This window comes from Schistocerca nitens, chromosome 5 (genome assembly GCF_023898315.1).
Source record: "Schistocerca nitens isolate TAMUIC-IGC-003100 chromosome 5, iqSchNite1.1, whole genome shotgun sequence".
Classification (NCBI taxonomy): domain Eukaryota; kingdom Metazoa; phylum Arthropoda; class Insecta; order Orthoptera; family Acrididae; genus Schistocerca; species Schistocerca nitens.
In genome coordinates this window covers 302,236,879-302,308,967 of record NC_064618.1, presented here as the reverse complement: position 1 = coordinate 302,308,967, position 72,089 = coordinate 302,236,879, and positions in this window count along the sequence as shown.

Here is a 72,089-nt window from a genome sequence, read left to right as displayed (position 1 = left end):
TACTACAATGACAGACAACAATGCAAACTAGCCACAGACTGCACACAGCACAGCCAGTGATTTTCATACAGAGCGCTACGTAACGTTGCCAATAAGAAAGCATAAACAGCCTACTTACAAATAGTGTCGTTGGCTGGTCCTGCTGACAGGCAGTACACTGGCTGAGGCACTAGGTGGTTAGTCTTGTCATCTCCGGACTTAAATTGGTGGACTGTTGTTTGGTGAAACTCCTTGGCGCATAGTTTCCTCTCAGCTTTGTGCGCCGAGATATCTGCCGGGAAGTATTTAATCACCACTTCGAGTGTTTTGGTTCTTGGCGACTGGTGTTTAAAGAACGGTATCTTGGCCTGTCGAAAGAACTGTAGCGCCAGGCGTTGATCAGTTAATGACTCAAAGTGGTACGTCGTCGTCTCGCCTTTTTACATTGCCTTGATGGGGCCTGTGACATGTTTCTCAAGTTCTGAATTTAAAGACAGTGATTTTGTGGTATACCGAATTGTAATGAGTTGGATCTTCGAAGGTGGAATTTTTGGCGCCTGTGACGGACCAGCTTGAACTGCGTTGTTTGAAGCGTTGTCTGTCATAGGTTGTGTTGCCACACCCATTTCTTCTCCCTCTACAGGTAGCTGCTCAAAGTGATTGGAAGTTGGTACCACCAGTTTTCTGTTACATTGTCCAATTCCTGTGAGTCTTTCCTCTTCAAACCCACTCGTTTCCTGAGAACATTCTAGAACGGTTGGGTGTCGTCGTTATCCGAGGACTGGATAGTTTCTGAGTCGGTCGCTGGAATCAGACTGCGCCTGCTGTCCTCGTCCGAGGTGTCATCGTTGCCGTTATTCGTCGGTTTCATTCCGAATTTGGCGATCAGGGCTCTCACTTCCTGATCTTTCATCGGGGAATTTCTGGTTTTTGTCCAGTAGAGGTTGAATGTACAATGTGACGGTCCTGTTTGCGGAGCTATGTCTCGTCGCTGACCTGGACTTATGCCTTCGCGGGCGTCGGCCGGCTGCTGGTGTATGGGGGCCTGGCCCTCTGTAGTTCTCTGCTCTATGTCTAACAAGGAACCCTTTTAGTGCGAGGGCGCAAAAGGCCAACGATATTTACGGCATTCGACGCCACACGCCAGACATTGCCTTATATCTACAAATATCTACAACTACAGTTACCGTAGTTGACATTCCGTCAGAAAGGAACGCAAGGAATTTCGCAGAGTGAGAAAGAAGTGCCAGATGAAATGTTAGGGTTTCTGCAAGATGAGTCAGTGGTAAGTCTGGTATCGTATACGCTCAATTGTGCGGAGAATGTACATGACGAGTACGATGATTATGATACGTGCTTAACAAGAGAAGGTAATACTGAAACAGGTGTCCAGCCATATATGAGTAGTCGGACAAGGAGCCACAAATTTCGTCTCCAGTGAAACGCAGTAAAGGTGGATAGAGGACAATCACTGTCGAAGGAGCGGCTAATAAACATAATTTCGTACGTGGGAGATCAACCGTGGTACGTAAAAATACAATTATGGGCAGATTTTTTGTAATTCCATAGCAGTATGACCGTGTAGTACATATGAAAACTTACGGATATTCAAGAGAGGACAAGATGCACTTGTTACAATAACTGGTGTTTGCGTGTTTCAAGGACGCACGCTACATAGATTACAGTGATGTCAAAGGAAGCAGTGGATGATTGCATAACTTCGAACAGTGTTACAGAATTGGAAAGCATAACATAAAGAAATTTCAAACAAAGCATTAGTTTGACGATGCACAGCATACTGCAGCATCGGCCCGACAATTTGTAAACGAGGTAAACAGACTTATCTCATCGTTCAGTAAGGAATTTCTTTTCAACTCTGACAAATTGGGGTTCGAAGAGGAAATGCATATGAAAGGAACTCTGGAAATTAGAGGTACTAAGAGAGCTGTGTAAACATCAACTAACATCAATGCCTTACCGTTTTCGTATACAACTATGCCGACTGTTAACCTCGATGGTAAATAAGCCGGCCGATGTGGCAGATCGGTTCTAGTCACTTCAGTCCGGAATCGCGCTGCTGCTACGGTCGCAGGTTAGAATCCTGCCTCGGGTATGGATGTGTGTGATGTCCTTAGGTTACTTACGTTTAAGTAGTTCTAAGTCGAGGGGATTGATGACCATAGATGTTAAGTCCAATAATGCTTAGAGTCATTTGAAACATTTGGATGGTAAATTGACTGGAAAGTTAATTATTGTGCTGCGAGAAGTTGAACGTGCTTTGCTCCCCACCCCCCAACCCCCCACGATTCTTTCTCGTGAGTATAGTGTAGTAGGAAATATTTAAGTCACAGCAAACAAGAGTGAGACAATGGGCGTAGGAGAACAACTGCGGTATCAGTACTGCTTTTGGCCAATAGCTGCTCAAAATAACTTGCTTCTGGTTCATTCCTGGTCTGAGTGTAAACATCATACTCATTTAAAGCAAACTGTCCCTCCTGAAAAGTGTGTGACGTTGCAGTTCATTCCACCTGGAACCACTGGACTAATTCAGCCTCTGGATGTTTGTTTTTATCCGTGCCTATAAAGCATATCATCGAACTATTTGCAGCTACACCTTAAAGGACAGTCAGTTTCACGAAAAGTTCAGCGATAGACTGTTTCGCATTCGGTTGCATGCTGTCACATTCCGTCAGTTCTCACCTACCCGTTACACCAATATGATTCTACATATGCAGTCTTTAAGAGTGGATACGTAACTGCACGGTTTGTAACTCTCGAGGACTTCGTCTTCGATCTTGATGGTGTTAACTCTTGTGACAGGCGTAGGGCGCCATTTTTCATACTGTGTTCAAGGAGCAAGTTAATGATTTGTTTTGAACGTTTCTTGAGCGTCGACGGTGTCCATCTTGTGAAGTGTAATGCATACATCCCATAGAAGGTTGATCTCTGCACTACCTGGACACTCGTTTTCTGTCGCTCTCCTGATGCACCTGGTGATTCCTAAGCAGCTAGTATTTTACCTGTCATAATTGTTAATATAACAGTTTCAACAAACGTTACTAAAGCCTGAACTTGCGATATCACACTCAAGGGGTTCTCTGTAAGGGCACCGTGTTCTTTACTTGGGTCCTCCTGCCTTAGCCAAGCCCGTCATAAGCGGAGTGGCCGATGGGGCCACGCCGGGCATGCCCCGCTGGGACGGTGATCAAGCGACACCTACGCGGCTGAGGCGCGGAACTATTACAACAGCAGGTAGTGAGGTGGCGCGTATTCTGTGTCCACTGGCGGCGCGTGTGCCACAACCTGGCGGTGTTCGGTGAGCTGTCTGTACCAGCTGCTCTTGGCGGCTGGTTTAAATGTCTCTCTTGTGGAGATATAAGCAGCGCGCGATACGCCGTGTGCGGTCGATTAAGACACCGTAGATAACGCAATTATAAAAAAATACGTATGTGTATGTATGTTCCACAACTCCTCCTAAATCACTGGTTCGATTTCAACCATATTTATCATACATAGCATTTACTTCCTGGAAAGAATCAGTTTGTGGGTAAGGCACACAGACCTTCCTAGGGGTGGGGGAATGGAGGTGAAAATTGCGTGATATTACTCAGGAATGTCTGGAGCAATTTCACCCAAACCTGGTATATAAACGACTCATTTTTTTTTCTTTTGTATAAAGGTACTGTAGAAGTAAGATACCTCTACTAATCTTAGAGATGAGGGATGAGAAGGGAGTGATATATAATAAAGTTTCATGGCATTTCTTTCTATTATTTACTGACTTGGAATACTTTAAAAATATGAAGTGCTATTTTTCTCTTTTAGGGTTTTTATTGCGTTAACAAGGTCGCGAGAATGAACACTGTAGCGAGCCAATAATTCTATCAACTTGCTTGAGGATCATAGATCACGCCGCACTGTTGAATACCACAGTTAAATTTAACATTTTCTCAGGAGGCGTATGACGTAATACAGCAGAGATTCACACATACGAGATGTGTGCAATACAGTCACGTCCCAGAAGTCACGGGATAGCAATACTTACATATACAGATGGTGGTAGTATCACGTACACAAGGTGTAAAGGCCGGCCGGTGTGGCCGAGCGATTCTAGGCGCTTCAGGTTGGAACCGCGCGACGGCTACGGTCGCAGGTTCGAATCCTGCCTCGGGCATGGATGTGTGTGATGTCCTTAGGTTAGTTAGGTTTAAGTAGTTCTAAGTTCTAGGGGACTGATGTCCTCAGATGTTAAGTCCCATAGTGCTCAGAGCCATTTGAACAAGGTATAAGAAGGCCGTCCATTGGCGGAGCTGTCAGTTGTACTCAGATGATTCATGTGAAAACGTTTCGGACGTCATTATGGATGCACGACTGGAGCAACAGACTTTAAACGCGGATCTGTAGTTGGAGCTAGAAGCTTGGGACATTCCATTTCTCAAATCGTTAGGGAATTCGATACTCCGAGATCCACAGTGTCAAGAGTTTGCCGAGAACACCAAATTTCAGGCATTACCTCTCATCGCAGACAACGCTTAACGACCAAGAGCAGCGGCTTTCGCAAAGCGTTATCAGTCCTCAGTCTGCTTTCCGCAGCGCTGCGGCGAGGACGTCTTGTTTACGTCCAGTCCGCGCGGTCGCGAGTGCCCGTAGTAGTTTCCTACTGCGTTGTCGCTAGTTTAGAGTCCATCCCTACCGACGCAACATGGCACATTCATACAGACAAACCACCAGCAAGATCAGTTTTCAACCCGATCATGCACGACCGCGAGCTTTTGAAGTGGAACGTTTTCTGCGTGACGACGTGAAAATTGAACCGCGAGACGTAATTGGTATCCATCTCTCCATCACGAACAGTGTTGTCTACGTCAAGCAAGTAAGTGACGAGGTGTGCAACGGATTCGTGCGCGCACATGCGAACGATCTTAAATTCAAACATTCTGATGGCCGTATTGGGGCGGTCTCTATCGATCACGCAGGGCTTGGCCTCCGTACGATAAGTGTCTTCGAACTCCCTTTCGGAGTACCACCGGACGTAGTCACCGCGGCTTTCCAGCCCTACGGCAGAGTGATCAGCCAAATGGACCACCTTTACAACGTACCCCGTTCTTAACGGGGTACGACAGATCAAAATTGAACTGACCAAACATGTACCGTCATATCTTGTCATCGGCGGATGTAGAACGATCATTATGTATGACGATCAGCTACGCACTTGCTCTGGTTGTGGCCAAGAAGGGCACATCCGGTCGGATTGTCTCCGACGACGGCTTACTCAAATCCCGACAGGTGAATCTATGACTCCTTCTACAGTGACGACCCTTCCTCTCAATTACGCCGAAGTTGCACGGGCAGCAACCCTTTCTGATGCTGACCACACTAGTCCGATAGCCGCCCCCGATAGCGAGACCATGATGGATTCTGCAGTACAGGATCCGGCCTCTACAACGTCGCCCCCACCTGAAGATAATCACCGACCGACCTTACAAGAAGGCGTGGATACCAGGATGGACATTGACCTACGGGTTGTGCCGACAGCGGCTTTTCTACCAGACACCGGAGCAGCTGAAGAAATCCACCCACATTCAGATACTGAAACACACGTCCGTAAACAGCGTTCCCCGCGCAAACACAAGAGACGGCGGCGTGCTCCATCGGACGAGTGTTTGCAGCGATCGTCTGATATGGACTGTGAAAGCCGCTGTCGATTCCCAGCCAGTAGAGCCGATGGAGTCAGCGCCGAGTGCCACAGCAGCCACTAACAGCCACCAACAGCCGATGGTGTTTCATGGCGACTGGGCTGACGACAGAGAGGAGAATTCCTTACCCATTGTGTCGGACGACACGCGGGGAAATTTACTCCACCAGTGTTGATCCTTTTCCGCCATCAGATGCAGTGACGAGACAGCCTTACTAGGGTATTGATGGCCAACACGGGTGCTATGGATAGACCTCAAACTTATCGCGTTGCAACTATAAACATCAACACTATACGGACGCGCGCTAAGTTATCCTTGCTTCAGGATATGTTGAACTCTGCTTCCATCGATATAGCCCTTCTCCAGGAAGTGTATGTCGACGACTTCCCAGGCATGTACGGTTACGATGCTTGCGTCTCTACAGGTTCCCCTACAGGCAGCGGTGTCGCTGTACTTCTTCGGGAAGGGATAGTGGCGGACGATATCCTCTTTCTGCCTGGGGCAAGAGGAATGGCACTCACGGTACTGGGTGTCCGCCTTATCAATATCTACGCACCTTCCGGGACGGACAAACGTCGCGAACGTTCACGGTTCTTTGCGGAAGACGTCGCCCCGCTCTTCCAAGGCCGCCACGGTCATCTGGTGTTTGGAGGTGACTACAATTGCGTACTGGCGCCCAGAGACCAACTCCCACGATATAATCCGTGCCCGGGACTCGAGACGCTAATCCGGGACCTGCAGATGGTGGACACTTGGGAACATCTTCACGGCCACCGACCGGGATTCACTCACTTCACGAGTCACTCTTCCAGTCCTATCGACCGGATTTATGTCTCACGCTCTCTCGCCGCTGGAACACAGGATGCGGAACTGTGGCCTGCAGCCTTCTCGGACCACTCAGCTTACATTTGTGCCATCACCCTGCGGCGGCAACAAGTATGGAGAAGCCGCAGCCTGTGGAAATTAAACATCGCTCACCTGTCGTACCCGGATTGCGGCCAAGCCGTTGAGGATACGTGCCATTCGTGTGAAAACCGCCTCCGTGCATATCCCACAACGATCCGCTGGTGGTTGGACTGCGCCAAACCGGCACTGAGGCGAACGTTGATAACCTACGGTCGTGACCACGCTACTTGGCGTAGACATACACTCGACTTTTACTTCAGGGTACTGCGCGACTGCGATGCTATGGCGCCGTCTCCGGAACGGCAAACGGCGGTCCACCTTGCTAAGGTTCAGATCATCGCTCATACGCGACGCCACCTAGAGGGGGTAGTCATCCGCTCGAGGACGCAGGATCGGATACCGAGCGAACGCCCGTCAATGTTCCACGTCCTTCGTGAACGTAAACGACGCCAACGAGCGCTGATACGCTTCATCGACACGGAGGACGGTCGTCGCCTCACCACGCAACAAGACATAAACACAGCGTTCTACAATCATTATTCCCAGCTCTATTCCGCGCAGACCCCTGATCCGACAGCACTGGAGGACGTCTCTCAGACGATTTACGGCACCGTCACCCCGGCAATGGAAGCGGCCTTGATGGAAGAAATTACAGAAGAAGAAGTGATCGACGCCATTAGAAAAGGAGCTGTCAACAAGTCTCCGGGTCCTGATGGCCTCCCCTTGGAATTTTACCGGACTTTTCAATATTTATTAGCCTCCCGATGGACGGACATCTGTCGCGAACTACTTATCCCCGGAAGTGCCGCTCCCTGCGGCCCTTGTGGAAGGGATGATTATTCCTATGCACAAACCGTCGGGTGGCTCACGACTGCAGGACTACCGCCGTTGACACTATTGAACTTCGACTGTAAGATCTTTTCTCGACTATTGGCGGCGCGGATACGCCAGACCTTACGAAATGTTATCTCACCCGGTCAAACGTCATTAGGAGGCGACAATAATATTCAAACAGCACTCGGTGAATATCGTGACTTGATCTCACTGGCGAGGGCATGTCGTCTGAAGGGTGCACTGGCAGCAATCGATTTTAGTCAGGCATTCGACCGAGTGGACCACGACTATTTGGAAGCGGTCCTCCAACATATGCGGTACCCACAGCCATTCGTCACTGTCGTCATGCGACTACTCCGTGGCGCGACGTCCAATGTGATCGTCAACGGCCGACCTACGCAGCCCCTCACCATTTCTCGATCGATACGCCAAGGCTGCCCTCTGTCCACTTTACTTTACGCTGTGGCCATGGAACCACTTCTCTGCGGCCTGCGCCAACGGCTAAGGGTATGACGTTACGAGGCAACACTTTCCGATGTAAAGCGTACGCTGACGACCTGGTAATTGTCATCCGCAACGGTGACGACACCGCTAACGCACTGAATTGGATGGCGACATATAGCATGGCCACTGTTAGTCGTATCAACGTCGCAAAATCGGTGGCGATGAACATCGGAGTCGGATTGTCTGAGAACAGTGTCACCCCCTTACAGCTCAGAGATAGTTTGAAATGTCTCGGCATTGATTTTACAGACGATATACGACGGACCGCTGCTCACAACTTTCGACGGCTTTTACGAAATGTTCGGACTGAAATTGCCAACAACTGCCTACGAGTCCTGGACATCGTCCAAAGGACCCAGTATGTCAACACACATTTAGCGTCACGCATTCCGCACATCGCCCAGATATTACCTATACCGACGATGTTAGCTCGCCGTATACTTGCGGCTTTTGGGTCCTTCGTGAGTTCAGGAATGCTTTTCAAGATCAAATATGAGACTCTCACCTTTCCCCCGGATCGGGGAGGGCTTGGCCTTTATCACGTTTATGACAGAGCGGTCGCCCTATTTGTGAGCACATTAGTCAAACTATGGCACCGCCGTCCAGACAGTCTGTCGAGTTTGTTAATAGACGAACTAGCACCGCCCTCCCTGTTGCCACCTGTGCCGATAAACCACGTCCCCTCCTCGCTCTTCTACTGTAACCTCCCCGCAAGAAATTAGATATAAAAGTCCATGATAATGAAAATGTGCCAAGCGTAACCTCCTTGCAAAATTAAAGAATAATAATGGCCCAAATGTAAACTCCCCACAAAATATCGTTAAGGGATGAAGATTGATCACAAACCCACAATAACATTAATTAAATAATGAACCATGAACTGAATGTAACAGCTCAACAGCAATAATTAAACCCGACAAATTTTATAAGGACAGCAGCGCTGACCTACGGCCCTGTGAAATAATTAAACCAAAATTCTTACCTCAGTACAACTGCATCCATATCTGCTCTTATTTTTCGGCACAGCTCTGTGCAATGCTGGCGTATATTTAATTTTGATTCTTGGAGGAAATGCATAGGAAATATTCTTTAAATTGAAATGAATGCTTTTTCTTCAAAAGAGTGGAAAAATTCTTTAAATTGAAATGATTACTTTTCTTTAAAAGATTTACTTTATAGAAAAATTATTATTGGGGAATTTTTTGAACAAATTAATTACAATTAACATACGTTATTAGCTGAGAGCAATGCTGCTTCATTACCTTCTACAATAATACACATCGTCCACCACAATCCTGACCAGAATCGGAAGAACAGCACGCCGTCGACGCATGCCGACTCCCGCAGACTAGCACCGACTAAGTACAACTATCCAACTGTCTACTCCCTCTGCCGACTCGCCACACACAACAGCCGACTGACTACTACTACAGACAGAGTACAACTCGCAACTGCACTCTCGCGCGGTCAAGCGCAGACTAGCAACGATAATTAACTCTCTGGTCAGAGATTCTGTCATGCCTCGCCATCGCTGGTAATGAATACATATGAAACGTACGCGTTTCACTACATCGGTGTTTTTACCTCGAACTCAGTTACGTTCGACTTGCCTTACCAGCGACTCAACTGGCGACGGGAAAGACGGTTTATCGGGTCCTGCAACGTGGACGACCCGATAACGTCGTGGAGAGGAAGCACCCGAACGTCAACTGGCGAGTAGTGTGGAGGACAGTTCACCACGTAACACTGGACTCTGACGTCACGGCGATGTGGTATATCACTGTCAACGGTAAGCAGGTGACCAGATCAAGGCTACATGTGATCCACATGGTAGACTCACACACGTGCACGAGCTGTGGCGTTCAAGACAACGATGAACACCGTCTTAGCTGTGGCGAGTCTACGGCAGTGTGGCGCTTAGTGAGGCAAATGTCAGCATACTTCCTTCGGGTAACGCCGAATCATATCGATCCCAAGACTATCTGATTCCCGGATGAGACGTATTACCCACGCACTAAAACTAATGCAATGACGTGGCTTCGTGGACGTACAGTGAATTATTTGTTTCAAGACGGCACTAAGGACACTTTAGACTTTTGGAACTATTTGCAGGAACGACATTGCAAGATCCTCCGTAGCCCAAAGTATCGACAGTATTTTTCCAATTATTTGTGGAGTGCGTTCCACGACCCTCCACGTAGCTGGAACATCACGGGTACGAGAACCTAAAATTACAAGACGATGATAGAACACTACACGGTACAACGTGGGATCTACCTTGGTCATTACGAGAAGTCATACCTGGATGATACAGCAGATGGAGAGTTTCGTCGTGAACCCTCACACTCTGTAGCAGTATTGGCCCCATTTCCTCTTTTTGTCCCCGGTGCGAAAAGGTCTTCGCAGTTTTTGTTTCCCATCCGGTGCAAGATGTAGCACTGGTTAATGGTGGTATGGATTCCACCCTTCAGTTTTGTTTCATGGTTTCCTTAGCCCCGCACTTTGCTCTCTTTTTTTATGCCTTTTTCTACAACTATTAGCATGGTTTTAGTTATGTGCGTTCCCAACTCGACACACCGAGTGCACCTATAAAAATAAAATGCACCATCATACACCAACCAACTGCATCCTTTGTACTCATCCCCAGGATGGGAGGGAGGAGACATCGTGACCAGGTCTCAGGTAGCGACCCCTGCCCACCTTGCCTCCGCCACACCACTACCTGATCCATCTAAAAGAAAACACGGGGTCCCGCTTTCGATTCCCGGCCGGGTCAGGGATTTTATAAAAAGAAAAAAATGACACAAGCAATACAGCAGAAGTCAATGTGGGACGTAAGACGAACGTATCCGTTAGAACAGTGCGGCCAAATTTGGCATTATTGGGCTGTGGCAGCAGTTGACCGACGCGAGTGCCTTTGCTAACGGTACGACATCGCCAACAGCGAATCTTCTGGGCTTTAGACTACGTCTGTCGCACCCTAGACGCCATGAAAACCGTGGCCTGGACACATTGAAACATCCTCTGAGAAAAATTTATGAATTACTGTCCTTGGATACCTCTTACGTTATTTGATTTTCAAACAGCTGAGCAGAACTGAACGTACTCAAGACATTTCGTTCTTTAGTTACTCTGATCAACACTAAACTGACACACAATATTTTTAGCGCAACGCAATCTGACTTTCAATAATCTCTACAAAAGAGTGGCCCTGACTAACAATAGCCTATACCTTTCACGAATCACTTACCTCACAAAAATCTTCGTTACTCGAATTACTGCAATACAGCGAGTGCCAATACTGCCAGCTAAATAAAAGATTCTAACTACTGAAGGCATTAACTACTGATAGGCATACTTAGCAAATGAAAGATTTTGATAGAGAACAAACAATGTATTTACCTTAAAAGTGTTCATATATATATATATATATTACTTTTGAACACTATTAAGGTAAATCCAGTCTTACAAATTTACTGTCTTTGATGGAGACACGTCCAGATCATCCGCTCTCAAAACTCTGCCATCTCTCTCCCCACATCCACCACTGCTGACGCCTCACCTCCAAGTGCGCAACGCTACGTGCTGTTCACATCCAACTGCCCAATACTACTGCGGTGTGCGTACTGTAAGACCTTCGGTACACACACCATCAGATTATTTGACTTGACGCTCTAACGAAGTAGGCGAGTGTCAGCAATATGTCTCGTGGTCTTATGTCTCGTGGTCTTATCGTGGCGTGTTTATCTTCTGCCGTTAGGTCAGACGATAGAAATGCCACTTGCACGCTTAGAGTAGCAGATTGACGGTGACCAACTTTAAACAGAACTTGATTAATTTTCACACACATTTATTAAAATAATAACAATCATAAACCTTACTTAACTTGATTCTGGATGCTATTTACAATTGACAATCTGAAGTTCCTTTGGTCTTGGTACGTTCATCTTATTCTCACATATCTCTGATACTTGACAAAAGTGTCTATACATTTATCTTCATGGCTATGTACAGGAATATGGTAATCTCATTAGGCGCAGACTGAAACTTGACTACAGACTAATGCAGACTAATTAATCGGAGGTATCACTGCGCGAGTGTGATCCGTGAGGAGAAAAGGTTCCACGTTAGCAGCAATTTCATTGGCTGCGAGACATATTAATACGCGGATCGGCGGAAGCAGAATTTGGTCCGTCTTTATGGCAGCGCCATCTCGTAGAGCGGAGACGGACGAGCGCTGCGCCTGCGCTCTTGTGCTTGCGGTGTGCGCTCTAGTGGGAAAGTTGTGTACGCGCTGATTACGCGGAACCATGTACACAACAACTACAATCGAAAATATTCCAACAATGCAAACCAGCCACAGACTGCACACAGCACAGCCAGTGATTTTCATACAGAGTGCTACGTGGTGTTACCAACATAAAAACCTAAACAGCCTACTTACAGCTTGGGACATTCCATTTCTCAAATCGTTAGGGAATTCAATACTCCGAGATCCACAGTATCGAGAGTGTGCCGAGAACACCAAATTTCAGGCATTACCTCTCATCGCAGACAACGCTTAACGATCAAGAGCAGCGGCTTTTGCGAAGAGTTATCAGTTCTAAGAGACAAGCAATACTGCATGAAATAACAGCAGAACTCAATGTGGGACGTGTCTGCCCCTGGTAGCTGAGTGGTCGTGCCTTATTTGTCCCATATTTCGACCTTTTTCGTCGACTACAGTTACATACATACCAGTCTCCCAGATACACGCCCACCTAGGACTAAGGATTTTTACAGCCTGTTGCTGCGCTGTGTTCCCCGGAATGTGATGGAGACCAAACATCCCTCCATCCAGTAGCCCATAGTGTGGACTACTGTCCACCAGCCCTTCCTCCCTACGAACGTCCGGGCACTGTGGTATCACATAGTCAACTGGAAATTTGCCACGAAGCAGCGCCTGCACAACATTGGCTTGTCAGAATCCCCTCTTTGTCTCCTTTGCCAGCAACTGGACACTGATGAACACCGTCTGACATGCGCCTCATCGCAAGATGTATGGCGCTTCGTGCAGCAAATCATTGCCTGCTATCTCCGGCTGCCACCAGACATAATCGAACCTCGAATGTTTCTATACCCGGAGGACCGACATTTTCCCGCCGCCAAATGTCATGCTATTACGTGGGTCAAAGGGTGGGCGATCGCTTGTCTCTTTCATGAGGGACCTAAATCCCGCCTCGACTTATGGACCTATTTACGAACAGCCCATGCAGCTCTCGAAAACACACCACGTTACCGAACATTATTTGCTAACTATCTTCGAGCGATCTTTGTTAGACCTCCACTGAGTTGGGGGCTGCCTGGCTACGAGGGCACCCACCCCTCCTGCCCCGGCGGTGTCTGTTTCAACCGCCTACGATCTATTCTACTTCTGACCTCCGCGGATGGGAGAGTGCATCGCAGATTGCGCAGATTTTATTTCTTTTTGGTTTTCCTTTTTCGTTTCTTTGTCTTTAACCAGAATTTATATTTCTTTTCTCTTTCGCATATGTGTTCCCATAATTTCATGATATTAGTGAATCTTACAAAAACACATGCAAATAAATAAATAACAACGCCTTCCACTACTGTTGATTCCTGTGTCTCCCACTTCCCTAAGCACCACAGGATCGGTTGTGGTGAGGGGGACACTGTGGCCAGGCCTCAGGTTTCGACCCCTGCCCACTTTGCCCCCCGAACCCCCACTGGTCCAATACATTAAAAAAAAATGGTAGAGCACTTGCCCAAAAAACAAAGTGGTCAGTCGACAGAATGTCATACCTAACGGCCCGGGTTCGATTCTCGGTTGGGTCGGAGATTTTTTCCACTCAGGAACTGGGTGTTATGTTGTCCTTGTCATCTTCATTTCATCCCCATCGACACGCAAGTAGCTGGCACGGTAGCTCAGCGTGTTCGGTCAGAGGGTTAGCTGCCCTTTGTAATAAAAAACCTGAGTGAATGGATCAATAATGAACTTCAACGGGCGTCAGCGGACGTCCGCTACGAACAATTGAAACGAACAATAACGAACAAAATATCCCCGAACTTGAACAGGATGTCTTGCGACGTCCGCAACGACCAAACTCAACGATCAATAACGAACAAAATTAAGGGAAAAAAAAGTGGTCGACAGAATGTCATACCTAACGGCCCGGGTTCGATTCCCGGCTGGGTCGGAGGTTTTCTCCACTCAGGAACTGGGTGTTATGTTGTCCTTGTCATCTTCATTTCATCCCCATCGACACGCAAGTCGCCGAAGTGGCGTCAACTCGAAAGACTTGCACCAGGCGAACGGTCTACCCGACGAGAGGCCCTAGCCACATGGCATTTCCATTTCCAATGTGGGACGTAAGACGAACGTATCCGTTAGAACAGTGCAGGCAAATTTGGCATTATTGGGCTGTGGCAGCAGATGACCGACGCGAGTGCCTTTGTTAACAGTACGACATCGTCTACAGCGAATTTTCTGGGCTCGAGACTACGTCTGTTGCACCCTAGACGACATGAAAACCGTGCACTGGACACATGAGACTCGATTTCCGTTGGTAAGAGTTGATGGTACAGTTCGAGTTTGGCACAGACTCCACGAAGCTGTGGACCCAAGATGTCAACAATCCACTGTGCAAGCTTGTGGCGATTCCGTAATGGTGTGGGCTGAGTTTACATGCAATGCACTGGGCCTCTGGTCAAAGTGAACCGATCATTGACTAAAAATGTTTATGTTCGGTTACTTGGAAACCATATGCAACCATTCATGGACTTCATGTCCTCAACAACGATGGAATTGTTATGGATGACAATGCGACTGGTGTGAAGAACATTCTGGATAATTCGAGTGAATGATTTGGCCACAGAGATCGCCCCACAAGAATCACATCAAACATTTCTGAGATATAATCAAGAAGTCAGTTCGTGCACAAAATCCTGCACCGGCAACAGTTTCGCAATTATGGACAGGTAAGGAGACGTCATGGCTCAGTATTTCTGGAGGGGGCTTCCAACCACTTGAGTCCATCGCACGTCGAGTTACTACATTACGCCGGGCAAAAGGACGTCCGAGACGATATTCGGAGGTATCCCATGACTTTTCATCTCACATACGCGTACACGGACGAAGCCGTGGCAAAAAGCTCGCATAAAAATAATCGAAAGCCAACAGTCAACAAATTTGATTCATTTTCCTGTTTGATATTAGATTGGAATAAAAAGGCAGCCGGGCGAAGACTCGTAACCAGTTATCGTGAAATAAGAAACGGAAAACTAAACATGCTTGCCACAAGCTTCATAGCAGATCCGTACGGAAGTTTGGCAGTCGCCTTGAAGTAGAGGCTGCTGTGGCTGGGAAAATACTGAGGAGGAGTGGTCAATTTATGGGAGGAGAGGGACAGAGGGATGAGTCAAGCGCCGCGTGGGTGATATTGGTGAGCGGCGTGTGGAGGGGGGGGGGGGTAGGTAGGGATGAGAGGAGGCAGCTGATGTGATATGCACCAACTGCTACACATGGCTACGCATAGGAGGGCCGAGCTGCAGCCGCCTTCGGTGTGAATCTAATTTCGTCCTGTTAAGAATTCAGAAATAAACCTCAAGCATTCCAATGAAAGTTTGTGAGAAAGTAGCATTGAACGCTTAGTTAAGGCGCGAAATCCATCTGGACCAGATGAGAGAGATGTGCGATTCTAGCAGATATGAGAGAAAACTTGCTCCCCTAAGAGCAATAATTCGAAGTAGAGTAACGAATGACACCTAGCAACTGGGAAGAAGCCTGGATAACTGTCGTTCGTCGGACAGACCCATCCAGGTATAAGTACATATCGCTGACATCAGTCGGTTATAGGATTACCGAACAATTGTGTCGCTCTACCGCTTCCGCAGCCGAATGGCCCGGCCTCGGCACTGTAGCTCAGCGTGTTCGGTCAGGAGACAGACCACCTCATGAATAACAAGAAAAACAACAACAACAACAATAATAATAATAAAGGTACAAAATCACCAGAAAACGAAGAGAGATCAGTATACAAGTGAATGATGATGAAACTGTTTCACACGCAGACGTAGAAGAAGCTCTTAGTCTGTTAAAAAATAAGCAGTTTCAGGAAGTCTCCAGGGAAAGACAGCATGTCCAATGTATTACTGAAGTATGGAGGATATCCACTAAATGAGCAATTAACCAAATTGGTTAATAATGTTATAATGGGGAATAAAATTCTATAATAATGGAGAACTAGCATTACACTTGTCATGTTCAAAGAAGGAAATAAGCAAGTCCTGTCCAACTACAGGTGGATAATGTGGTGTCACCGCCAGACACCACACTTGCTAGGTGGTAGCCTTTAAATCGGCCGCGGTCCATTAGTATACGTTGGACCCGCGTGTCGCCACTGTCAGGATCGCAGACCGAGCGCCGCCACACGGCAGGTCTAGAGAGACGTACTTGCACTCGCCCCAGTTGTACAGCCGACGTTCGTAGCAGTGGTTCACTGACAAATCACGCTCTCATTTGCCGAGACGATAGTTAGCATAGCCTTCAGCTACGTCATTTGCTACGACCTAGCAAGGCGCCATTACCAGTTATATTGAGCTTATTATCAAACCTGTACCGTCAAGAGCAATGTACACCAATTATGGATTAAAGTTAAGTATTACATCATCTACGTACTTTATTTGCAATTCTCAAGACATTGTCCTGTTCCAGACCTCACGCCAGTCTGCGTGTAGTTAAACGCGTGCATTTCGGCCTCCTCTAGCAACACGGTGTTGGCTCTTCTGCCAACACTTCAGATAAATCTACAGAGATAACAAAAATAATAGGAAATAAAATAAAAATCATTACAACCCTTGTAGAGGAGCATTATCGTTTTAGATCCCGTATGTCATGTACATGTTCAATTTTGTTCGTAGACAGATTGTAGAAAAGTCGACTGAATGCAAAAGACCAGATTATCTTTTTTTATCGATTTATAGAAGGCTTTCGATAGATTCAATTAACAGATATGATAAGCCTGCTCTACAATCGGGAGATTCTCTCCAATTTAATAAAGGCAATTGAAGACATTTATTCCAACAACTACATCCAGAAGAAAATTGGTTCCAGGTTAACTTGCTGCATAGCAGTTATTGATGGTATTGGACAAGGTGACTCGTTGACACCGCTACTTTGTAACGTAGTCATCGACGAGGTGATAAAGAAGGTATTGGATGGTACTGGTTATAGAGTGGGGCACTAAGGAATAAAAATCATTAGTTATGCTCACAATGTAGCTCTGCTGGAAAACAGTGAGGAAAACCTGCAGCCAAAAACCTAAATATGGTCACATCTACTAAAAAAAACAGAAGTATGGTCATATCTATGGAACCAATTAGATACAAACTGGAAGTGCATGGAAAAATTATTCAACAGATAATGACATTTAAATATCTTGGTATTGAACAGTCCAGCAGTGTAAATGTCTAAATGGAAGATGAGAACAAGTAGCAAAAGCAAATTTAGTGGTAGGATATTCGGCAAAATAAGCATTTGGGAAAAGATACAAAGGCAATAATATATGTAACAATACAGACACCAACTACGACATATACAGGTGAGGCAAGACTGGGAACATCAAAAACAAAAGTACATTTGGAAACCATGGACATGAAAAGTCTGAGAAAGTTTACAGAAAAGTCACTGCGAGATATAGGGAGAAGTGAAAGCATTAGAAAATGATGTAAAGTGGACTCACTTAATGAGTGGGTACATAAGAGAAACAATAAATGGAACCAACACAACGAGAGGATGGATGAACGGAAGATTGTGAAAATCGTAAGAAATAAATTAATAGTTGATAAAAGAAATATTGGCCATCCAAGGAAACGATGGAGTTCAAGCTCATGGTAGTCCGAGGAGTACTGAAGATAACAGGCTTTAGTCTAGGATGAAACGAACAAAACGAAGAAGAAGGAGATAGTTAAAAGAACTGAATCAAGTTTTCATCGATGGAATTTGCGGAATGTCTTGCGACATCCACACAGAACTCCAGAAGAAAACGACGGAGAATCAGGTAGAGAAAATACACAAGAAAAATGGTTGCCAAAGGACAAGGATTCGGTTCCATCGATGGAATTTGCGAGATGTCTTGCGACATCCGTATAGAACTTCAGAAGAAAACGGCGGAGAATCAGGCAGAGAAAACACACAAGAAAAATGATTGCGAAAGGACCCGGATTCGGTTCCCTGTACCTTCTCATACCTTTTTCTAAGATGTGTGGGTCTGAAGCTTGGTTCTCTCAGCCACGTGATCTGTTGGCAATAATGGCTGATTGAATGGGCGACATGCTGTTCACATGCTACGCGATCATGGTTGGGGGGGGGGGGGGGGGGGCGGGTCATCCAGTCCGAGCAGTCTTAATGATTATCCCCCGACTGGTGTTCACGTTCAAGTTTTATGTTCAAGCGTTAATGAGAAAAACGCCTGTGAAGGAAATGGGGAGATCGGACGTGTGAGAGGAGGAAAGAGATAGTGTTGTGAGACGCCATTACGGTATATAGTAAATGTTTAATAGACTTTTTTGCACAAAAATGGTTCAAATGGCTCTGAGCACTATGGGACTTAACTTCTGAGGTCATCAGTCCCCTAGAACTTAGAACTACTTAAACCTAACTAACCTAAGAACACCACACACATCCATGCCCGAGGCAGGATTCGAACCTGCGACCGTAGCGGTCGCGCAATTCCAGACTGTAGCGCCTAGAACTGCTTTTTTGCACAAAATAAAATCTAATAACTAACATCAAGTATTCAAGGTGTATATATCTCCATACCGAAATTAGTTAAGTATCACGGTACTGATATTACGAGACGTAGATCGCTCGGAGGTAAGTTTGGAACGATAGTGCTAACCTGCATTTTCCACGGTCAGAATTCCTCGAGAGATTATCTCCGAATTAGCAAACTTTAACTTGCTAAATTGTTGGACCTATGAAACAGATTCATCAAAAAACATAGCACACAGTTGTGCTGAAAGATCTGCGTAGCGAGTAAAGGTTTTTGAGATTTCAGGTGGAGCAGATAACGACGAGGAATTTCCGCGAGGTCGCCGCTGTGGTATACATCTCTTGTTATCCTGTGCTATTTGAAACGAAATATTTATATTTTCCGCTACGGTCGCAGGTTCGAATCCTGCCTCGGGCATGGATGTGTGTGATGTCCTTAGGTTAGTTAGGTTTAATTAGTTCTAAGTTCTAGGCGACTGATGACCTCAGAAGTTAAGTCGCATAGTGCTAAGAGCCATTTGAACCATTTATATTTTCTAGGTTTTTAGGAGAGTAAAGATAAAAGGAAATAAGCAACCAAGCTAAACCAACTAAAACCAATAACTAAACCAATAAGTAAAATAAAAGTACACATAAATAATATTTATTTAAAATAAAAAATAAATAAAGAATATTTTTAATTAACTAACGAATAATCATATATTGAACTATGAAATGCAGAGCGCCTTAGGTAACGGCGCCTAGCTTGATGACGTGTTCCTAGATTTCAGGAAAGAAATGTATAATGTTATGCACTGTCATACTGTTGTTTAGTGAACAAAATACGAATTTATCGAGTGTCTGACCAGAATAGTGGCAGCATTCAAGAATTCCTTGCCGACAGAACCCAACACATAGTTCTCAACAGAATAACGCCGACAGATGTAAAAGGCAATTTCAGAAGTATTCCAGTCGAGCGTGATTAGACCGTTACTGTTGACAATATACAAGGTGTTCCAGGAGAAATGGTTAACATTCAGGGATGTTACAGGAATGGTAATTCCAAGCAAAATAGTCTACTAAACACGAGCTCTAAAATGTATAACTTAAGAAGTACGTGCATTTCTTCTTCTTTGATCTATCGAACAAATCTGTTCTAATGCAAGCTCTTTGCTTTATGTATTGTGGAAGGGGGTAGTATGGACCAAAACAAGAAAAAAAGTCTACTAAATATCGGCTTTAAAACGCGTACCTTAACAGCTAAGAGCACTTGTTCCATAGAAGAGAAGTGTTTCATAATAGCTTATATGAAACAGTGTTCATAGCTTTTAAGGTATGCACTTCGGAGCCCATGTATAATGGATTCTTTTACTTGTTTTGTTCCATACCTCTTGAAATACGGAAACCAAAGAACCTGCAGTAGAAGAGATTTGTTTGACTACATCGAAGATGAATAAGTTTTCACAGCTCTTAAGGGATGCGTTTTAGACCCCAAGTTTACTAGAACTTTTTGCTTCGGACGATCGTTCCTGCCACATTCCCGTATACTGATTATTCCTCCTGGGAGGCCCTGTATATTTATGGTGTATTAGATAACTTTATAGGCTCCATGAGCTTATTCGAGGACGATATTGTTGTCTGTCGGAAGGTAACAACGCCAGAAGACTGTCTCGAAATGAGGAAAGGAGCGACGTTTGGTTTAGGAACTGGTAGTTGAACCTCAACGTAAATGAGTGTAATGTATTGTGCTTCAATTGTCGAGAGATCCACTACAGTCTGATCACACCAGTGGCTACAATTAACTGGGAACAGTACCTGCTGTAAAATATCTAGGACTATCTGGAGCAACAAAGAGTGGGATGACCACATAAACCAAACAGTAGGAAAAGTATATACTCAGTTGAGATTCACTGGGAGAATTATAAGGGAATATGTCAGAAGTCATGGTGTACCTCCTAATATGGTGTCTTTTGCACGCTGTAGCGCAGCAACTCGTCTTGGCACGGACGCAACAAGCCGTTGGAAGTGCCCTGCAGAAATATTGAGCCAGTTGCCTCTACAGCCGTCCATAACTGCGAAAGTGTTGCCGGTGCAGGATTTTTTGCACGAACTGGCCTCTACATTATGTCCCCTGAACGTTTGATCGGTGGCCAAATAATTCGCTCGAACTGTCTAGAATGTTCCTCAAACCAGAGGCAAACAATTACAACCTGATAACGTGGCGCATTGTAACCCGTAAAAATTCTATCGTTGTTCGGGCATGAAGTCCATGAATGGCTGCAGATGGTCTCTAAGTAGCTGAACATAACCATTTCCAGTCAATGATCGGTTCAGTTGAACCACAGAGCCCAGTCCATTCCTTGTAAACCCCGCCCACATCATTATGGAGCCACCAACAGCTTGCACAGTACCTTGTTGACAATTTCGGTCCTTGTCTTCATGGGGTCTGCGGCACACTCAAACCCTACCATCAGATCTTATGAGCTTGTAAGGTGCGGTTTTGCTTATTCTAGAATTGAGAACAACTGTGTAATTTGATATGACAAGTTTAATGTCGCAATTTTTATCCCAAAAATAAACTTAAAAACATAAAACAGTGCAATGGATAATGCATCTTGCCAACATCAAAAAGAGAAATAAGTTTATACACAACAATGTTAGATATTGACTCTCTGAAAGAACATTACTCCAAAACACAATATTATGAAAGTGTAATTGGAAGTTTATTTACAAAATTGCTCCTACACATACGTTATGATGTTGGTCAGTACTACGAAAATCGTCCGATTCCGGTTCAAAGTTCGGTACTATTCAGGATGACAATCAAGTCTACGGTGGATGGTTGGTTGAGTGACAAATCTGAGTGCAAGATTACCCAATGCCGCTCGAGTTTACAGTGGATGACGCAAGCTGGTGAACCAACGAAGTTTACACTTCTGCACGCGGTATTTACCTTACGCTGCGACGTGCTGCTGTCTGCAAGGCCGCTCTCTCCTTCTGAAGTTCCTATAAAACTTATCTGGCCTCTGCTGAACTTTCCAGCAGAAACTTTCCCTATGTTTCTCATTATGCAAGAAAACTCGTAATCATCCCTAGTCTTTCTATATGGCGAAATACACATGCGTGGTTGGAGCAGCGTGCATATTATAGTGCCCTCTCAGTTCTCGCAAGAACAATTAACTAATTTGGCTGGTTCGTTTCTCCACAATTGGAGCTAAAAGTTGCTACAGCTAATTCCTGCAGCCACTGTGTCGTGCGGCCAGTTAAGAGCTCCGTTCTGTACTTGATGCCACTTTAGAGAAAAGTCCCCAAAAATTTCTCTCTCTCCTACTCATGGTAGAACTGCCTCCCCCCCCCCCCCCCACTTGGGTTCATTCGTTTTTCATGTCACAGCCCTTTTCGACCAACAGGAGCATCCTCTTATTTTGTAGAAACTCTCTCTACCAATTGCAATGTCCCTTGTATCAAACTGTGCCGAAACTTCAGTATTTTTCTCCTTCCTTGTGCGTTTCTGCCAATTGGACGTTTTGTGCACGTTTCAGACGCCTAAAGTACATTGACCTTTCCGTGTGTCGCACTCGCTGGATGAAATGTGTCACTGCCTCTTGTTCGTATCCCGTTGGAATTCCGAAACGCAGCTTTCTAAAGCTTTTTCTCTGTCACTTGTGCAGATGTGCCGCTACACACGGTCCTCCTGCCTAAATTACCTGGCCTGGGGTCGCTGACCTTCCTCCCGCCACCACTTTGAGTGGTTTCCGTCGTAACCCCTGCAGTGCGCCTTCACTACACCTTTGTACAGCTGGTTTTTCAAAACCAAAAGCGACTCGCATTGCCTGTTCCACCTTCTGCTCAAAGACATGCATTATATAGGAACAGTGTATTAATTACCATCGATTGGCTGTCATCCCTTTTTGCCTTCCATACTGATAGGCAAATGTTCTCATAACCGCCGAATTACGTTAGGTATCTTCACCTTCTCATTGCGATGCATAAAGGGCTCATGTACGAGGTGCATTCAAGTTCTAAGGCCTCCGATTTTTTTTCTCCGGACTGGAAAGAGATAGAAACATGCGCATTGTTTTAAAATGAGGCCGCGTTCATTGTCAATACGTCCCAGAGATGGCAGCACCGTACGGCAGATGGAATTTTACCGCTAGCAGCGAGAATGAGAACTGTTTTAAATACTTAAAATGGTGACGTTTTCCTTACTTGAACAGCGTGCGATCATTCGTTTTCTGAATTTGCGTGGTGTGAAACCAATTGAAATTCATCGACAGTTGAAGGAGACATGTGGTGATGGATGTGTCGAAAGTGCGTTCGTGGGTGCAACAGTTTAATGAAGGCAGAACATCGTGTGACAACAAACCGAAACAACCTCGGGCTCGCACAAGCCGGTCTGACGACATGATCGAGAAAGTGGAGAGAATTGTTTTGGGGGATCGCCGAATGACTGTTGAACAGATCGCCTCCAGAGTTGGCATTTCTGTGGGTTCTGTGCACACAATCCTGCATGACGACCTGAAAATGCGAAAAGTGTCATCCAGGTGGGTGCCACGAATGCTGACGGACGACCGCATGGCTGCCCGTGTGGCATGTTGCCAAGCAATGTTGATGCGCAACGACAGCATGAATGGGACTTTCTTTTCGTCGGTTGTGACAATGGATGAAACGTGGATGCCATTTTTTAATCCAGAAACAAAGCGCCAGTCAGCTCAATGGAAGCACACAAATTCGCCGCCACCAAAAAAATTTCGGGTAACCGCCAGTGCTGAAAAAATGGTGGTGTCCATGTTCTGGGACAGTGAGGGCGTAATCCTTACTCATTGCGTTCCAAAGGGCACTACGGTAACAGGTGCATCCTAAGAAAATGTTTTGAAGAACAAATTCCTTCCTGCACTGCAACAAAAACGTCCGGAAAGGGCTGCGCGTGTGCTGTTTCACCAAGACAACGCACCCGCACATCGAGATAACGTTACGCAACAGTTTCTTCGTGATAACAACTTTGAAGTGATTCCTCATGCTCCCTACTCACCTGACCTGGCTCCTAGTGACTTTTGGCTTTTTCCAACAATGAAAGATATTCTCCGTGGCCGCACATTTACCAGCCGTGCTGCTATTGCCTCAGCGATTTTCCAGTGGTGAAAACAGACTCCTAAAGAAGCCTTCGCCGCTGCCATGGAAACATGGCGTCAGCGTTGTGAAAAATGTGTACGTCTGCAGGGCGATTACGTCGAGAAGTAACTCCAGTTTCATCGATTTCGGGTGAGTAGTTAATTAGAAAAAAAATTGGAGGCCTTAGAACTTGAATGCACCTCGTAAGGTGCGAATCTGACCATTTATTCTGCCACCTTACAAACTGAAATCGGTACTCATCTGATTAGGCCACGGTTTTCCAGTCGTCTAGCGTCCAACCAATGTGGTCACCAGCCGAGGAGAAGCGACAAAGGTGTTATCGTATTTTAGCAAAGGCACTCTCGTCGGTCTTCTGCTGCCGTAGCCCATTTACGCCGAATTTCACCGCACTGTCGTAATGGATACCTTGGTCGTATGTCCCACATTGATTTCTGCGGTTATTTTACGCACTGTTGCTTGTCTGTTAGCACTGACAACTCCACTCAAACGCCGCTGCTCTCCGTTGATAAGTGAAAGCCATTGGTCACCGCGTTGTCCGTGGTGAGACGTAATACTGAAATTTGATATTCTCTCCACACTCTTGACACTGTGGTCTCTGAATATTGAATTCCCTAAAGATTTCCGAAGTTTAATGTTCCATGCATCTAGCTACAACTACGACTCCGTGTTAAAAATCTGTTAATTCCCGTCATGCCGCCATAATCACGTCGGAAACCTTCTCACGTGAATAATCTGAGTAGAAATGACGTCTCCAACAATGCACTGCCTTTTAATACCTTGTGTTTGCGGTACTACCCGTGCCTATCGCTATTCGATGACTTTCGTCGCCTCAGCGTAAATCACCAACAAAAGAAGTGGCTTAAAAAACATTTGTTCCACATAGTATCTGGAGTGTTGCTACTCAGTCTGGGACACTTACCAGACTGTATTAACACAGGAGACAAAGAATACCCAACGGAGAGAGGCTCATTTCGTCTCGGGTAGTTTTAGTAAGCATGAGAGCGCAACGCAGATGTTCCACAAACTCCAGTGGTCGACGCAGATACAGAAGCGGTTTGATTTGCTGTTTTAATTCCGTGTTATACTGAGACTCCATCAACTCAGCAGACGCTTGAGTTCAGGCATATTAATAATTTCGGATAAAGATCGTGGAAAGGTGACCACATTTTAAATACATTATCTTTATATTGTATAAACCAATTTACATGAAAATACGTTGCCAAAAATCGGCGACCAGTCCGTATATTGTCTCTGTGTTCCCGGTTCTCCTGTAACGTCACATGGCGTGTGCTGTTTGCAGCAGTGATTGCGTCATACATCGCTGGTTTCAGATGTTTAGATTCCAGTTGCCTGCTCCCACCGTGAAATTATTTGGTCCGCATGGAGCGACATGAAGTTGCATTACAGTGAAGAGCTCTGAAGCTTCCATCGACTATCGAGAGCGAAATGACAATTCCGACTGCAGCGCACCAGCTGCCCGCAGAGGACAAAAGTTGAGAGTCTGGCCACCGCCCCAAATCTAGATATAGGACCACCTCTAAGGTGGGGTGAATAGTTCCACATCCTGTGGTCATTTTGTTTTCAAAAGTCATTCATACTATTTGCAGTGTCTAGACAAGACAGTCTAGACACAAGGGAGGTAGCCGAAAGGGCACGCGTCAACTCAAGCCGTCTTGCGTTAAGTCTGAAACAGGATACGTGATGAAAGCTATAAAGAAAAGAACGGAGCTTCTCGTATACTTAACTTTAATTCTTTGTGGCACATTTCTCTTGATAATACAAGTGAGACTTTCTCCAGATATGGTTAATGGCGCCTTGCTAGGTCGTAGCCATGGACTTAGCTAAAGGCTATTCTAACTGTCTCTCGGCAAATGAGAGAAAGGCTTCGTTCGTGTAGTCGCTAGCAATGTCGTCCGTACAACTGGGGCGAGTGCTAGTAAGTCTCTCTAGACCTGCCGTGTGGCGGCGCTCGGTCTGCGATCACTGCCAGTGGCGACACGCCGACATGTACTAATGGACCGCGGCCGATTTAAAGCTACCACCTAGCAAGTGTGGTGTCTGGCGGTGACACCACACTATTGGTACCCGAAACTGACGTCCAAAGTAGTTGTATATAATCACTGATTGAATAAATAAGCGATGAAAATTACACTACTGGCCATTAAAATTGCTACACCACGAAGATGACGTGCTACAGACGCGAAATTTAACCGACAGGAAGAAGATGCTGCGATATACAAATGATCAGCTTTTCAGAGCATTCACAAAAGGTTGGCGCCGGTGGCGACACCTACAACGTGCTGACATGAGGAAAGTTTCCAACCGATTTCTCATACACAAACAGCAGTTGACCGGCGTTGCCTGGTGAAACGTTGTTGTGATGCCTCGTGTAAGGAGAAGAAATGCGTACCAACACGTTTCGATTTTGATAAAGATCGAATTGTAGCCTAACGCGATTGCCGTTTATCGTATCACGACATTGCTGCTCGCGTTAGTCGAGATCAAATGACTGTTAGCAGAATATGGAATCGGTGGGTTCAGGAGGGTAATACGGAACGCCGTGCTGGATCCCAACGGCGTCGTATCACTAGCAGTCGAGATGACAGGCATCTTATCAGCATGGCTGTAACGGATCGTGCAGCCACGTCTCGATCCCTGAGTCAACAGATGGGGACGTTTGCAAGACAACAACCATCTGCACGAACAGTTCGACGACGTCTGCAGCAGCATGGACTATCAGCTGGGAGACCATGGCTGCGGTTACCCTTGACGCTGCATCACAGACAGGAGCGCCTGCGATGGTGTACTCAACGACGAACCTGGGTGCACGAATGGCAAAACGACATTTTTCGGATGAATCCAGGTTCTGTTTACAGCATCGTGATGGTCGCATCCGTGTTTGGCGACATCGCGGTGAACGCACATTGGAAGTGTGTACTCGTCATCGCCATACTGGCGTATCACCCGGCGCGATGGTATGGGGTGCCATTGGTTATACGTCTCGGTCACCTCTTGTTCACATTGACGGTACTTTGAACAGTGGACGTTACATTTCATATGTGTTACGACCCGTGGCTCTACCCTTCATTCGATCCCTGCGAAACCCTACATTTCAGCAGGATAACGCACGACCGCATGTTGCAGGTCCTGTACGGGCCTTTTTGGATACAGAAAATGTTCGACTGCTGCCCTGACCAGCACATTCTCCAGATCTCTGACCAATTGAAAACTTCTCGTCAATGGTGGCCGAGCAACTGGCTCGTCACAATACGCCAGTCACTACTCTTGATGAACTGTGGTATCGCGTTGAAGCTGCATGGGCAGCTGTACGTATACGCGCCATCCAAGCTCCGTTTGACTCAATACTCAGGCGTATCAAGGCCGTTATTACTGCTAGAGGTGGTTGTTCTGGGTACTGATTTCTCAGGATCTATGCACCCAAATTGCGTGAAAACGTAATCACATGTGAGTTCTAGTATAATATATTTGTCCAATGAATACTCGTTTTTGATCTGCATTTCTTCTTGGTGTAGCAATTTTGATGGCCAGTAGTGTATATGTAACTCATTATTTATTACCGAAATTTGAATTATTTTATAATAGTACACGACACTGTGGTTCATTATGCTAACTACTTAAGCCCCATCTTATTCTGTTAGTTGCTCCTGTGAACGTGTACGCGTTACGCAGGTCTTGGAGTCACTCACGTCCATCCAGAAAGTAGTTACTGAGGTCAACGAAGGCGATGTTGGCCTGATGTACTCGATGATGCCCTTTAGCTGTACTATCTAAAAGGTCGTCCTAAGAAATACCAAATTAAGATGAGCCTGAAGATGCCTAAGTAAGGTAAAACGCGTAGTTGATAAATTAAAAAAACTAAAATTGCAACCAACACTGTTTTCACGTAATACTAATAATATGTTATAATTTCTGTTTAGCAATGGGCATGCGTGGTAATCTAAACACTTAACGTATCTATATTCACAGGATAAATAGAGGTAGAACTGTATATACATTTTACTATAAAAATCTCCCAAAGTGGCTATAAAATTGGTTTATTTAGTAGTGGAAACTCTGTGTTCGGTACTTCACAATTTTATTTAAGAACTTCCATCGTTACCTGATGGATTTATACCCTATACTTTTGTGTCAGAAAATCTGACTCACTGTCTGTCCGGAAGACTAAGGATTTACCGAATGTAATGAAAGAACTTGTACAACGACGCCGTGTTGCGCTGTTCGTGCAGCGACAGCAACCAACTCACATCATTTTGCATGTGTGGGATGTTGCATTAATTTGTATTCTGTGTTGTACGTTTTCGTGACGGCATGTTATAGCTTTTATTACTGTTGTGAAGGCACTATCACAGAAGCAAAGGCAACTGCGGTAACAAACAGATTCACAATTTTATTACTAGTCAGTAATGAGAAACCAAAGACCAAGGGTACCTGTCACCAAACTATTCAGAAATTTGCCAGTGGACTTGGGTTCACTCTGTTAGGGTGCAAAATGGTTCAAATGGTTCTGAACACTATGGGACATAACATCTGAGGTCGTTAGTCCCCTAGCACTTAGAACTACTTAAACCTTACTAACCTAAGGACATCACACACAGCCCGCATCTCGTGGTCGTGCGGTAGCGTTCTCGCTTCCCACGCCCGGGTTCCCGGGTTCGATTCCCGGCGGGGTCAGGGATTTTCTCTGCCTCGTGATGGCTGGGTGTTGTGTGCTGTCCTTAGGTTAGTTAGGTTTAAGTAGTTCTAAGTTCTAGGGGACTTATGACCACAGCAGTTGAGTCCCATAGTGCTCAGAGCCATTTGAACCATTTGAATTGACATCACACACATCCATGCCCGAGGCAGGATTCGAACACACAACCATAGCAGTCGTGGGTTAGGGTTCACAAATACTTCGTTTTCATGTTGGAACTCATTTTTTACAACTCTCCACAGCACATGATAATGAGAAACATGCAGGAACAAGATTTACTAGTATACCACATGAAACCCTTCTCTGTGTGGAATGTTGAAAATAACCTTTCGATGACGTCTGGGTGTGTTCTAATTTCATCAAAGGCCAAGGTGACAGGGGTCTCACATCTTGCTTATGTTGACATGCTACTTACTTCATATGCACTTAGGATCAATTACTCTACGTTCCTTGGTGGGAACGATACACTAGTGTTCACCACAGAGCTGGTTCCGGTGTACTGCAATTGGAAATGTGCCAAATGTGTCGATGGCAGATGTCCGTATAATGTATAGATTACCACACCGTAAAGGCGGTTCAGCTTAACGCTTTTATCGGGAGATATATCCAGATCGAAGGTGCACAGACAGAAAGATGCTGGAAGCAAATGAACGCCATCTTACGAGCTACAGGACTTTCTAGCCCGTTACTTTCGACTGGAGGAGACCCAGTAACACGAGACACTACAATTCATATGTTTTGTTATTGTATGTTCTCCGTGGTTGATGTACAATGAAGAGTTGCATGTCTTCTAATATGGATTTGAAGCATTTCCGAATCCTTTTGAAAACGACATGCTTTCTTGTTGTATGCACGAGCGATGTGTCAGGAAAATTTGGCAGTACCTTTCTGTTGCACCAATAATATGCAAAGTCTGATACCTACACGCCTATGTAATACGGAACTGACCACTAGGTATTACCAGATCATGAACCACCTGTCGTTAAAGGAGTCGGTGAGTGTTGTGTTGTCAGTGGAGAAGCAGTAACAGCAGAAAGGGTCTGTCAGGAGAGTTCAGTGAATTTGAACGTGGGCTAGTCATTGCTTGTCACCTGAGTGAAGAATCCACCAGGGACGTTTCAACTCTTCTGAAGCTGTGCAAGTCGACTGTTGGTGATGTGACTGTCAAGTGGGTGTGCCAAGGAACAATCACAGCTAAACCAAGTCAAGGTAAACCTTACGTAGTGCCGATTACAGACCGTTGAACACTACAGAGGTTCGTTGTAAAAAATCGCATGATCTCAAAGGAAGGAATCACTCTTAAGCTCCAAAGTGCTGCCAGTGGTCCAGCTAGCACAATTGTAGTGGCAACTTCTGCCACCAAATGTATCAGGATGACCAAATGTAGCGGGAAGAGGTAGAATGCACCGTATTAAGACTCGTCCAAGCTTTCCAAGTGATTTATTGTTTCCAACTACAGTGCCGTGTTCCCCTCGGTCTGCATCACCAGGCCCCACAATGCTGAGGAAGCACCTCAGCAGCCTGTGCAGTGCAATGCTGTGTCGAGCCAGCCGGCCTTGGCCAGCTGCAGAGTTCCGATGGCGACAGGATGCTCCGGCTGCTGACTCAGCTGTCCCCATCCTCGTTGCCTCAGTTCACTGACAACTGCAAGATGGTCTGCGCCGTGTTCCCTCGCCGGTGTGGCATAGGATATGGTGACAACAAGCACCCTGATCTGTAGCCGCATCTGCGACCCTTGCTCCACATGCATGTTGGAAGCTAGGACAACTGCCCATGGTAGCGAGCTGTGAAGTGGCCTGCTGCTGACTGGCCACAGGCCCCACGTCGGCCTCAGAGGGTGAAACCAGTGACCCACCGTGGACTGGAATGCTGGCGCCCCATCTGCTGCTGCATGTAGCTGGTGGTGTGACACACCACGCCATCCAGGAGAGCTGCCACACTTGAATGAATCTCGTTAGAAACCTGCACCTATTTATACGCGGCTGTGTGTCTCTGTTTTGTCATATGCGCCGCTTCACGTCACGTACTCATAAGAAGCTAGATTGGCCAGTGGGCCACTTCTGCCTGTGATTTGCGACATGCAAAGCTGCTATGTATACTCTTTCAGCAATTTCATGGCCCTGTGGCCGCAATTGTTGGTATGTGTAACTCACTGCAATCTGGCCCACACCTGGCTGTAACTTGTGTTCAGAATATAGCACAAAACTAACTTTCCCTATCCCAAACGGTGGTGTTGCTACACAATGATTGTGCATAGAGAGCTAAAAACCATGGAATACAATGATCGAGCAACTCCTCATGAGCCATTCATTTCTGTAGTCAGTGCTAAGCGAGGCTTGAGGTGCTGTAGAGCGACGTCACAGGACAATGGATGACTGGAAACGAATGATTTGGAATGATGCATCACACTGTACCCTGTGGCAGTCCGATGGAAGGGTTAGCGTTTGGCGAGTGCTTAGAGAACGTTGTCACCAAATGTATCTTTTGTTGCATTTGTATTAATACTGTGTATGACATCTTATTGTTTGATGTCTTGTAATTTTTACAAGCCTGAAGATGACTCTATTGAAGAGTCGAAACTGGTAGCCTAAATAAACAATGTAATATTGTGTTATCTTGAAGCTGTGAGAAAGGAGGACAGGCGCTCCAAGGCGCGGAAGCAGAGACGATGCTGAGGGCAGACGAAACTAGGAGAGATATTGTTAAAATGTTCAAATGTGTGTGAAATCTTATGGGACGTAACTGCTAAGGTCATCAGTCCCTAAGCTTACACACTAATTAACCTAAATAATCCTAAGGACAAACACACACACCCATGCCCGAGGGAGGACTCGAACATCCGCCGGGACCAGCCGCACAGTCCGTAACTGCAGCGCCTGAGACCGCTCGGCTAATACCGCGCGGCAGCGATATTGTTACTTGAAGAAAACCGTAAGGGGAGAGCCTTGCGAAAATGCAGACGCCCCCAGATGCGGTCCCAGGGCGTTAGTTACTCTTCAAGGAATTAACATGTAACTTCATATGTCGTCTAGACGCTGTGGTAGGTTGTCACCGTAGGACTTTGTAACCAACAGGCACGTATGAGTGTATGAAGCCAGCCTGATACCAGCCCTGAGAACAGTAACGTCAGTAGGCTTACAAGGGTTAGAAAGAGAGCGAAAACGCCAAAAAACTGTTGACCTAGCAGTCCCTACTCCGGGGAGCCCGAGGGGCGGGGCTAAATGACGTATAACAATAATGTTGCAAGCCTTATTTGGCAGAGCAGTTACGTTTAGCTTTCCACTGAACAATATTGATACCAAATACGGATTTAGTTAGTGCAACAGCATTAACATCCCCGCCTTAGGAGCAGTAGAGGGGACCGAACTAAACCGTGATTGGCAGGCTCTTGCAAGAGACCTGCGGGCTTGGCTGGGTAGCTGTAAGTTGGAAAAACAGTAACCCCATGCGATTCTTTAAAACCCCTAGATTCCGCATTTTGGCGGAGTTTTCAGTCAAGACGATCTGGGCGCCGAATCCGCGTCTGTCGACTCCAGCCTCGGTCCAACTCCGCGTAAATTCAAAAGGTTCAAATGGCTCTGAGCACTATGCGACTTAACTTCTGAGGTCATCAGTCGCCTAGAACTTAGAACTAATTAAACCTAACTAACCTAAGGACATCACACACATCCATGCCCGAGACGGGATTCGAACCTGCGACCGTAGCGGTCGCTCGGTCCAGACTGTAGCTCCTAGAACCGCACGGCCACTCCGGCCGGCTCCGCGTAAGTCTGCTCTCTCACTTGGAGTGCCTCAGTGAACAGTGTCACATTCAGTATGTTTTGTTTTTCAACTAAATTGTTGCCTTAAGATGCTGCTAGTGTTTTCTACTGTCGTTAGCATCCACTCCTGCGACTTGTGCACTGGCTTCTGCTGTAACAGTGTTATTCGTACTTTTACTAACCCTAGAACTAGCCTCCAGTGTATTAGTTTGTCCTGTCTGGAATAAGCTATTTCAAAACCCTGTTTGTCCAAGTGTCTCCACAACGAGTTGCCTACCAAATCTCACCACCTGCATTTCTAGTAAATGCCTTTACCAGTGTTGGCTCAGATAGAAGAAAACAATCAAATGCCTTCACTGTGAATTTCCCTTCTGCCTTCTGCTCTGTAGCGCCCGGGAGCGCAGACTGACCAGTAACCCCTTTTCTCCCTCTCCCACCTACGCCAAGACACGACAACGAACTATAAAAATAATGGCTGTTGGAATATTATTTATATGGATGTGACTGTCCTACTGGACCCTACTCGAAACCACAGAGCATAGAAGTAAGCAGAGAGGCCTGTCCGATGGCGAAGGGCCGGAGGACGTGTGCCCAGTCTCCCCAGCCCTTGGGTAGCTAACGTGCCTAGCGCTGCACCATTCGCACGCTGTTTTCCCCGTGTCTGCTTGTTTACTCACTGTCTCTCCTCGTCTTTCTTTCGGGTTTGCTTTAGACTTGTCAGTTTTCCAGTTAACCACAATCTGTTCATTTTACAACTGCCGACAACAGAACGCGGAACTGAAGTTTGCTTATGTACCGACGGGACCAATGACATCCGACAGTACTCGACAGTACACAACTGACCCACGTGGGTCGTCATTATACAGTCACGTTATAGTCATAGCGCGTTACTACTGCGTATTTTTAGCGCCTGATGAAATGGATAGTCATCGCACAAGTACGTTATCCAGGAGTACGGTCAGATGCAAAAGTGTTGATAACTGACTGAGTTCAGTTCTCTTGAGAAGAAAAACGTTTGCGTTTGCTTCGTTTCTTGGAAAAAAAAATCATAGAAATACAACATTTCTGGTTGAGAAGGAGATCATTTTAGTACGTCTGATAACACTGAGAGAAAATGTGAAATGTGCGGAAAAAGCTACAGTTGTGATCTGAACCCCAATTCCAGTTATTAGATCATAAAACAACCGTTTTATTTTAATTTCGTGCGCTAGTCTGTAGCAGAATGTGAGAGTAGCAAATGTATTACACATTCGCTTCAGTTATTACGTAGTAACATAACAATTTTTTTCCGTTTCTTGCGCTTTCCTATAGAGGAATATGTTCGAAGCGAATGGACTATTGTCTCCTACATGCACAGCTTTATTATACGACTGTAAACCATGATTTATTTTCCCATTTTTTATTTGGACTGTTTTTGTATAGAAGAATATTTTAACGCCATGTATGTTTGTTTTATTCGCTACTTGTATACCAAGAACAGTTCAGGAACCATCTTACATTTTGACTCAGCTTAGTTATATCGCAAGTGCGTCATTCGAAACAACAAATAGCGGAACACAACGGTTCACAGCATGCTCAGCGAAAAACGCAGTTGTAAAGTCTACATGTTATACGTAAATGAGTGAATAAGTTCAATAATATAGGTAACGTGGTGAACAAAATAATATAAGTAATGTTGTGAATAACGTAATATAGGCAACACTGTTTCCTGAAATCAGGCAGCTTAGACTGAAATAACATACAGTCAGAGTCATGAGCTGATGATTCCCGGTGTCTTTTCATTTCATTGAGTTTTTCTTTCATTTCCAGGTTCGGTTTGTACTTGTAGCCTGCAAAGCAGAGAACCACGAGGCAGCTCCGCATTCCGTAAAGCAGGCGGCGATAGCCGAGCGTGTGGCGTGTTGTTGTTGTTTTTGGGGGAGGAGACCAGACAGAGAGGTCATCGGTCTCATCGGATTAGGGAAGGACGGAGAAGGAAATCTGCCGTGCCCTTTCAAAGGAACCATCCCAGCATTTGCCTGGAGCTATTTAGGGAAATCACGGAAAACCTAAATCAGGATGGCCGGACGCGGGATTGAACCGCCGTCCTCCCGAATGCGAGTCCAGTGTGCTAGCCACTGCGCCACCTCGCTCGGTCGTGTGGCGTGTAGCTGCCAACATCGTCGCGGACAATCTTCAATATACCTCACGCACTTTCTCAAGAATGGAAATGGACATTACGCTCCTTCCACCGTTAGAAACGATTTCTATTCGTTAGCTACTATTCGTATACAGTAATGTATGGCATAAAACGCACCATACATAAACGGGCCAGCGATTACATTTTTCACTGCAAATTTTTCAGAATATGCGCTTTGTTGTACTTTACTTTGAAATATCAGAATAAGTGTGGGCCATAACGAACAGAAAACAAGTTTATTACCAAGCTGCCATTTGTGGCTGTAAGATACGGAAAAATAATTTTTTCTTAACGAATGGTTTGCTCAACATCGAATGAGGAAAAACTGCATAGTGAAGAACAAGCGCGAATCCCAAAATAGTGATTTTTTTTGTTTGTATGCGAGAAGTAAAATTTTTCGGAAGTAGCTTTGTTTGATTTGCAGAAAAGAACTTTTTTTCGACAAAGCGAGTGACCTGAAATTTCACTCCCTGTGTATCGCAGGATACGAATTGAGTGGAGCGACCAGCACCTCTGGGCTTTTGGGCACTCGGATGGAGGAGAATGTCATTTCTGAATGAGAAACCCGGTTCGTAATCTTTGCTTGTATACAAAATGTATATGTCGTTAACCCGACCTGCTTTGTGTGGGGGCACTGGAACGCTAAACATTTGCACGCCCAGTGCCAGTTTGACGTTTGTTGCTTGCCGCTTTCGTGATTAATTTTAATGATCAGTAGTGTAAATCATTTTTCTGAATCTCCAGTCGACTGCCTAATGACTGGACTCGAAGCTGTCTTGAAGTAGTGGTGCCATTCCACATTTCACTCAGTTGATGTAGGGAGACCATGAAAAATTAAAATCTGTATAATAATGATTAGAAAAATACTTCGACGGGTCATAATCCCTTCAAATAAAAAGTTAATTATTCTGTTTCCAATTCATGACTGAATCAATCTTCTGAATGCAGCACACACTGTTCATTTCCATTCCTTAACTCAATAACGTAAATCGGCATAAAAAGTAATCACTACAGATACGAGTCATGGATCCGTCATGCAGATTAAAATAGTTCGCAGGATACGTTCCGTGTTTCGTATTATATAATAGGAAGCATGTTTCCTCACATTTTGAATCGTAACAATTCAGTAAACTTCATTTTATGTTTATATATATTAATGCGGGAGACACACGGCGTAATTTGCACAAGAAAAGTACACTGTTTTGGGAAGGCAGACTCAGTCCTCAAACCGAGAATGCAAAGTAAATTATTGGTGTCAGAGCACTCTTATTGCCACTGCTGATAGCAAATTTCTTAGTATCACATGCGATGGAGATTGATAGTTGAGTTTCTGTGGAAAAAGGAAGTTTACGTTTGTAGATCGTAGCATATGGCAGTGATATTATTATTGTCCTTGTAAATAAGTACGTAGTTCTGTGGATTAAAACTAAAACAATGAAAGGTCTCTGTTGGATTCCTTTCATGTTTAATTTCTCAAAATTGTTGTCTTTTAAGAAATAAATTCCTCTTCTAAATTTACTGTGGCGTTTCTGACTATCGGGGAGGAGACTGAGTAGTGGAACGTGTTACTTTTACACGTAAACAAGAACGATCTCTCACACTACTACACTTTAAAGCACAGTTTATATGTAATTCTTATATGTAATTCATGTCACACAGTCTCATACGGAACCTACATCCGCTTTCTTTTATATACTGTGTATGATAAGATACTGTCATCCCCCTTCCCTTCTGTGTGAGAGGATGAATGATCAAATGTGTTTGTAGCTGCATGCTTGAGGGTAGCAGACAAGGCTGTCTGCTAGAGAACAGTAGGACCAACGTTGAAACAGGTAGCTACGGTTCCTAAAAGCAGAGAGGTTTCCGTTCTTAGTATGGTCCGGTCCGTCCCCTGTCATGTTGGTATAGGAAGCTGCCCCTCTGGCGCCTTCCGTTGGTCTTTGTGAGCGACTCTCGGGAGCACGCTGGGTAGTTGAGTGTTAGTCGGCAGTTGGAGTCCAGTAGTAGCGTAGGGCAGTCCAGCAGTAGCAGTCTGGCGGTAGCGAGCGTCTGAAGTGGCAAGATCTCCGGCTAAGCGCGTGTCTGTTAAGTCCATAGGACAATGGATTTGTTAAGTTCAGCTTAACTGAGAATTTAATCATTTTATTTCGGGTTAGCTTTAAAATAGCTAAGGTTATCTTTAATTGCAGCGGAGTGTAATTCTCGTGTCCAGTTCAGATTAATTTGCGGTAGTTGCTTTGTTACTACTTTGTGAGTAAAGTGGAACCACGTCTTGGTCAGTAACTCTAAGTAAGATCAATCTTAAATGCAAATGCTTGTGTGATTATAACGTATCGTCTTGAAAAGATTTTGAATATACCAACTTTTCTTTATGTTCAACCCACGTGGCGTGTACTTTGTGAGACCAGTACCACGTGCTTATATAACTGTTTGACCCATCAGGTTAATAGTAAGACGTTAGTAACCAGTTCGAGGTTTTTGTTTTGTAATCTGCTTTTTGATCTAATTTATTTTTATTATCTAAATTATTGCGGAGTTATACGCTTTCTGTAAACCAAGTTGACCACGTGAAGGGTAATTACAAGACGGACAGGATTGTGCTACGAAAGTAAATTCCTTAACTAAAAATTTGAATCTGTTTGTAGTGATTAACTTTCTCTTGCATGCGTTTCAATGTTCTTTGTGTGTTGTTTTATGAATGCAGTGTTGTATCCAGTCTCCCAATCTTGACTCCATATTTTATGTGTTCCGTAATATTCCAATCTCACAGTCTCACAATCGTAAATAAGGCACCAGCTCAGTTATAACTCACGTATAATATGCTGAAATTTCAATGAACAATCTTTAAAATAAATTTGCAAATATAAACTGATTTCTTTCTTTTTATTTAAATTCTCCTTTTATATAGATATATTACCGGTTGTTGTATGACTGTAAAAGATTATAATCAATGACAGTCTGATTGGTAATATGGTAAACTTAGACTAGTTACCTGCTGAAACAGTGGCGCAGTAAACGCACGGTTAACGTCCCCAGACAGCTCACAGTTTTAAACCGCTTTCATGGTCTAATTAGCACCCGATTTCAGCATACCAAATTCAAGTCACAATCTTACGCTATTCAGCAAAGCAAATTAGAGTTACAATCTTTCAACAAATGAAATTTAAAAAAAGAGCGTTATGGTTGGTGCAGGTGTCAGCGTATGCGCTGAGAGTAGTTGTAGGCGTATTGCAACTCCTTACCTGAGTCCTCTCTCAGTTATGGATTACCTGCTTGTCCTGATTAGGACTAATGGAAATTGTAGCATCAGCGTATGTTTTTCAGAGTACAGGGTGTTCGTAATTAAAGTTCCAGTTTCAAAACATAGTAGAAAGAGAACCACTGTTCAGAATTACGTCAAATTTGAACACCACATGATTGACGTAGCGAGAAACGTAATAAAAAAAATCCAACGAAAATTTTTTTCAATACATGACTCTGTAAGCGTCTCAACATAAATGATGTCTGCTGAAAATGACACGTGAGTCGCAATACGACGGCTATGCGTTGCGTTGCACATTACACCATCTGTGCTGATTAATGTGCATGACAGCACATGTTCTACAGTCAAGAGTCGTGGCACTGTTAGTTAGGTAAGCCAATCCACCACGACAAGGTCGTACAACATCGAATGGGAAAAATCGGATCTTAATTATCCGGAGGCCAAAAACCGCACAAAAAGCAAAATGACATCGGTTTTCAATTGTCCTGTGGCCAAAAACCACATCAGAAGCTAAACGATTTCGGTTTTTAATTGTATTGAGCTCAAAAACCGAATAGAAAGCAAATTGACTTTGATCTCTAATTTTTGTGAGAGTAGCGCATGACATCTCCAGTATGCTGACCACTGTTTTCTCCCACAACCTGAAATCGAGAAATAGCATTTTCCACAACAGGTCGAAGTTTATGGGGGGGTCACATTCAGAACGCGTTCCGTAAAGGTGGCCTTTAATTCAGTTACGTTCGTATCTGCTTCACTGAACGCAACGTCTTTCACCCAGTCCCACAGCCAGAGGTCCACGGATTAAGAGCAGGTAATGTGGACGGCCAGACTGTAAGCAAAAAACGGCTGATAATTCTAACATTTTCGAAATATCTCTGCAGGAGCCACTTCTCTGGCTGTGCAGCGTATGGAGGAGCGTCGTATTGCAAAAAAAAAAAAAAAAAAAAAAAAAAAAAAATTGCATATTGTTGTTGAAGGTTGGAATAATATTGGTGTGCAAAATACTCTCAAAGCGTTTACCAGTGACGGCACAGGTAACAAGACCTGCTCTCCTCCAAAAAATTCGGACCTACGGTAAACGATGCCGTCAGTTCGCTGGCGCACGGAGTAGCTGCGTGGTCTAGGGGCGCCTTGCCACGGTTCGTGCGGCTTCCACCCTCGGAGGTTCGAGCCCTCCCTCGGGCATGGGTTTGTGTGTTGTCCACAGCGTAAGTTAGTTTAAGTTAGATTAAGTAGTGTGTAAGCCTAGGGACCGATGACCTCAGCAGTTTCGTCCCTTAGGAACTTACCACGAATTTCCAAATTTTCCGTCAATCCCCACCACACAGTCACCTTTCCAGAATGGAGTGGTGCCGGGTGATGTGCGTGCAGATTTTCCGTTGCCATATTCTGCAATTATGCGTGTTGACATGTCCTTGGGGACGGAAATGGTCTCCATCTGTCCATACAATTTTCCATGCCCATTCATTGTCTACTAGCACGTAGGCAAGAAATTCCAGAGTGAGCGTTTGTCTTGCTGGCAGATCAACAGGAAGTAATTCCTGGACATGAGTGGTTCTGTATGGGTAGTAATGTAGAATATTTCGTAGGACTTTATGGAACATACTCGCAGGCATTTCCAACGTTCGTACAGTTCTCTGTGCACTGCATGTTTGCATACCACCGCTCAATCCCTCCTGCAAAGCTGTGGCCACAACTTCGACAGACGTCGGATCAACTGCTTTCCTCCCCCTGCCATACTACACTTCAAAATATTTTGTCTTTTCGAATTTTGTAATCATTGTCTCCAGATCCTTAGCGGACATCAGACCAGTGCCTGTTTTCACACTCTTGGATCTAAACTTCTGCAGGCCTATGGTGTACAGTTCCCATTCGCGTAAAAGAGTTTTCCAGCATCTCGAGATCCTTAATGGGAACAGCCGTGTTGGGCATCTCGGACGCAAACTGAGGAAGGGCCGCGTGCCGCGCGACAGTTGGTGTGCATAAACTGACACTTACAAATTCATCTATTGCTCAAATTTTTGCTAACTTTTGCTGTTCCACGACGTTTCATACTGCGTCAATAATACGGTTTCAAATTTGACGTCATTCTGAGCAGTAGTTGTCTTTCTAGAGCGTTTTGAAACTGGAATTTTAATTATGGACACCCTGAACATATACAGGTCGAATCAACGACTTTTTTCTCAAGGGCTATCTGTACACATTACATATAACAAAAATGACGATAAATTAAAAAACAAAATTCTGTGTCGAACTGTTTATACTGACCGATTTGGTAGATAACTTCTCTTTATTTATTGTCTTTTTTAAATCATTTGTGTAAAGCAGTGTATTTTCTGATGGGGTAAAGCCGATGTCCCATACTCCTGAAGATTGCACCTAGTTGATGAACTGTCGAGAGCTGTCTAGAAAGATGTCCCAGCGAGTGGTGAATATTTACAACTGACTCCGTTCCCCGGCCACCTGCTGCAGGCGCCGAGCGGCCGGCTGTCTGCAGACGGCGCCTGCTGTTGACAGGGCCGCTGATTGCACGCCACCCACCTCGCAGCTCCTCTGTCCGTGGGCTGCACAACACGGCACGTTTCCCTTACTATTAACTCTGTGCCAATTACGAAAGCTTATCGGCACTTCGCGATGACCGCCCGGCTAGCGCGCCGTCTCAAGTGTCGTGTTTGGTCGCTACACACAGAGTATGACAGCGGCACCAGTGACCACCTACACCTGCACCTACAACGTGCAAACCAGCTTATGGTGTGTGGCGGAGCGTGTATCAGCTACTACTATCATTTCACTCCCCCCTCCCTCCCCGCCGGCCGGAGTGGCCGAGCGGTTCTAGGCGCTTCAGTCTGGAACCGCGCGACCGCTACGGTTTGCAGGTTCGAATCCTGCCTCCGGCATGGATGTGTGTGATGTCCTTAGGTTAGTTAGGTTTAGGTAGTTCTAAGTTCTAGGGGATTGATGACCTCAGATGTTAAGTCCCATAGTGCTCAGAGCCATCTGAACCTCCCCCCCCCCCCCCTTCCATCACTCCATCACCGCTTTGCGAGTGGTGTGTGGGGAGATCGACTGATGATACATTTCCGCATCAGCTCTAATTTCGTGTTGACTTTTTTTAGTTTTACGCCTCCTATTTTCCGCAGTCACAGTTCTACAAGTGATATAGGTTATATTCCGCCATTTAGGATTGCAACGTAAACCAAAAACAAAGACGGAATTACCACAAACTGAGAAAACTACGCAAAAACATAATGAGCACTTTAGAAAAACACCACAACAGACACAGTACTACACCAGTCAGCAAACCACCAACAGTCCCAAAAACAAGCAGCTCTCAGCTCCACAGACCAAAAACTGTGCCAGTAGACAAACAAAAACTACAATATGCCTCAATCACCGACAACAAAACAGACGACGATCAATCTCGCAACATCAGAACAAGCTACACGAAGTGTTTATACCTCCACAAAACACGAAAATCTACACTCCTGGAAATTGAAATAAGAACACCGTGAATTCATTGTCCCAGGAAGGGGAAACTTTATTGACACATTCCTGGGGTCAGATACATCACATGATCACACTGACAGAACCACAGGCACATAGACACAGGCAACAGAGCATGCACAATGTCGGCACTAGTACGGTGTATATCCACCTTTCGCAGCAATGCAGGCTGCTATTCTCCCATGGAGACGATCGTAGAGATGCTGGATGTAGTCCTGTGGAACGGCTTGCCATGCCATTTCCACCTGGCGCCTCAGTTGGACCAGCGTTCGTGCTGGACGTGCAGACCGCGTGAGACGACGCTTCATCCAGTCCCAAACATGCTCAATGGGGGACAGATCCGGAGATCTTGCTGGCCAGGGTAGTTGACTTACACCTTCTAGAGCACGTTGGGTGGCACGGGATACATGCGGACGTGCATTGTCCTGTTGGAACAGCAAGTTCCCTTGCCGGTCTAGGAATGGTAGAACGATGGGTTCGATGACGGTTTGGATGTACCGTGCACTATTCAGTGTCCCCTCGACGATCACCAGTGGTGTACGGCCAGTGTAGGAGATCGCTCCCCACACCATGATGCCGGGTGTTGGCCCTGTGTGCCTCGGTCGTATGCGGTCCTGATTGTGGCGCTCACCTGCACGGCGCCAAACACGCATACGACCATCATTGGCACCAAGGCAGAAGCGACTCTCATCGCTGAAGACGACACGTCTCCATTCGTCCCTCCATTCACGCCTGTCGCGACACCACTGGAGGCGGGCTGCACGATGTTGGGGCGTGAGCGGAAGACAGCCTAACGGTGTGCGGGACCGTAGCCCAGCTTCATGGAGACGGTTGCGAATGGTCCTCGCCGATACCCCAGGAGCAACAGTGTCCCTAATTTGCTGGGAAGTGGCGGTGCGGTCCCCTACGGCACTGCGTAGGATCCTACGGTCTTGGCGTGCATCCGTGCGTCGCTGCGGTCCGGTCCCAGGTCGACGGGCACGTGCACCTTCCGCCGACCACTGGCGACAACATCGATGTACTGTGGAGACCTCACGCCCCACGTGTTGAGCAATTCGGCGGTACGTCCACCCGGCCTCCCGCATGCCCACTATACGCCCTCGCTCGAAGTCCGTCAACTGCACATACGGTTCACGTCCACGCTGTCGCGGGATGCTACCAGTGTTAAAGACTGCGATGGAGCTCCGTATGCCACGGCAAACTGGCTGACACTGACGGCGGCGGTGCACAAATGCTGCGCAGCTAGCGCCATTCGACGGCCAACACCGCGGTGCCTGGTGTGTCCGCTGTGCCGTGCGTGTGATCATTGCTTGTACAGCCCTCTCGCAGTGTCCGGAGCAAGTATGGTGGGTCTGACACACCGGTGTCAATGTGTTCTTTTTTCCATTTCCAGGAGTGTATATACCGGATGTTTACAGCTAGAGTGCAGGTACGTAGGTCTAGTGCGGGCTGTAATTATCGTATGGCTAAAATGGTTCAAATGGCTCTGAGCACTATGGGACTCAACTGCTGAGGTCATTAGTCCCCTAGAACTTAGAACTAGTTAAACCTAACTAACCTAAGGACATCACAAACATCCATGCCCGAGGCAGGTTTCGAACCTGCGACCGTAGCGGTCTTGCGGTTCCAGACTACAGCGCCTTTAACCGCACGGCCACTTCGGCCGGCTAATTATCGTATGGCAGTGGAAATTGGTAGGCACGCTAACGCATTAATGTGGAACCTATTTAAGCTGGAATAAAGTTAGTTTCAATTTTGGGCACCAGGTGCAAATCGGGCGCTGTACAGTATCTCGTCGGCGTCTTCGGTATTCATAATGTACAAACTGTGGCCGTTGATAATAAAATCAACATTATTTCTTTCTCATTTGTTTGATCTATCTGCCCACGTTCGATTCTGAATCCATTACATATGGAAATATTTCTATACATCTTTGTTGCATTCATAGCTTCAGATTTGCATCTTGTGACCAAAATTGGAACTAACGTTTTTCCAGCGTAAATGGTTCCGCATTAACGCGTCACAGTATATATCAGGTTTCGCTGCTACACGATAATTACTGCTCACAATGGACCTCTGTAATTAGCTGCTCTTTAATTATAACCACCTGCTAAAGGCTTATTCAGTGTCAGTGAAGTGCACTGTTCTAAAATCGAGCACTTACATGTGAAAAAAAAAACGTTAGAAATGCAGTAGAAAGTTGTGAGTAACCATTGCAATTTAATACTGGTTCATAGTAATAATGTAAAACATGAGAATTGTTTTCTGTGTTGAGGACCGAATTTGTGAGAAAAACCAAATTGTTACAGTGACTACTGAAGATGCTTTGAAATAAAGAGAAACTCTTATGGTCTAAATAAGAACTGTATTACAGTCCCAAAATATAGTATAGAACCTATATTACTTGCAGCTCTAATTTCACTGATCTTGCTCCGCGTAATCATTTTGCGAGAGAGATGTAGGAGGAACTAACATGTTGCTCAACTCATCGTCGAACGCACGCTCTCTGAGTTTCTACAATAACCTTATCACGAAATGGAAACCGATGTTGAAATCCGATGAAACTTTGCACATATGTGCTGGGCAGTTTCTCTAGTACGCGCGTCGTCTGGAGAATTTCTGTGTATCTGTGTACTGACGCGTCTCTGAAAATTCTAGGTTACTTTATCTGACCTCGCAACTCAAGATAGCTTAATCATCTTTTATTAAGAGAGTAAAGACAACGTACAGAGAAAGAGTGAAAGTGTGTTCACTCGTTTTCCATCTGCATGTTGTCGCACACGAGCAGTCAACGTTGCCTTCCAGGGAGGCTTTAAACTGGTGTTACGAGAACCTGAAGATGTCTGCGCTCCTAGAGACTAATCTTTACAATAAATGAAAGTTTTTAAGTATTAAAATTCTACCTAATTGAGCTGTAGTGAAGGCTAGAGACATATCATGCTTATGTCGAACTTGGAGTTGTGCAGTTAAGAGATCATGAGAGATGAAGATTTCTTTAGTGACTTTTTGTAGTTTATTGACTGCTTCAAATAACTCAGTTACATGATTCGATGACGGTCTGATTAGCCTAGGAAGTATCTATAGGTGCCTAAACCAAGGCCAAGGCAACTACGTCATGATAATCTGAGGAAAATTGCTTTGTATACTTTATGTCTCAAAATGTTGTGGTCAAAACTATGCAGACAGTGGGATAAACGACTAAGTATAGTATTTTGAAACGAAGAACCGATTGTTAGAAATGAAGGCGATACGATGGCTTGCAAGAACAGTGAGAGTTAGGTGTCTGTAAACCGGTTATGTTTCGTAATATACAGCCGGCTGCCGTTGGTGGCGCTACTGTGAAAAACACTCGTGTCTGACGCTTCAACGATGGAGCGTATCAATGTTTACATTTAATGACTGCTTGTCGAAGCAATTCTCGCAACGAGATGTCCAGACATGCGGTTAGCGTGTGGTGCAACAGGACGTAGTGCTGAAAAGAAAAATTGGCAACAGGCTGGGAGAATTTTGTCGTGTCACATAGAAATTTACATGAAGCGGGTCGCTCAAACCGTACAAAGATGACCGCGTTTCACGAGGTATAGTTGTTCTCACATCAAAATTTGTCCTATTGTGAATGTGAGAAAAGATTCCTCAATGGCCACTTGTCAACGTAAACTTGAAACTCTCATTTCTGAGATTACGATTTGAAAATTTGTGATGAGGCAGCAATTACACACGTCTCGCAAGCAGCGTGTGCAAGGATAGGGCCAAGTGATACTAAATCTGGAGATCTGCTCTGTCAGGGTTTGTGGCAGAACTGCACTCGGAGCGAGACTTGTGGCCGCCGCTTCGACCGTTGCTATGAAATTAAGCTCTTGCTGCAATGTGTAAATTGGTCACGCGAATAAAAATCTTCCCGATCATTAGCTCCTTACGTCAAAGCAGTGACTTTGGCATCATCTATCAAGTATTTAATTTAATTCTAAACATTAGACACTTTATTCCACGTCAAAATACAATCACAATTTCCTTTCTATGTAGTCCAGAATTTGGAAACAAAGTCTATTCCTGCACTGACTATTTTTCTGCCCCTGACGTGTTTGTAGCCAGTTCTTCACCAGCTGTTGTACTGTTGTGCTATCGGAGAATCGCTGTCCTCACAAGTCCTTGTAAAGTGGTGCAAACTAGTGTTACACTCAGCGTGATGACGCTGCAAAGTAAGACCAGTTTCAGCTTCCGAAAGAGTATCGCCTACTTTTTCGTTCGTTAATGCATCTGCGTGTGGTCACGGAGCGATGTGAAGTTTTGAAATACACTACCCGGCAAAAAAAAACTGGTGCACCCGGAAGACGCTGTCGGCTGACATTGTACCTCAGTATATGTACACTCTACAGGAGGATATGTAAACGATTTAGAGTCGCAGTTCCCTGTGACAGATTTGTAAGAGGTCCATGACTAAGGAATTTATTGCTAGCGCACTCAAGCAGATGTAATTTCAATGGATTACTCACGCGCTGCCTGTGATATGTAAGCTATAGGAGAATCTCCGACCAGAGAGCAGTGTTGGCTGCAGTAGGAACTGTGTGGCAGTAGGAGTAAGACGTTGCTAGCAGTCTGGAGTATCGAGTTGGCTGGGCCGGTCGTGGAGAGCGATGGCGGTGCCTGAGCGATGTAGTATAAGGTAAAAGCAGCCTCGCGCATATGTACTACTGTTACATCAAGTCCCATGTAATTTTTTTTAAATCTCTTAATAATAATCTTTCTTATAAAAAATAACTTTTGAAAATCATTTATCTCAATTTAAAGAATTTACTAATTTCTCCAGTCCATGGTCATCTCGATTATTGCAAAGAAAAATCAGTTGTTTCATTTTATACATGACAAATCTATCGACCAGCATTGCACTGGGCTGTGCCAGAAAAATTTCTTATAGGAGCAGATATATACGCGTTATCCGGCGACCGTATTGAGCTAAGATTTTTCAATTTATTCAGTATGATCTTTCAGGGTCATGACGCAACACTGCTGACGTCCAAATTTACCAGTTTAGATTCACAGTCAGTTAATTATTGAACGGTTATAAGTAAGCCACAATTTTATTGAGAGTTTAGTCACATTTTTATGATTGGTAGGTTACGCACATTATCTGTTGGTAAGTTACGCTGAATGTGAATGAATGCTATATTTTTTCAACACTTGGGAGGTCACAGATTTGATGGCCACCAAGTGCATTAGTGTTGTTTTTGTTCAGTGTTATCAGGCTTCGTAGATTGTGTGAGAGACGTGAACAGTATTAGATGTTAAGACATTGTTTTGAAGTACACGAAGATACCCACACTCGTGTGAGACTGCATTATCAGCTCCTCACAAGAGTTTGAAAAGGGTCCCGATCTGGGTCTCTGTTTGACCCGTTTGTCGACTCATACAATATCCAGATTTGTGGGGCATTCGGATGTGACAGTCACCTGACATTGTAACGAGAACGTGAAGGCAGGCATACTTGTCAGCAAGGAACTCTTCGACCACGTCTGACCACCACAAGGGGGGTCGTCGTACTGTGCAGCAAGGACAACGTAGCCCTTCAGATCTGCGCTTGTTGCCTCTGAACAAGTAATGGACTCTCTGCAACATTGCTACTGGCAGGTCCAGTGCGTAGGCTGCCTGTAGCACCAGAACACAAATTCCTGCTTTTGGAGTTGTCCCATGACAAAACATGAAACATGAACTGCTGGTGACTGCTGTCGCAGTTTCTTCAGCGATGAACTTTGTTTCTGCACTACCCTGGATGGCTATCGTCAGTGAGTATATCGACGACCGGAGGAGACGCGCCATTTTTACCATTCGGCCAATGTTTAAGTGAGGCGCAGCAACTGGATGTAACATCATGTTGAGTTGGGTTGTTCGGGGGAAGAGATCAGACAGCGAGGTCATCGGTCTCATCGGATTAGGGAAGGACGGCGAAGGAAGTCGGACCTGCCCTTTCGAGGAACCATCCCGGTATTTGCCTGGAGCGATTTAGGGAAATCACGGAAAACCTACATCAGGATGGTCGGACGCGGAATTGAACCGTCGTACTCCCGAATGCGAGTCCAGTGTGGTAACCACTGCGCCACCTCGCTCGGTGACATCATGTCACGGCTGGTTATGAAGAGTACCCTGACATCACAATGGCACTTCACGAATATCCTGCGTCCTCATCTCATGTGTTATGTGAAGATGTACACACACACACACACACACACACACATATATATATATATATATATATATATATATATATATATATATATATATGAGTGGTGCCCTGCCGCGTTGCGTGAAAAAGCGGCTGGTAATTATATGAATTAACAGAAATCAACATCAGCCGCATTTGGACTTTGAAATACACCACTGGCCATTGAAATTGCTACACCAACAAGAAATGCAGATGAGAACGGGTATTCATTGGACAAATATATTATACTAGAACTGACATGTGATTACATTTTCACGCAGTTTGGCTGCACAGATCCTGAGCAATCAGTACCCAGAACAACCACCTCTGGCCGTAATAACGGCCTTGATACGCCTGAGTATTGAGTCAAACAGAGCTTGGATGGCGCCTATACGTACAGCTGCCCATGCAGCTTCAACGCGATACCACAGTTCATCAAGAGTAGTGACTAGCGTATTGTGACAAGCCAGTTGCTCGGCCACCTGTGACCAGACGTTTTCAATTGGTAAGAGATTTGGAGAATGTGCTGGTCAGGGCAGCAGTCGAACATTTTCTGTATCCAAAAAGGCCCGTACAGAACCTGCAACATGCGGTCGTGCGTTATCCTGCTGAAATGTAGGGTTTCGCAGGGATCGAATGAAGGGTAGAGCCACGGGTCGTAACACATATGAAATGTAACGTCCGCTGTTCAAAGTACCGTCAATGTGAACAAGAGGTGACCGAGACGTGTAACCAATGGTACCCCATACCATCACACCGGGTGATACGCCAGTATGGCGATGACGAATACACGCTTCCAATGTGCGTTCACCACGATGTCGCCAAACACGGATGCGACCATCATGATGCTGTAAACAGAACCTGGATTCGTCCGAAAAAATGACGTTTTGCCATTCGTACACCCAGGTTCGTCGTTGAGTACACCATCGCAGGCGCTCCTGTCTGTGATGCAGCGTCAAGGTTAACCACAGCCATAGTCTCCGAGGTGATGGTCCATGTTGCTGCAAACGTCGTCGAACTGTTCGTGCAGATGGTTGTTGTCTTGCAAACGTCCCCATCTGTTGACTCGGGGATCGAGACGTGGCTGCACGATCCGTTACAGCCATGCGGATAAGATGCCTGTCATCTCGACCGCTAGTGATACGAGGCCGTTAGGATCCGGCACGGCGTTCCGTATTACCCTCCTGAACCCAGCGATTCAGTATTCTGCTAACAGTCATTGGAACTCGACCAACGCGAGCAGCAATGTCGCGATACGATAAACCGCAATCGCGACAGGCTACAATCCGACCTTTATCAAAGTCGGAAACGTGATGGTACGCATCTCTCCTCCTTGCACGAGGCATCACAACAACGTTTCACCAGGCAACGCCGGTCAACTGCTGTTTGTGTATGAGAAATCGGTTGGAAAATTTCCTCATGTCAGCACGTTGTAGGTATCGCCACGGGCGCCAGCGTTGTGTGTATGCTCTGAAAAGCTAATCATTTGTATATAACAGCATCTTCTTCCTGTCGGTTAAATTTCGCGTCTGTAGCACGTCATCTTCGTGGTGTAACAGTTTCAATGGCCAGTAGTGTAAATCCAAAGACCAAAGGAGAAAATTTGTGTTGGACACGGCGTCAAATCCGGATTACCCGCTTAACGCGAGCGATCGCCTTCACTGGTTCTTCTATTTTGGAACGCATCCCATCCGACCCGAAATCCCATTCTGTCGCCCGCGAGCAGCGTCCCTGTCCATTCTCCTCCTGCTGGCACCGCTCCCTGATTCCCACAAGTGTTCGGGCGTAATGTGCTTCTGCAGTGAATTAGTTGCAACACCATAAGGCTGTTAACCCAGATATTCCTGAAATAAAATTTTATAAATTTTTGGTTTATATTCCGATATTTTTTTAGCATTTGTTGTTATAAACACAGAAAACAGATTTTACAACAACTACATTTATAGTCTAGTCACAATAGGTCTTCCTTCTGGAAGGACGGCAGTATAATATGACTACATTGTCAACAATATTACATCAACTACAGTTTTGTAGGAAAGACAGAGAACGTGAAAAATGGAGAGCCAAATCACACTTGAGACAGTGTTGGCCTTCTTCTTGCACATTCTGCATTGCAGTTATATTTTCTTGTTTGTTTTGCCGTCTATTGGTAAATCACCAACATAATGTTCTTTCCCATTATAGCGTGATTCAATTTTATTTACTCTGGAATGTCGTCCTTTGCTTTGGACAATCCTCTTATTTCCGTCAAGTTAGAGTAGTGGCAATACGGCGCCTAAATGTGAGATAATCAATTGGCCCCTCATTATGCTTGTACAGACTCCAAGCATTTTGTTCAGCAACATCGATTAGATGTGCTACTGTAGGAAAATACCACATTTTTCCTCTTATGGATGTTCTATATAAGGATATATTTTGATCTGCTCGATCTGTTCCACCCATATAATTATTTTATGCTTGGAACAGTCTAGGTTGAGGCGCTGACCCTCTGTATCTTCTCCCTGGAGAATCGGCATACTCGTATCTGTCTCAGTGGCAGAGCGTGGTCATAATTGGCAGCCAAAGTAACAACACTGTTATCATTCCACATGGCAACTGATATTCTTGAAACAAAAGAAAGTTAATTAACATGTTGGTTTATTTCAGAGCATAACATTTTAATGTATACATTTAGACTTTTACCAGAATTTTTATCTGAATAGGACTCATGTGTTCCTCTTTTCTTCTTTTTGAATTTTTATGGTGGAGACAAAATGCAGCTTTTAGGTATCCTCTTCCGCCTGATTGTCCCAGTAGCTTCAATGCCTCTTTTCTTGAGATCTTGCAGAAGCTGAATGCTGGTAAACAGGTTGTCAACGAAAAATCGGTTTGAAATATTTTGCAGCAGCTGATCAGCACATGCACCTAGAACTCCATACCCCAGACCCTTGCCCTCATACTTTTCGCTGCATGTTCCTGTTCCCTGATAAGGTTCCTGGCGTATTAGGTATCCATCGCTGGTTCCTTCACACCAGAGTTTATATCAATATCGAATTGGTTTTCCTGAAATATATGCCATTATGAAAACACATGAAATTATTTGGACATAATGCGAGTTTTTAAAATTAGTTATTTACCTGTGATGAACTGTTTACACCCATGTTGTCCAAAATATGGCACCACAGACTCATCAACTGAATGATGGCGCTCATGTGGTGCCAGTGCTATAACTCTCTCACTGAGCATGGATAACAGTCTTCTGATTTTTGCAACTCTATCATTTAGATCCAGATCATCGTTGTTGCAAACATGAAGACTGTTCATAATAAAATCGTATCGGTCCCTTGATATGGCCTTGGAGACAAGTTCATTATGGCTGTCAGTTTCTTCTTGCCAGTACATCTTCCTCCTTGGGACCACTACATACCCACTAAGGAGAAGCACAGCTATAAAAACCCGCATTTCATTCTTAGTGCAGTTTCCCAATCCGTTTATTTTCGCTGCATACTGACTGGTATATGAAAACATCAGGCTAATAACCTCTTCATCAAAAAATAGTATTATAAAGGACTCGTACCTTTTTGTAAGGTACAATATTCATTAGAGTCCATTCTACAGTTGATTCAGGAATGCTGTCTTTTTTCCAGTTACAGCTTTCTTCTTCCCTAGAATTGCATTTTGAAACAGAATCCCGTTTATATACATTTTTTTTTTAGGAAGGAGGAGTATCTGACTGAGATATCTGATGCTTATTACCAGTATCATTTCTGTTGTTGCCACACACTGCAGATGTACAAGGTATTTGTTCCTTCCGAAAAGAATTTGAATCTAGAGTCAAAGTCCGAATATGTGGATCAGTAATCAAAACATTTGCATTTAGCTGACTGGCATGTAAGTTATCTATACAAGGATTATCCTCAGCATCGCTAATGTCACCTGTGGCATTTCGAGGAGGAGTTAGGACCACATCTTCACCATTTGATAAATCATCATTGCGTACAGAATTTCGTATAGTTCATTTAGTGTAATCTTTTTCCTGCAAGTAAATAGGAAAGATGTCACATAACCCTACCATCCTTCTGGGAGGATGTTTAGAAATATGCCCCTAATACTACTTATGAAACTGGTTTTAGATAACATTTTTGCCACTGTATGATGTTATTAACATAAAAATCATATAAATAATAAACATTCATAATAAAGTTTACTCACCCATGCAAAACTATGTTGGCCAGTTCATCCATTGCTGCAGAAGAGTGATTTTCAAAGCTCAACACAGACGACTGTGGCACCAGTATGACACTGTTTGCCAACAATGGACTTTAAACTTACGTTTCATTGTTTGAAAAATGTTTCAAAACTCCAACAATGTTAGTTGTTTTTATTATTGTACTTCTATGCATACAATCCTTCTGGAAGGATTATAGAGTCATCTGGGTTACTAAAATACCAATACATGAATATTTTCACAAGTAATATCGATATAAAATGCGGCGTTTTCCACCTATATATCGATACCAAAATTGCAATATGGAGTGCGTTATTTTTATTTTACGTTATATTTTCTTCACAATTTTCGGTAAATATTTGAAGTTCTTTTGAAATTGTAGCAGAACATAGTTTTATACTTTCACTGTGTGAAGGAGCCTGACTACTTTTTGATCTTTCTTCACGTTCAGTTTTTTACTTTGAATTTCTGAAGCAAGTATATGTGACACAAACGAAGTAGTAGTCCGATTGCACTAGGGGTGGCCGTGTGAATGGAATAACAATATTTCTGATGTGAAGAAATAGCACACCAGTCGCGTTAAAAAAACGTTTTGACGCAGCTATTGAGCTATTTCTCCACATCGGCATTCTTCAAGAACAGTTGCTCAAAATGATGAACAAATATCTAAATGACAAGAATGGTCTTTGCTGCGGACGGAGCCATGTGACGGGAAATCCTGATTAAATCGACGCTCGGCGCTACCAACTGAAACTGCAGCATTTAGCTTCACCATGTAATTTTGACACTACAGCTGCTGTGTCACTGGCGTCGACAGAAATGGAAGAACAGGGAAGTCAACATGAAATGTTACGGGCAAATCCGATATGTATCGAAACGGAACAACGGACCCATCGGACACCTTTTATTGTGCCACTTACATGCAATTACCATTTCCTTTCAATTCTTGCTTTAAGGGGGGTTAGGACGTCAAACGGGCCGACTTGAAGCAGGAGCGGCACCACAGGACATTTTCATTTGCACTGTCTATACTTTTACAAATAAATTCATAAAACTTTGTCACCATGACCAGGAAGGATTCACACAGATAGCAACGGAAATTCAGAAACGTAACAAAATAATTTTTTTTACATGTGAAATTTCATCATTTTTTTCACTTACTATTGGCTGCATTTGTTCCTATGGTACCCTTTTCTTCATAAGTAAGAGAGATTCCTCGGTGAATTTTGTAAAGCATACAAACCGTACTTACAGATGTATGCAACTCCACAATTTTCCAAATATATTAAAAACTGTGGTAACAATTAAGATGATTAACAATAAAATTTTAATTTTTCTAAACAAGAAGTTTAGAATGTAACAGCTCATTTATTTTTTGTTAATTAAAATAAATTATAGAGTTTCATAAACCTGTAAATAAGGTTTGTAGGTCGTGCAAAATTCATCGAAGAATCTCTCTTACTTATGAAGGAAAGTGTATCTATAGCAACAAATGCAGCCAATGAAAAAAAAAATTATTTTGCTGTGTCTTTGAACTGCCACTGCTATCTGTGTGAATCCTGAATCCTTGCTGGTCATGCTGACCAAATTTTATGAATTTATTTGTAAAAGTATAGACAGTGCAAATGAAAATGTCCTGTGGTGCCTGTCCTGCTCGAAGACGGCCTGCTTGACGTCCAACACTCTTCAGGATAGGCAGGCTGCAGGTACGATGTGCATAATATCTAACAATAAATCAGTACTTAAATATAAAGCTCTAAATGTGGCTGTGTATTTATAATGCGCAGTCGATATTTTTCTAGGCATGTAAGTCAATATGTTTTCCATTGACACATCTATATTTTTTCTCGATATTTCGAGAGCCGACAATGATTTTTTTAATAAATATCGATATACCGGATACATGAGACTTTTAAAAGTATCAACAGTCCTCGTTGTGTTCATAGACATGAAGATATTCAGGCATATAACTCTGCAATTTCTGTACGCGCCTCTGACAGGATAGAAATTTGGGTAGGATAACAGAGCCCTTCAAGGCCACCGCTCGAGTTAAGCGGATAATCCGGGTTCGAGTTCCGGTATGGCAGATTTATACCTGTCGTCTCTGCATTGATTTCAGCGCCCGAATGCAGCTGATATCGGTGGCTTCTTTTAACTCAAGTATTACGACTGATACGACGGTAATGTGATGCTCTTCCACACATGGCGCGTGTCTCTATTAACTAGGACTCTTGATATATTCAAAAATATCGAAAATCTGATATATCGATATCTAAAAAGGTATGCGTACTTACGATATAATGAAGAAATGTATCGATATATCGACGGAAAAAAATATCGGCGTACCGGCCCATAAAAATATCTGCTTCACATTTAAATATACTGCCGGTTTTAGAGATGTATGTTTAAGTATTGATTTATTATTAAATATTATGTACCGAGTGATCAAAAACCAGTATAAATTTGAAAACTTAATAAACCACGGAATAATGCAGATAGAGAGGTAAGAATTGACACACATGCTTGGAATGACACGGGGTTTTATTAGAACAAAAAAAAAAAAGTTCACAAAACGTCCGACAGATGGCGCTGGTCAGCAAAACGTCAGTGACTGCGCATGACAATCGTGTTTAAAAGAAGCTTTAATGAGAGAATCAGATGCGCCATTAGTCGCAGCATGTTGACGTTACCTGAAAAGGTGCTTTTAGTGAAGCTGTATTATCAGAATGGGGAATGTGCCAGTTCAGTGTTACGATCCTATCGCCATAGGAAGGGGATTCGAACGGGTAAAGGTCCGTCGATAAATGCAGCTGTGGCGAGAATGATTTCGAAGTTCGAGGCCAAGTGGCCGACCGAGCACAAGGCGTAATGCTGCTGAGACAGTTCAGGAAGAAATGGAGACTGTAGCGGGTTCATCTATGCACGGGGAAGTCAGCGCTCGTGCAGCCGCACGTCGCACCGGCACTCCATACACTACTGTTTGGTTGGCACTTAGGCGTACCCTCCGATGCTGTCCGTACAAAATCCATCGGCATCATGCCCAATTGTTACCTGGCGATTTAGTGAAGCGGAGGGCATTTGCGGTGTGGGCGTTTCAAAAGATGTCGGAAGATGATGATTGGTTGAGTAACGCTTTGTGGACCGACGATGCTCATTTCACGCTCCGAGGGTCTGTCAACGCCCACGTCTGCAGAATTTGGGGTACCGAAAATCCTAGAACTGTCGTGGAAACTCTATTACATGACGAGAAAGTCACGGTATGGGTTGGATTTAACACATCTACCGTTATCGGGCCGTTTTTCTTCGAGGAAATGCGTGATTCTGGTTTTGTAACTGCTACCGTGACGGGTGAGAGGTACGCCGATATGTTACAGAATCGCATCATCCCCAGCCTGGCTGATAAACACCTGCTGGAACGTACGATGTTTATGCAGGATGGCGCTCCACCCCACATTGCTAGACGCGTGAAAGATCTCTTACGCGCGTCGTTTGGTGACGATCGTGTGCTCAGCCGCCACTTTCGTCATGCTTGGCTTCCCAGGTCCCCAGACCTCAGTCTGTGTGATTATTGGCTTTGGGGTTACCTGAAGTCGCAAGTGTATCGTGATCGGCCGACATCCTAGGGATGCTGAAAGACAACATCCGACGCCAATGCCTCGCGATAACTCCGGACATGCTTTACAGTGCTGTTCACAACATTATTCCTCGACTACAGCTATTGTTGAGGAGTGATGGTGGACATATTGAGCATTTCCAGTAAAGAACATCATCTTTGCTTTGCCCTACTTTGTTATGCTAATTATTGCTTATGATCAGATGAAGCGCCATCTGTCGGAGATTTTTTGAACTTTTGTATTTTTTTTTGATTCTAATAAAACCCCACGTCATTCCAAGAATGTGTGTCAATTTGTACCTCTCTACCTACATTATTCCGTGATTTATTCAGTTTTCAAATTTATACTAATTTTTTGATCATCCGGTACATCAAGAAACTAGCAACCTGCCCATCTCTCTTAGAGCAAGAATTGAAAGGAAAACTACGCACGTTCACGTTTGGCGATAACCACTTTGTCAACAATAGTAACTGCATATAATTGGCACAATGAAAGGTGTCCGACGGGTCCGTCGATCGGTATCGTCACATATCGGATTAGTCCGGAACACTTCGTGTCGCCGTGCGGAGTGGCCGCGCACTTAGAGGCGCCATGTCGCTAATGGTGCGGCCCCTCCTGCCGGAGGTTCGAATCCTCCCTCGGGCGTGGGTGTGAGTGTCGTCCTTAGCGTTAAGTTAGTGTAAGAAGTGTGTAAGCCTAGGGACCGATGACCTCAGCTGTTTGGTCCCTTAGGAATTCACACACATGTTTCACTTCCAGTCGACTTCCCTGTCTGCATTTCTGCCAACCCCAGTGGCCTAGCAGTTGTAGTGTCAAAATTGGTTGGTGAAGCTAAATGTTGCAGTTTCTGTCGGTAGCACCAAGCGCCGATTACGTCTGCATTTAGCTTCACACGACTCCACCCACCGCAAAGACGAATTTTGTCATTTAGACTTTTGTCCATAATTTTCCAGACCTGTTTTTCAAGAATGCCGATGTGAAGAAATAGCACACTAGTTGCGTTAAAAGTTTTTTTGACGCAACTGGTGTGCTGTTTCTTCACATCGAAAATCTTGTTATTCGATTTACACCGCCACCCTTTAGTGCGATGGGAATTCTTCTTTTGTGCCACATACACAATCAAAGAGGAAGATCGGACATGATGAAAACTCAAAAAGTAGTAAGACTTCTTCCAGTGGGAGTAAAATTATGTTCTACTACAGTTCCAAAAGAACAACTTCAGACCTACCGACAATTGTGAAAAAAATATATAAGATATATGGTCACTCGATGTAGCCTCTGTGATATGGAAATATCGATATATTCGGTAAAAATATCGCTATAGTATATAAATTATTTTTTAAAAAATATTGATATATCGATATATCTATATTTTATCAACAGCCCTACTATCAACTGTTGGAGTGATATTGAGATATTCCAGTGGACAGCAAGATTTCCAGATCCGTCCCTGATAAAATCCTGCCTCAGGAGAGGATACTGCGGCTTAATGACAGCCTCCCCAACGCATTCATTCCGGGCCAGAGGTGTGGGCTTCGTAAATTTCACTCGATATCGTATTCACTGAAATAACATCACATACCTTCTCGACCAGCGAAATTTCTTTTCGATTCCTTTCCCGTTTCCTTTTCCCCTTCTGGGTACTTCATCCGTTTTGTACGGTCGCGTAGTTGCTTACATCGTATGTTGCGTGAGGCACTCTTTATTTCTCCAGTATCGCTCTAGCTCTGATGTGAATGCCACCCTTTCTAGATGCAGAAAATCAGAGAAAAACATCCTCAGCTTAATAAACAAATTATCGTTACAAGAACTGTTCTAACACAGAGACTTAACAGCTTCAGTTCGTGAAATATCTGTTTCTTTTGCAACAGTCGTAGTTTTCTTAGTTTGATTATGAAGTGCCCCATTCGGGCAAAAATGCCCTCTCCTTACTTGACGTAACAAACCTCTGAGACGGCGAAACCTCTTGGCACGTTAATTATCCTCACTCCTGATACACTGCACACGTCCACTGGACGTTTCTAAAATTGCCGGTGACGATCCAATACAATAAGACTCAGAACAGAATATGTGTTTTTTGTTGTAGTACTTGTGTCAATCTTTGTGAGGTTTCGTTTTCCACTGACTTTTGCGTCAGCAACGCTCCTGTTTCTTCGGAAGTGTTAGCTCGGCCAACCGTTAATAGACATTTCTTCGTATTTGAGTGTGTTTTGCACCATCTTTCTCGAGAACCTCGACGTCAGCTAGTTCTTCTACAGAATGTGCTGTTGCTCACGTAATATGCTGCTTCAGACACTCCGACAGCGTACAGGAGACTCAGCGTTCGCCATGTAGGATAATGCACAAAAATTCGAATGTAGCATTACATCGGCATTCATAACTGTATGATTTCATGAAGAGAACTAGGTTTATTGATCACTAAAACTAGCGTAGAATGGCGGTAACTTTCTAGCGGTTACGCCGCGCCTGTGTCATATCAAAAACAGGTACTGTAAGTTGAACAGCTTGAGGAATAAAATGAGAGGAAACTCCCGGTAGAAGAGTGTACAAAGCAGAGAGAGCAAAAAAGTTCATGCTGTTCTTGTTTTGGGAGGACGCAGGGGGTATGTGCATTCCATCCTTCGGTCTACTGCGGCACTAATGTTAATCAAATGAAAATTAAACGTTGACGTCGAAAGTAGCGATGAAGTGTTAGGTGCACTCTCTCATGCTTGTAATGTAAAAGAAGAACGTCTTGAATGACTAGTACGTTTAATGTCTGGACGGTAGTCAGCAGAATTTGTTGCTCCGCTACCATACAGATGAAATGCAGGCATTTGGGAAAGCGTCGCGCTGGAGTGATGAGGCGCGCTGAACTCTGGTGATTCATCACGCTGAAAAATGAATATCCCTTGCCGACTAGGTAACGTTCATGCTGGCAGCATATGTACGAGAGTGAGTCAAATGAAAACCATAAATTTGTAATAACAAATCACAATTTCACGCCGTTATCCTGTAAGTTGGTAAGCGTGCTACAAATGGCGTGTAGAATGGCCTGTAGGTGACAGCATAGTGCAGATGCACACATACCGTGGCAGTATCAGCATAGAGATGGCCGCCCCACTTGCGACTTGCACCAGGGAATAACAGCGTTCTGTTATTCGGTTTTTGCGTAGTGAAGGTGTGAAACCTATTGAAATTCATAGACGAATGAAGGTTCAGTACGGTGATGCATATTTGTCACAGCAGCAAGTCTACGAATGGAGTAGGAAGTTCGCAAATGGTGTGACTTCAATTGAAGATGCTCCTCGTCCAGGTCAGGCACAACGAGTAGTGACTCCACAGAACATTGCAGCAGTAGAAGCCATAGTGAAGGAAAACCGCCGAGTGACACTGAATGGCATTGCAGCATGTTTACAGATTAGTCAGAGTCAGCACACCACATTGTGCTTGATGTGCTCCAGTTTCACAAAGTGTCTGCAAGATGGGTGTCACGGCAGCTGACTCCTGAAATGAGAGAACGATGTGTTGATGCTTGTGAAGAACTTCTTCGGCGCTCTGAACGAGAAGGTGATGGCTTCCTTGCAAGAATAGTTACTGGGGACGAAACCTGTATAACTTCCACCAACCGGAGACGAATAGAGAGAGCAAGGAATGGCGCCATTCTTCATCAGCAAAACCAAAGAAGTTTCGAACAGAACCATCAGCACGGAAGGTTATGCTGACTCTCTTTTGGGACGAAAAAGGCGTCATTTTGGAGCATTAGATGCCTAGACGGACCACTGTCAGCACTGCATCATACACAGATCTCCTAAACAACCATCTGCAGCCTGCAATCAAATCAAAGCGACGTGGATTGCTGTCAGCAGGTGTCCTTTTGCAACATGACAATGGAAGGCCCCACACTGCTCTTACAACAGTTGCGACAATCATAGACCTACATTTTGAGTGTATTCCTCATCCACCATACTCACCAGACCCTGCCCCAAGTGATTTCCGTATGTTTGGACCACTCAAAGACGCAGTGGGAGGAAAGAAGTTCAGTTCTGATGAAGAGGTACGCCACGCGCTGCATGAGTGGTTGCGCGGACTACCAAAAGAATTTTTTCTAAAGCGAATTTGCATTGAGCGTGGGGGAGATTATGTTGAAAATTGATACAGCTATGTACCACTTCTGCACAATAAATAATATTTAAAAAGACATTTAAGGTTTTCATTTGACTCACCCTCGTATTCTCGGGTGAGAAGTGTTTATACAGATTAGAGTGGGACACCTCATTCGTCCGCCGTCATACTACAACGGTGAACGATTTTAGAACCAATCGTTGCACCACAGTGTCGGTCGGCTCCTGAGATCAATGAATTACCGACACTGTATCTGTACTGTCAGCTAAAACAAATGCAACAAAATACAATCACCATATTACGAAGGACGTTCAGTACGTGATGCAACTTTTTTTTCCTCGGCTGATTTCGGTTGAAAAAATGCAGAATTTGTTGTGGGACATGGTGGAATATTTCCGCTTCTGTCTATAGTTTTATGAATTTCCGATAGGTGACGGCGCTATACGTGGCCTTCAAAATGACGTCTGTAACGGAATGGCGCTCCAGGCATAGATCTATCTTTCAGTTTCTTTTGGCGGGAAACCAGAGCATCGTAGATATTCACAACCCCTTGATGAATGTCTACGGAGATCGACAGTAACCAGGGCAACGGTGTCATCATTGCAACGATGTCGTGCAAACCTGTCCGATCTAGGGCCATGCCGGCCGGCCACACTCGGCTGTGCCTCTTGCAGTGTTAAAACGTGCGGACACTCTCATCAGAAGTGATCGACGTCTCGTAGATGCTTGGTTGCTCAACTGGACATAAGGCAGACTTGATGTTGCCTTCGACGTCGACCAGTAGAACGGTACCATGCGCGCATATGGGTCCAACCTGTAAGGTGTCGTAAGACCATGTCACTGAATGGATATTATTTTGAAAAAATAGTGTTTTGTAGTTAAAAAGTTGGGCATAATATGGTGAAAGGGTACAGTACCGCCCGACATTGAAAATAGGTACAACATACTTCATTATTTTTGTCAGAACAACACATTTCTTTCTAATAATAACTCAATTTCAATTAATACAGCGAAGCCGGGTACCAGTGTGGGAAAGAATGACAATTTATTTATTTAATTGATCACTTGTGCACTCCCACAAAATAAATCCCTACATCCAGTTTGGTGAGATCTGTGAAATGAATGAATGTATGGTCGTCTGCTAACCGCAGATAGTGAATGTGAATATATGATCATCTTTGAGACGATCCTTTGGCCACCTTTGGTGGGACCAAAGAGAAGAAATTTACCTGAGCTTTGAGCGCCTGAAATGTGGCTGACCAATACGGTAGCAAGGAGCTCCCCCACTTCGGCAGAGGTGCGAGAGGACCTGAAGAACGGCCATGTTTCAGCACTCTGCCGCTGGATCTTGCGCTGTTAAGACCTGTCTTGGTTGTGCTCCGTAAAGACAAAAGAGTGGAGACATGGTATGCATGTGGAATATTTAAGAGTAGTTTGAAATAATAATTTCTCTATTTCAGGAACTTTTGTGGGGAGAATTAAATGTCAGGCAGGTAATATTAATGGGATCGTAGTAATATTCGGAAGTGACCAACGGTCACAATGAAACCACATGTAGCAATAAGTTGAAATACTTCCGTGTGCTTAAGTTAAGCTGAATTACTAGCGTGTGTACTATAAGTTGAAATATTTAAGAAATAGCGTGTGCAGGACTTGAAGTTAGAGGCGAGTACTTCCACGTGGTGAGTACTGTATGAGTCTCAATCTGTGTATGAGACAAAGGATAAAGAGAAGTACTCGTCCATGGTATCAGTTGAGGACTCGCGTGTGTGATGAATACGTTCTTAATATTACTTTGTGTGATATGATTCCGTGTGACGCTAGATTCAAACTCTGAGAGAGAAGCAAGGTGAGTCGGCCGTCTATCCAGCAACGCCACTTGGCTTGCATTGCACAGGAAGACGTGCAAATATCTCCAGAGTTCATAGTAGGAAAGTAGAATTACAAAGTGGGGCAGTGTCGTGTGAAACTGGGATAAATACTAATTGAAGTGGGAAAGCTGAAAGTGATAATGTTGTGACTATATAGTGTTTTGTATTCCATGTCGTAGTGTGGTGTATGTCATGTAATTTGGGTATGTGTGGTTTGCATGGGAGAGTAGCAAGGTAGTTTCAAAAGATTAGTGGGTTATGCTTGTTCCTTCTGTACTGCTCGGTCTGGAGGATAGTTTCGTGATGATGATTGTGAGAGTCGAAGTGTGAGAAATAATAAAAGATCCACCATCCTATCCAGAAAGTGCACTGTAGCGTTAAATAATTACGAGACCATAATATAGAGATTCACCAATGTAAAGCCATGCCCGCTGAGCGGAATTTCTCATGTGTTATTGTTGTAGGTTATAGAATTTGTGTGATTAGGTTAGAGAATTTATCGGAATAAATAAGATAGTGAAAAGAAAAAGATTGGTGGACTTTTCCTTCGAATTGTATGTTGTCATAATGTCCCGAATTTATAATGTGTGCGCCATTCATATTCAGTGCGGTGGCCACGTGTTGATAAAAGCCGTTAAATAAAAGACAGAAAGAAAATGTGGTATTGCCAGTGCGTAGTGTACAGTCAGAGTTCTGTAAATTACTGATAGTCAGATGCGTGTTTCCGTTGCGTATTAATCATATAGGAGGATAACTTGTAACTTAAGTGTGAGTACTAGAGTTCATGTTACTCGATAAATAAGAATGAATCCACTCGCTTGGCAGACCACTCATCTTGCAGGCCTGACTGCTTGATGCCACAGTATGAGCAAGGCATGTGGGTGCCTCTCAATGGTGTACTGGAATCCTGAATAAAACCAACCTGCTTTCAGAAAAAGACTGTTGTATTTCGTATTGGACGCCCCTTGTAGTATTATTCAACGATTCTTCTGAAAGAACAACCGCGTACTTTAGTCAAAATACAAATGCTCTGGATCAAAGTGCATCGGTTCCATCCTATTTGCAGGTCCGGACAGAATTATTGTGACCGTGGATTTTCCCAGAGCTGTATGATGGGTGTGGTGTAGCAATACACAATCTGCTATTCTTGATACATTTCAGTGCACAGCTATAAAGATAAAAGTCCACAGAAATCTAATGAGTGTGGGAGAAATCAGAGGAACGATTTCGCCAGGGTTTTCACACTGCAACGTGGGTTGCATCGGCGACAGTATCCTCAGTGCCACACGGATCAGGCATTGAAAGCAGACAAACAGAGGCTCAGGCGTTGAAAGCAGGGACATAGAGGCTCATCCATAATGGGCACGGCCGCACGACAGGTCTCCTCTCTTACACTGTCCGTCTTTGAGTGAACCGTGGACCTTCCATCCGCGGTTGGCTTCAGAAAATTTGCTATAGCGGTTGCCTCCAGTCTGCAAACACAACTGGTACCGTAGGCGTGCTGTTCCCACAGGAGCGACAGAAGAATTTGTGTCTGTTTCCTGGTAAGGTCAATTTTGCACGAAGCCTGAGACCAATATCTCTGTGTCCTTTGTCGAGTTTCGACTTAACAGCATCGCTTTCAGTTCCTGTCTTAAGAAACTGCGGCTGTAGATCGTTTTCCCCAATGCGTGATAAATAGACACGTGTTGCCAAAGAACGCCGTTGCCAGTCCCGTGCCATCTCTTTCGCTCGTGTGAGAACTTAGGGAGCGATACCTATAAATACTTAACATTACCACAACATCACACGTCCAGGTTTGTGGTGACGAAACAAAATGTTCGTATCACAACCAATTTACTGCCCGCCAATGTGCATCCCTGTCATAGCAAACGCACCTGACAAAGGACCAGTAATTTTGGCTAGAAAATTCACCACGGCTTCACTCCTATTTGTCTCAGTATGGGCTTAGGACATTCGACGGACATTACGGTACTGTCGCAGCGCCCTTCAGCTGATCAGTTATTGAACATACCTGGCGTGCCACTAAGGAAGATGTGTCTATATTTGTACCTATCTTTGATCAGTTTCAATGAGTTGTAGGCCGCTGGTAAGTGATGAGGTATGAGGATGGTACCCTACTCGAGCTTTCAGTGTAGTACAACGAAAGCATTCCATCTGTATGGTAGCGGAGCAACGAATTCCCCCGACTACCGTCAACACTGTACTGACGATCTAGTGGTGTAGATGGTGAGGTATTAGCTGACGATGAACTACAGCAAGTTTGACAACAGATATACACTTACATACAGGGTGTTACAAAAAGGTACGGCCAAACTTTCAGGAAACATTCCTCACACACAGCGAAAGAAAATATGTGGACATGTGTCCGGAAACGCTTACTTTCCATGTTAGAGCTCATTTTATTACTTCTCTTCAAATCACATTAATCATGGAATGGAAACACACAGCAACAGAACGTACCAGCGTGACTTCAAACACTTTGTTACAGGAAATGTTCAAAATGTCCTCCGTTAGCGAGGATACATGCATCCACCCTCCGTCGCATGGAATCTCTGATGCGCTGATGCAGCCCTGGAGAACGGCGTATTGTATCACAGCCGTCCACAATACGAGCACGAAGAGTCTCTACATTTGGTACCGGGGTTGCGTAGAAAAGAGCTTTTAAATGCTCCCATAAACGAAAGTCAAGAGGGTTGAGGTCAGGAGAGCGTGGAGGCCATGGAATTGGTCCGCCTCTACCAATCCGTCGGTCACCGAATCTGTTGTTGAGAAGCGTACGAGCACTTCGACTGAAATGTGCAGGAGCTCCATCGTGCATGAACCACATGTTGTGTCGTACTTGTAAAGGCACATGTTCTAGGAGCACAGGTAGAGTATCCCGTATGAAATCATGATAACGTGCTCCATTAAGCGTAGGTGGACGAAACTAAAACGAGCTCTAACATGGAAATTAAGCGTTTCCGGACACATGTCCACATAACATCTTTTCTTTATTTGTGTGTGAGGAATGTTTCCTGAAAGTTTGGCCGTACCTTTTTGTAACACCCTGTATACATTAGCTCAAATAGTACTTTGTTATTGTTACCGAAAAGCCATTTTGGCTCTGAGCACTATGGGACTCAACTGCTGTGGTCATCAGTCCCCCAGAACTTAGAACTACTTAAACCTAACTAACCTAAGGACATCACACACATCCATGCCCGAGGCAGGATTCGAACCTGCGACCGTAGCAGGCGCACGGTTCCGGACTGCGCGCCTAGAACCGCGAGACCACCGCGGCCGGCGAAAAGCCATTTTAAAACTGTGCATAAGTATAAGGTAGTACCTTAAACAGTGCCCGTGTTTTATCATGTAAGGCACGATAAACCTCTGTATTAGCTTAGTTCTTTGTAAATTATGCCCAACGAGTTGGACGTAGCATAATAAAATTACCCTACCACTAACACATAATCGAGTTTGGAGTCTGGGGTGTCAACGGCTGGAGATCTTCATCGTCAGATGTCAAGGCGACGACTTTAAAATTCATCATTATCCCATATACCGTTTTTTATTCTGAATTACCAAAGAGTTTGTCTTTATTTCTATTTTACAAAAGTGTTATTTTATTTTCAATAAGTAGGAAGCTACCTCAACAAAAAAGAAAAAAAGATTGAGAGAACTCGCCCGCCTCCACGTGGCGGGCACAGACAACAGTGTGAGGGCGGGAAAGAGATAAGCGGTGGCCAGCTTATGGCTCCTCCAAGGTCTGTGGACAGACGCAGCGGCTAAGAGACCAAAATCAATGCACCATGAGAAATTAGCCGGTAGGTCTTCTACCGAACAGTAAGTCTAAAACAATTGTCCTGCGTCCATACTAACTGCTGTGCCCTGCGATGCATGGCGAGGAGAGTTATATGTGTGGGACAGTAAGTAGCTCCTGTACCCCATATCGCCGAAGAAGATCCGCAAGCTGCTGGCGTACACGAACTGCTGTTGTTTAGCGTGCTCCATGCCGCGCTGCACAACAGAAATTCGTGATACATCGTTCTACAGTTCATGTGTCCGCTGTTACGATCCAAGTTAGCGATCAACACATTGTGGTTGACGCTGTATGACAATGCGACAGAGGTATAAACTCTCATCGAGGCGACACGAATAAAATCCACACGACCTTCTACACGATGTCGGAGAGTCTTGAGTCAGTCACGTGTGATATGGTCGCAATCAAAAAATGGTTCAACAGCTCTGAGCACTATGGGACTTAACTTCTGAGGTCTTTAGTCCCCTAGAACTTAGAACTACTTAAACTTAACTAACCTAAGGACATCACACACATCCATGCCCGAGTCAGGACTCGAACCTGCGTCAGTAGCGGTCGCGCGGTTCCAGACTGTAGTGGCTAGAACCGCTCCGCCACGCCGGCCGGCGCCGCAATCGAATACGCTGAAATTGCGCGTCTTGTCCACCCTTCATTCTACTTTCCTGCCGACAGTCAGCATCGTGATCACGGCATAGGAAACACGTGACATGCTGATAGATTCCACTTCCCACGATGACGAGAGTGCCATATCTCCTACTGTACTGCTACCTGCAATTCAGTTGCTCGTTAGTGTCCATATGAGAGTTCGGACAGGAATGAATACTTGTGTCTTCACGTACAGTGTCTAATTTCATTACTCAGCCCCACTATTACATGTATGTTACTTTAAAATAATACAGAAAATAAATACAGAATGTAGCCCATAACGTTTTGAGAAAGTTACCAAATACAGCATGACACAAAAAGTGAAACACGAAAAACATGGATGTCAAATTAAACTCTAAGAAAGAAAGGAAAAAGACGCTCCATGAAATAATTATCCGAATGGGACGAAAATCGGCAAATGTGAGGCACATGCACATACAGATAAATGATTACTATCTCAAAAAATTGGATGGTTTATTCGAAAAAAGATCTCCACAAATTTAGCAATTCAGAAACGCATTGGTCCTCCTCTGGCCCTTATATAAGCAGTTATTCGGGTTGCTTTTGATTGTAATAGTTGCATGTCTTCCTGAGGTATATCGTGTCATATTCTGCCCAATCGACGCGTTAGATCGTCAAAATCGCGAGCTGGTTGGTGGGCCCTGCCCGTAATGCGCCAGACGTTCTCAGTTTGGGAGATATCCGAGAACCTTTCTGGCCAAGTTACGGTTTGGCAAGGGTGAAGACAAGACGTGTACGGACGGGAATTACCTTGCTGAAACGTAAGCCCAGTATGGCTTGTCGTGAAGCACAACAAAATGGGACGTAGAATATCGTCGACGTACCAGTGTGCTGTCAGGGTAACGCGAATGACAACCGAAGGCGTCCTGCTATGAAAAGAAATGGCACCCCAGACCACCACTCCCGATTGTCGTGCCTTATGGTGGACGACAGTCTAGTTGGTAGCCCACTACCCTCTGAGGCGTCTCCAGACACTGCTCCGCTGGTCATAGGGCTGTTCGAAGCGATATTCATCGCTGAAGACAATTCTACTGCAGTGAGTGAGATTCCAGGCCGAAGACGTGTCTGGAGAGTAGTTACCATGTTGCCATTTTTCAGTAGGACAATACTCATCATTGCCCGTGTCTCTATGAACTGTTTGCATGATGCCGAGGTAATATCGTGGTCAGTAAGATCACCAGATCCGCCCATGATAAACCACGTGTGGGACCGGCTCAACGTCAATACAATCTCTTCGTCAGTAAATAGGATATCAAGCCCCAGGTAAAGTAGTTGCGGGCCACCTTGCCTCATGAAAGGGTACAACGTCGTTGTGACTCATTTCCCGACTGAATCCGTACATACATCCTGGAAAGGGGACAGGGGAGGGGGCTGCAACGTCATACTGATAGGAGGGCTGAGACAGACAAATTACAAAATTGTTGCGGCTTTCGTGGCCACTTGTTGACAAACTGCCTATTGGCTTCTGTCTCGGGTTCTTCGGCCGACGTTCATCTAATGATTTTTCTGACGTTTCGCCAGCACGAGTGGCTGGCATTGTCAAAGCTTCACCCTCCGTTGCCGGTGGTGAACTGGAGCCGAGCTCGCGGGCGCAGACTATATGTAAATGGCGCGCCAACGTCCCAGGGCTTCTCCGCGGTCATTTCCGTTGCGGTTCTCCTCTTGCTACCCGCGACGGTCGTTCGCTGCAGTACGGGCAGCCAGGATCCGTTTACCTTAACGCTTTCCTCTTTCTTGTTCAAACTGTTCGCGTGTTTTTGTATTTCTACAGCTTCTCTGAACAAGCGCGTGTGATAGTGGTTCTCTACAGCCAGAACTTCCGTGTCGGCGAATTTTATTACGTGGTCGGTCTCATTCAGTGCGTGTTCTGCCACGGCCGATTTCTCCACCTGAATATACCGCATACCATGCGCATGCGGAAAAGTTTATGTCGGGATGACTGCACGATCCATTAACACTAGGATCAAGGAGCATAAGCGACATTGCAGGTTGGGGCAGGTGGAGAAATCGGCCGTGGCAGAACACGCACTGAATGAGACCGACCACGTAATAAAATTCGCCGACACGGAAGTTCTGGCTGTAGAGAACCACCATCACACGCGCTTGTTCAGAGAAGCTGTAGAAATACAAAAACACGCGAACAGTTTCAACAAGAAAGAGGAAAGCCTTAAGGTAAACGGATCCTGGCTTCCCGTACTGCAGCGAACGACCGTCGCAGGTAGCAAGAGGAGAACCGCACCGGAAATGACCGCGGAGAAGCCCTCGGACGTTGGCGCGCCATTTACATATAGTCTGCGCCCGCGAGCTCGGCTCCAGTTCACCACCGGCAACGGAGGGTGAAGCTTTGACAATGCCAGCCACTCGTACTGGCGAAACGTCAGAAAAATCATTAGATGAACGTCGGCCGAAGAACCCGAGACAGAAGCCAATAGGCAGTTTGACAGACAAATTCTTCGTAAATTTGACACGATTTTGTAGTCACTGAGCCGGCCGCGGTGGTCTCGCGGTTCTAGGCGCTCAGTCCGGAACCGCGCGGCTGCTACGGTCGCAGGTTCGAATCCTGCCTCGGGCATGGATGTGTGTGATGTCCTTAGGTTAGTTAGGTTTAAGTAGTTCTAAGTTCTAGGGGACTGATGACCATAGATGTTAAGTCCCATAGTGCTCAGAGCCATTTGAACCATTTTTTGTAATCACTGAAATAACATCACATACCTCCCAATCCGTGAATTTTCGTTTCGTTTCCTTCTCTCCTTCAGGCTGCTTCCCTTTTTTTGTCAGGAAGCATATGTGGTTGCACGTTTTCGAAATTTTTGGCCTAAAGCTATAGGCGATATTGGTCTTGTGAGCGTTTAAGCCGGCCAGTGTTGCCGAGCGGTTCTAGGCGCTACAGTCTGGAACCGCGCGACCGCTACGGTCGCAGGTTCGAATCCTGTCTCGGGCATGGATGTGTGTGATGCCCTTAGGTTAGTTAGGTTTAAGTAGTTCTAAGCTTTAGGAAAGTGATGACATTAGAAGTTAAGTCCCATGGTGCTCAGAGCCATTTCAACCATTTGAGAGTTTAAATGGTGTCAAGTTCTGTCACTAGAATATACAGTTATCAAGTGCATAGAAATTGTTTTTCCTCGCTGACTTATTACGTGAATACCTTATTTCTTCCACCGTAGTAAAACTGTTACATTTTCGTCGCTGTTCGTGATATGGTGGGAAATGACTCTAGCACCTCATTAGAGCAGCGACAGTGAAGATCTACTCTCATGAAAAGTTTAAATGGAACAAAGCAACATGTTTTATCAACATCAGAGAAGTATACTGATTCACTGACAAAAGAACCAGCTACGTACGTTTAATGATACACAGAGTTGTCTCGTTATGTATAAGAGAAAGGATAACCATGAATGGCTGCCTGTAGTAGTGTGGGCGACTGGCAAGAAAAGAGCCTTCCATTACTGAAGCACAGAAAAAGATATACGGCAGGGGCAGTCAATCTTTCTATAGTAAGGCAGTAACTTTATTTAAAAAAAAGAATTATAAAGTAGAATTAGTGCAAGTTAAAGCATATAATAATAATACCTTACCAAATGATTTATGTCAAAATTTTATGAAAACTTAACGAAAATTATTCTTTCAAAAATTCAGTTTTGATCACACCACGTATGCTTCAAGAACATAGGTCACCGGTTTCGGTCATATCACATGACCATCAACAGACCTGTAATTTAATTTAGAAAGCTTTTGATTGATATTTTATACAATATTTAAGAAGTTCCATAGTTGTAAAGAGATATTTTATACATGACTATTTTTATGTTATTATTGTACTCTGTTTTTTTACGTTTTGACGATGATGTGAACCCGTTTTACACTGATTGGTTGACGTGAGGTGGAGGGAGAATAGGTAGGCGGAGCATCTTCGTACTTAAGCGTATGCCCGTCACTTGCTGGCACCAGTTGACATCACAGCAGCTGAGAAGAGTGCTCCACCTACAATCTTCGAAGGATGCCATGGGTATACAAGTCTTATTGTATTTTATCCTTATAAGCATTTTGTCATATTTTATTGTCAGTCTAGTAAGGTTTCTATTACTTTCTAAATTAAATTACAGGTCTGATGATGGTCATGTGATATGACCGAAACCGGACATCTATGTTCTTGAAGCATACGTGGTGTGATCAAGACTGAATTTTTGAAAGAAAAATTTTTAAACATTTTTGATCACTGTTCCAAAAATGTTTATTAAAACTTAACGAAAAGTTTCCAAATCCGTTGCCGCCTACCGCCCACTATGAAAGTTGGAACACCGTCTAGTGGGCAGGTGGCTGGGATCAGGCTTACTACCACTGGTTTACCGTGTGGAACAAACTCAACGAAGAATGCGAAAATAAGAATAAAAACACGACGAAGGCAGAGGTATGTATCCACGGTTGTAGCTGTTGAACTTATAATTTACTGATGAAACTATGAGTAAATGCAAAATATAAAATGTTTACACAGAAGTCTACAACAAGTGAGCGATGAATCGACGTTCAGAATATATCAAGATAACAACTAGAGAAATAAGGCCTACATAATATTCATGTGGTTTCTTGAAAGCTTTTAAAACAAAGATATAAATTATGTAGCTTCGTAACGGCCCGGCAGTTACTAGTCACCTCAATGATTTTCAGTTCCCAGTTCCAGTGAGAATTTAAAGGTTAATTTGCACAACAGATACATACAAAAGCCGCTTCCGTAAAGAAAGAAATGGGCGACACAAAAGAAAGAATGCCCCAATATTCCATCCGAAACAGTAACATTGTAGCCAATAAGTAGGAAAGTTTATAGTTTGGGTAATAAAAGGAATAGGATGACGAAGGAGATATTAACGCCTGAAGATTGTCGAGAAATGCAGGAAGATCTGCGGAGGAAGGACGGCTGGCGCGTAGAGTCGCCGTTATCACTGAACATAATGGAACGTAATGTATTGCTCATAAATAAGTGAAGGGATTCATTAATGTTCGATTACGCGATAAATTACCGTAAACAGTAGGTATCTTAAAATTCATGGGTTTAACCGTCTGGAGCGACCTAAAGTGGGTCGACTGCAGAAAACTAGATCGAGCAAAGGAGATGCAAGGCAGTGATTAACTGGAAGGGGACTAAGTAAATGTAATTCATCCACTAAAGAAGTGGCCTACAAATGATTCTTGGACTACCACCCATGAGTCCGGGTTACCAGGGTTACCAGGTTGGATTAATATAAGGGATAGAGAAGGTCCGATAAAGATCGGTGCGATTCCTCATGGAATGTTCTGTAAGCGCAAGAGCGTTACAGAGATGCTCAAAAAACTATAGTGACAGATTTTAGAGCAGTTGTGAATCACGGAGAGTTCTCCTGCTGAAATTCGGAGAGTGTATGTTCTAAAGTGAGGTGGACGACTTATTACTTCCTCCCGCATATTAGTGCAAAATGACCAAGACGAGAATATCAGGGAAATTAAAGCTCGTAGGAACACCTGCCAGCTTTTTTTCTTCACAAATACATATCATAAATGGAACAGGGTACGAGGGAAACAATTTTCTGTTTCCATTTTTCCAAATATTTTTCATCTCCTCATAATACCTCGTTTCCTTTCTTCAAACCACATCGGATCTACTCACCGCTCAAACTTGGAATCGTGATTGCAACCCTTTCCTTTCTATTGCATCTACTTCTTTTACGTTTTGTATTTTTAATCCTTTTATTAACTTGTTCTTTATTTTCTGTCCCCGAGATAACTGATCTCTTGTTAGCCTATTGTTGTTCATTCTTACAAAGGTCCTAAAACATCATTCTTCTTTGGCTTATAGTTTCTGTTCTTTTTTCCTATGATTTGTCATTTTTATCCTAGATTCTCTATTTCCAGACTGCTGAGTTTCTTACTGGATATAAAATTTTCCCAGTGATTCTTCTCTCCAGTTGTTTTGGTTTCTCTGGTTTTCAGTTCAGTCGTAATGTGTTCCACATCTACAAGTATACTCCGCAAGCCACCGTACGGTGCGTGGCGGAGGATACCTTATACCATTACCAGACATTTCCTCTATGTTCAACTCGAAAACAGAGCGAGGAAAAAACGACTAACAGTCTCCGTGTACGCCCTAATTTCTCTTTTCGTATGTTCGTACGCGGAATGTATATTGGCGGCAGTAGAATCGTTCGGTTGTCAGCTTCAAATACCGTTCTCTAAATTTTCTTAACAGTTTTCCACGAAAAGAATGCCGCATTCCCTTTGTATTTGAGTTCCCGAAGCATCTCCGTAGTACTTACCTGCTGAGTAACAATCTAGCAACCCGCCTCTGAATTGCTTCGATGTCTTCCTTTAATCTGACCAGGTGCGGATCCCGAACACTAAAGCAGTACTCAACATTTGATCTCACTAACGTCCTATTTGCT